We start from the raw sequence: 61,261 nt of genomic DNA, 5'->3' as shown, positions 1-61,261 counted from the left end.
TTCAGCGGGCACTCCCCTTTCCCCTGCACCCCTCGTGACCCAGACTTGCTTTCTGTCTCTACGGATTTGCGTCTCCTAGACATTCTAGACGTGTAAGTGGAATCAAACAACACTTGTCCTTTGGTGTCTGGGACTGGCTGCTTTGGACCCAAGGAGGGTACTCATTTCCCTGCAGTAATAAGACTAGAATGTCCACCCCACGTTCTCAGCTCTGGACACCAGGCTCACAGAGAAGCTCTTGGCAGGGCCTCTGGAAATGTCCCTCTACAGATCTGTTCTAGAATCGCCAACATGCAGGCTCTGTAGAGCTCCTCTCTCCCGATGCACCTCCCTCACCCCAGTCTCATTCCCAAATGCCAAGGGCTCCCTGCTGTCCTCAGGCTGGAATCCTTAGGGGTCTGTCCCCTGGGACTGCCACACACTTGGCGTCCTAGCACCACAGCCAGTTATCATCTCGCAGTTCTGGAGGCTGGAAGTCCAAACTCGGGGTGTCGGACATGCTGATTCCTTCTGAGGCTCTGAGGGAAAGTCTGTTCCATGCAAAGACCCCACTTCTAAATAGGGTCCCCTAGTGGTGCTTTAACACAAATAGCACATGTGGGTGACCTTAAAGAGAAAGGATTTATTGTCTCAGTTCCGGAGACTAAATTTCATTATGTTTTAGGTGAAAGTTTACAGCGCAAATTAGCTTCTCATTCAGAAATTTATACACAAATTGCTTTCTGACATTGGTTGCAATTGAGTCAATCTCTTTTGTCATATAAAAGAGAGAAGTGAGCAGAGAGAGAGGAACCTCCTAGAAGTGAGCAGAGAGAGAGAGGAACCTCCTACCACCAAGGAAGAAGAACTGGGAGCAGGGCACGTCCTTCGGACCAGGGGTCCCTGCGCTGAGAAACTCCTAGACTCAGGAGAAGATTGATGACAAAGACCTTCCCCCAGAGCTGACAGAGACAGAAAGCCTTCCCCTGGAGCTGCTACCCTGAATTCAGACTTCTAGCCTCCTAAACTGTGAGAGAATAAATTGCTGTTTCGTTAAAGTCATTCACTCCTGGTATTTCTGTGATAGCAGCACTTCATAACTAAGATGGTATGTCTACTCTCCACCACCTGTCTGTCAATCCGCAGTACCGTGGTGGCTTGTGTGTTGCTGTGATGCTGGAAACTGTCCACTGGTATCGGAAATATCAGCTGGTAGACAGGTCTCAGTGGAGCTTCCAGACTAAGACAGATTAGGAAGAAAGGCCTGGCAGTCTACTTCAAAAAATTAGCCAATGAAAACTATGAATCACAACAAAACACTGACCGACTCACTTGCTTTGGGTACATCTGACTCGAATTGCTGGAGGAGGACATCCTGTTTGCTGAAGTGGAGGGCCAGCAAGGGCAAGGGAGACCCTCAGTGAGATGGGTCAGCACAATAGCCCCAACGAAGGACTCATACACGCCAGGGAATGTGATGACACAGACCAGGTAACGTTTGTCGTACATGAGGTCGCCATGAGTCAGAGCCGACAATGATACCCATCCATCCATCTGTCCACCCACCCGTCCATCCATCCGTTCACCTACCCACCCACCCACCTATCTCTTCTTTGGTGAAATGTCTATTCTAGGCCTTTGCCCATTTTTAATTCAATTGTTTGTCTTTTTGTTGTTGAGTTGTCAGAGTTCTTTATATATTCTGTATATTAAAGCCTTATCAGATACAAACCAAAAAAAAAAAAATCCATTGCCATCAAGTCGATTCCAACCCATCGTGATCCTAGAGGACAGAATAGAACTGCCCCGTAGGGTTTCCAAGGAGCGGCTAGTGGGTTTGAATTGCTGACCTTTTGGTTAGCAGCCGAATGCTTAACCTTTGCGCCACAGGGCTCCTTATCAGATACATGACTCGTAAATACCGTCTCCCATTCTGTGCACTGTCTTTTCAGCATTTTGATAGTGTCCGTTGATGCACAAAAGTCTTTAATTTCAACAAATTTAAATTTATCTGTTTTGTTCTTGGGCTTTCAGTGTCACGTTTAGGAACTCATCGCCAAACCCCAGGTCGTGAAGATCTGCCCGTGTTGTCTTCTAATTGTTATGTTTCAGCTCTTTTTGAGGCCTTTGATCCATTTTGAGCTGCTTTCTTTTTAAAATAAAATTCTCACTTGCCCAGAACTTGTTTTCCCAGTAAACCGGCAGCCTTTTCACGAGCCAGGCCCACAGCTACTTCAGCTCCTTAGGCCAGCCAGGGCTGGAGTGGGGGGACAGGGAGAGGGCAGAGATAAAGCAACAAACGGCTCCCTTCCTGGGTCTCTCCGCCTACTGCTCTGACATTCCTGGTGTTCATCTTTCCGTTCTGATGACAAACTCATTCCAGAAGCCTTGGGGTGTGGCCTGTGTGGTGGGGTGGGGGACGATGCAGTCAGCTGGTCTCCTGTAGAATGAGCTGTAACCCCCAAATAGATGGCTAGAAACTACTCCTGGACACTTGCTGACCTCACCCATCCTTCCCAACCCCCCACCCCCACTAGTCCTTCTGTACTTTTCCACCGAAGGACTGACTCAGGGCAACATGAAGACAATTACCACTGTGGATCAATACTAAGTAGCATAAAAGACAGCTTGAAAGAGCCTGAACACTTTTGGAGGATTGATCAATTCATCGTGGATAGGATGAAAGGAAGAGAAGCAGCTTTCCTGGAAACCAGTGTGGTGAGCAGGATGTCCCCAGGAGGCACGGGGTGTGGGGAGTTCGCCTGTCTCCTTCCCTGATTTCTTCTCAGCACCCAGAGCAGAGCCTGGCACACAGTGGGTGCTCATATTAGCCGGGTGAATGAACAAGCAAGGACCCTGCTTCCTCAAGAGTCCCTGGGTGGTGTAAACAGCCAACGTGCTCGGCTGCTAACTGAAAGGTTGGAGGTTTGAGTCCACCCAGAGGCACCTTGGAAGAAAGGCTTAGAGATCAACTTCTGAAAATCAGCCATTGGAAATCCTATGGAGCAGAGTCCTGCTCTGACACACATGGGGTGGCCATAAGTTGGAGTCAACTGAATACCAACTGGTTGCCAGTGGGGGGCCGGGGGGAAGGGGTCCATGGGTGCTGACCACGGTCCTGGCAGGAAGGCCCTGGAGGGCAGCTCCAAGTGCACTGTGGGGGAGGGGCAAGGCCCAGAGGAAGGACTGGTGGCAGGAACCTTGCCACAGAGTTGGGGATGAACGAAGGGGGGTCGGCAGGGTGCAGAGTGGGGGATGAAAGGAGGGTTGGCTGGGTGCCAGGCACCCCTGGGGCACAGTGAGGACAAGCCTGTGGAGGTAGACCAGGTGGCTTTGTGCACACCAAGCCAGGAGTCAGGGTGACTGGGGCATCTGGCACTATGGAGGGGGGACTGCAGGTTCCTGAGGGTGACAGGGTCAGAGATGTGCCTTCAGGAGGCATCTGGCCCTGGAGTCAAGGGCTGGCTGGAATTGAGGGGGCATCGAGCATAACTTAGATGACTCCCTAGCAGGCCATCAGAACTTGGCACCTACTGGATGTGGGGCAAGTGGTGAACAGACATAGGGGATGCTGGCCTCAGAGGCTGGGTAGGGGCAGAAGGCACCGATGCAGACCTGGGGCACACCCTCACTCCGAGTGTGGAGGGTGGCTGAGCAGACACAGTGCCGGGGCCTCTCCTGGCTCTGTCACTCAGGGCTGTCCCTGACGGACATCACAAACCCTCTGAGCTCCGCTGCGCTGTCCAGTTGGTGTGTGAAATCTGCCTTTAGCCACAGGACAGCACCAGTTAGCAGCTCAGTTAACCACAGTCTTTAAGGAGAAAGATTTGCTCATGTGCAATCACAGCAGAGAGAAAGGAGTGGAGGGAGGGACTTGGGGCAGACTGGGGGAGGCTACTGGCACTATCTGAAAGGTCAAGGAGAAGGGAAGGTTGCAGCAGGAAGCCTGAGCTCAAAGGCAGAGCCCAGCCGGTGGGAGGGCAGCAGGGACCCGCCCACCGGGAGCAGGAGCAGCAGAGGGCAGACCTGGGCAGGGCTCCTTCCTGTCAAATGCTGCAGATTCTAAAGAGGGTCAGCACCCATTTAACAGCAGTGGCAGAAGCCCAGTCTCCAGGGATAATGAGGAGAAACCAGTATGGAGACATGGACTCACCTCCACAGGTGTGGTGGGAGGAGAGGCAGGGAACCCAGGAAAGGGCTTCCTTGTTGCTCAGGCTAGGGAAGCTGGGCGTCTGCAGGTGTCAGAGGACAGCACGCCAGTGGGGCGAGCAGCCTCGGCCATGTGCAGACAGGGACCCTCCACCACCCCGCAGCGCAGGAGGAAGGCACGGCTGTTCTAAGAACACCCCACTGAGCAGAGCGCACCCTGGGTGGGGGCCGCCGTGCAGCTCCACAGGGCGCTGGCCACAGGATGCACGCCGTCTTTTCCAGTGATTGATTACTAACTACTGGCTTCTGGTGTGCCCCCACCCCCTGAGCAGGGCTGCCTCTGGTGGTTGGGCCCAGAGGTGGTGTCACGGGCCTGCCAGCCAGCTTGATGTCTGGGTCACCCTGGGATTCAGAGCCATCTGGATGTGGACTGAAGTGCAGCCTCAGAGCTGGCTGTCCCCTACCCTCACGTCACATGCCCACCAGGACCGGGGTTTGGGTGCCACATGGGCCACACGGTGCGGCGGGCTGCTTCTACGTCAGGGAAGGAGCTTAAGTCATGTGGTTAAGCAAGCACTTCACTGGCAGTCAGAGATGAACCTGGGCTTCAGGTGCGGCTGCATCCAGGCATGCCGACATTTACAGCTGGAACCTCTTTCCTGTCTCAGTTCTGCCCCACCTTGGCTTTGCAGCCCCAGAGGAAGCCCAGGAGGACCAGGCAGCTGGGTCATGTGCTCAGCTCCAGAGCAGAGCATGTGGGCAGAGAAGGGGGGCCTCCTCCAGAGGTGCTGGGTCGACAGCAGCTCACGTCCACCACACACACACGTCCCCTTCCCCTTGCAGTCATTCACTGAGCCACGGTGTTTCCAAGTGGGGAGTACTTGGACAAGGATGGATCCAACCCACCCCTACTCACGGGGGAGGGGCCGTGGGCTATAAACAAGGACCGCCTGTTGCTGTAATTAGTGATGAGTGCTACAATTAGTATTGATTGGTCCAGCTATAAAGAAAACAAAAATCCTCACAACTGGACCAATGAGCAACATCATGATAAACAGAAAAGACTGAAGTTGTCAAGGATTTCATTTTACTTGGATCCACAGTCAACAGCCATGGAAGCAGCAGTCAAGAAATCAAAAGACGCATTGCATTGGGCAAATCTGCTGCAAAGGACCTCTTCAAAGTGTAGAAGAGCAAAGATGTCACCCTGAAGACTAAGGTGCGCCTTACCCAAGCCATGGTATTTTCAATCACATCGTATGCATGTGAAAGCAGGACAATGAATAAGGAAGACCCAAGAAGAACTGACGCCTTTGAATTGTGGTGTTGGCGAAGAATATTGAATATACCATGGACTGCCAAAGGAACAAACAAATCTGTCTTAGAGGAAGTACAACCAGAATGCTCCTTAGAAGCAAGGATGGCGAGACTGCGTCTTACATACTTTGGACATGCAGTCAGGAGGGATCAGTCCCTGGAGAAGGACATCATGCTTGGCAGAGTACAGGGTCAGTGGAAAAGAGGAAGACCCTCAACAAGGTGGATTGCAACAATGAGCTCAAGCATAACAACGATTGTGAGGATGGCGCAGGACCGGGCAGTGTTTCATTCTGTGGTGCATAGGGTCGCTATGAGTCGGAACTGACTCAACGGCACCTAACAACAACAAGAAGCTGCAATTAGCGAGGCCTGTCCAGCACACCAGGGGGCTCAGACAGGGCACCAACCAGCCTGGGGGAGACCTTACAACGTTTCTCTGGGAGCCGAGGCCTGTAGCTAGGCCGACCAGCGTGGGGATGGTTGGAGGGGTGGTGCATTCTAGACGTGACGCCCCAGAGAGGTAGACAAGTGAGGGACAGGTGAGGTTTCCACAGGAAGACAGCTGGAAGCTGGGGAGGGAGGTGCCCGAGAAGGGATCAGGCAGTTGTCCATCCTTACTCGAAAAGGTGGTTTCCAACACGGAGCTTCTACTGGGGTGATGGGAACATTCCGGAATGTTAATGGTGATGGTCGAACAACATGATGGACGTAATTAATGTCGCTCGACTGTACACGTGAGGATTGTTGAAACGGCCAATGTTTACAGTAAAAAAAATGTACCTAAAAAAGTTGGCTCTTAACTCTTCAGACATGGATTGGACTGGACGATGGATTGGAGAGGGATGCTGGTGAGGAGTGAGCTTCTTGGATCAGGGGGACACTTGAGGCTGTTGGCATCTCCTGCCTGGAGGGGAGATGAGAGGGTAGAGGGGGTTAGAAGCTGGGACAGGAAAAGAGAGAGTAGAGGGAGGGAGCAGGCTGTCTCATTAGGGGGAGAGTAATTGGGAGTGTGCAGCAAGGTGTATATAGGTTTTTGTGTGAGAGACTGACTTGATTTGTAAACTTTCACTTAAAGCAGAATAAAAATTACTAAAAAAAAAAGAGTTGGCTCTCCCAACTCGTCAGACATGGATTGGACTGGACAATGGGTTGGAGACAGATGCTGATGAGGAGGGAGCTACCTGCACCATGTGGATACTTGAGACTATGTTGGCATCTCCTGCCTGGAGGGGAGATGGGAGGGTAGAGGGGGTTAAAGAGGGGGTTAGAAACTGGCAAAATGGTCAAGAAAACAGAGACTGGAAGGAGGGAGCAGGCTGACTCATTAGGGGGAGACTAAGTGGGAGTGTGTAGTAAGGTGTATGTAAGTTTCTATGCGAGAGGCTGACTTGGTTTGTAAACTTTCACTTAAAGCACAATAAAAATCATTAAAAAAAAAAACAAACAGTTGGCTCTCAATTTCATGCGATTTCCATTCTCCGCGACAGCTCTTATTAACTAGCTCTCAGGTACAACTGCTGTGTGTTCTGAGCGGGGTCTTCTGCGATTAAAAGCCCATGGTTACCCTGGAATGTGAGCACGGAAACCAGGCCCATCCATCCCGTAAACACCCTGGTGGGCACTTCATGACGGACAGGGTTTCTCCCCCTCACACCCTGCGGGTCTGCGAGCACTTGGGGGTGGGGGCAATCGTCCCACATCGCAGCCTGTGGCCAGCACAGAGCAGGTGCTCCGTATCTGCTGGGTGAATCAAATGATCGCAGGAGATTTTTAACTATCCTCCCTCTCTGGCAACCTTCCAATGCCTGGAGCCTGCAGGCAGGGAGAAGCCAGCCAGCTGTGGAGGGGACGGAGCTCCCGGGAGAACTGCTAGCCCCTGAGGCAGCTGCTTCACTCTGCTCAGCTAAGGCCAACAGTGACCCACCGATGGTTACAAAAACTGGGCAGCGTGACAGCAATCCCTCCGGAAAGAAATGAAGGCGCTGTGGCGCAAGGCTCAGAATGTATGTAATTTGTTAAAGGGCAATTACTTTGAAATAAGATAATACACGTATGACAGAGCCTGCAAAGGAATTTAACGAGACTTAACCAGTAAAACCAGCTGCTGTTGCGTTGACTCCAACTCAGGGCGACCCCATGTCTGTCAGAGTAGAGCTGTGCTCCGTAGGATTTTCAGTGGGTGATTCTTCAGAAGCAGATGACCAGGCTTTTCTTCTTAGGCACCTCTGGACGGACTCAATCGAACCTCTGACCTTCCAGCTAGTAGCCGATGACGTTAACCGTCTGCAGCAGCCAGGTACTCTGAGCCGGAAGCATCCCCTGTGCACTCGCAGCCTTCCGCAGAGGCCCAGGGAAGGAGCAAGCGCCTGGCCTTGCAGAACCCCAGGCACCAACCAGTCTGCCAGCAAGGGAGGCTTTGCGAGCCTTTGCGTCGGGAAAGTGAATGCTACACTGTAAAGCGGGCGGCTGCTGCTTTGTAGACTACTCTCCTGCATGTTTGAGTTTTCTAACCATGGACATTGTTAAAATTTGTAACTTAAAAAATGTCAACAGAAGGACTGTTTTTGTTTCATTAAAAAAAAAAAAAAAAAAACCACTGGCTAAAAAAAAACAGAGCGCTGTCATAGTTTCCCCTGAGTTACGTAACCTCCCCATTCATCAGAGGGCTGCTATATTCTCTGCAGAATTTACAAAACAAAGGGCTGCTGAGCAACTGCCCTGGCCCAGCCCTCCCCGCTGTGATGGACCTGGGGTGCACAGAGGCCCCAGAGCCCGGCGGCGCTGCCCTTCCTGGCAGGGGAAACAGCCCAAAAGGCAGCCCTGTGGAGGCTCTACTATCAGGGACAGAAATGTCAATGCCCAAAGCTGACCACCAGAGGCTATGGGGAGGCGAGCGGCGTGCGTGCTGGGGAGTAACAGGAAAAGACCCTCTGACAAGCCAGTGTGATCACTGGAGACCTGCCGGGCCCGCCTTGGATGGAGCCTGCCCTAGCTCCCAGCTGAGGGCCCCTAGGCCCAGGAGGCCTGTTTTTGGTGCTGATTTGGTACCTGGTCCCTGGGCCTCACTATCATCGCTGTCAGCATCATTTTAGCATCTATAAAGAGTCCGTGGAGTGCCAGGCGGTCCCCAACCTGCCATCGCTCCACAGGTTACGTGGTTACAACCTGGGAAACTGAGACCTAGAGATGGGTTCCAAGCCAACCAGCCTGCTCAGAGATGCTCTCCACCACAATCATACCCGGCTCCTCTTTTTTTCGTGAATATGAGCAATTAAAAAAAAAAAATCAATGCCCACAAGCACCACCTGTCACAAAGAGGTGAGAGACTCGTTTTTTAAACTTTTAATTCAGAAAACAAATATTAAAAACGTTTATAACTTTTGCATTTTTTTATTGCTTTAAGTGAGAGTTTATAAATCCAGTCAGTCTCTCATACAAAAACTTACCCATACCTTGCTATATACTCCTAGCTGCTCTCCCCCAAAACCTTTATCATTTTATCAGAGACATTTTCTGGGAAAAGCAGTATAAAACACACCCCTGAGGTAACCTCTTTTTTTTTTTTTTAATTTACTTATTGTGCTTTAGGTGAATGTTTATAAATCAAGTCAGTCTCTCATACAAAAAGCCATACACGCCCTGCTGTGCACTCCCAGCCACTCTCCCCTTAATGAGACAGCACACTCCTCCCCTCCACCCTGTGTTCCCCGTGTCCATTCAGCCAGCTCCTGTCCCCCTCTTCCTGCTCATCTCACCACCAGACAGGAGTCACCCGCATAGTACCATGTGTCTACTTGAGCCAAAAAGTTCACTCCTCACCAGCATCATTGTCTGTCTTATAGTCCAGGCCAATCCCTGTCTGTAGAGTTGGTTTTGAGAATGGTTCCAATCTGGGCTATCCAAGGGTCTGGGGACCATGACTGTCAGGGTCCTCCTGGTCTCAGTCAGACCATTAAGCCTGGTCTTCTTAGGAGAATCTAAGATCTGCACCCCACTGTTCTCCTGCTCCATCAGGGGTTCTCTGTTGTGTTCCCTGTCAGGGCAGCCACCGGTGGTAGCGGGACACCATCCAGTTCTTCGGGTCACAGGCTGATGGAGTCTCTGGTAACCTCTGTTTTTAACTGAGCATACAAATTTTAGGGTCAAAATGACCTTCATAACAATTTTCTTGCCTCTATTTGTGACCGAAAGTAACATTCACCACAATCATCTAATCTCAAATGTTTAAAATCCGAAGAAGGAAGCGGTCGTTTCTCATTGACTCACTTGGAGCATTTGCGGAGTAGCAATAGCTCACATGAGAAGGAAGGCAGACTTTTGGGACTGAATAAAATCATTATTGCAGAAGGTCAACCCACAAGTTCACTGAGCTTTCAGTGACACTCAGGCTTCAGTTGCTACGTGTGTCCTGCTGACCCCATTCCTCGTCCACGTCACTCAGTCAGGTGGAGATGATTCCAGAACTGCGCGGAGGTCAGATGCCTGGGCCAGCAGCCCGTATAGCATGTGCTTGGTGGGTTTGGGCCCTTCCTGTCAGCCCCCCCAGACTGGCACAGCAGGTTCACCCCCCACACCAACTTCGCATCCATACCTGCAGGACACTGCCAAATTTGGTCACTGTTCCCTTGAAATTTTCAAAGAAAACCTTATTTTCACAATTTGTACTTTACAAAGTCAAAGAACCATCCATGCATCAGTTGTCTGGATACAGATTACTTACATAATTGTCTGCTTTTTTTGCTCAGTTTAAGGCACTCGTGAGAGGACGCGCTGTCAGGGTTGAGTGGTGTCTCCATGGTGTTTGGTACGAGGGGAAATGGTAGAGAACCTGTCCCTGCCCGCCCACACCCACTCGTGGCATTGCCAACTGGGCCATGAGCCTGGCCGTGACCAAGCTCTCTGCAGGCAGGCAGCCACTGGTGGGCTCCCACAAAGCACCGAGGCTGGTGGGACGGGCAGGGAGCCACATGTGGACAAGCTCCTGGCCCATAAGCCACACTGAGGGGTGTTGTGATCCCCAGCTGGTCTGTCTCCAGAGATCTCTGCCTCTGACAGCAACCTGTACCCAGCCCCAGCAAAGGCGGCTTGAGTAAGTTTCTGTTCTTTGAAACCTCAAGAAGGTTGACTAGAGGATCCCCGAAGGTCGTGAGGAGGTAAACTACGCACTGTGATGAGGAAAGCTGCAGCTATTACAAGTTCCTGTGTGATGTAAACACTTGTGCTGGTCACCAGCCACCAGCTGAAGGGCAGAATCTACCTCTCTGACGATCAGGTAGACAGGTTATCTAGGGCGGGCAGACAGGTCTAGAGCAGAGAGAACTCACCTGTCGTGTGAGGCTAACGACTTCCAGGACAGGACTGTTTCAGCCGCTCTGAGTGTAATTCAGGACACAGGCGCATCTGAAAAGCCCACAGTCACTAGTACACCCAGGGCGGACTTTCGGTAAGTCCCTTGGCATGCAAGGTCCACCCCACTGTCAACATTTTCCCCGTGTCTTCAAGGATATGAAATATTTTCTCCGTATCTTTCAGTTTGTAATGCTGCAGCAAGAAAACACAAACACACACCCTCTTCACCCACACTGGGCTTCACTCACCTGAGATAAATCCCCTTAAGGTGACCCACCCACTTCTGACTTACTATGGAAAATCACCCTCAGAAGCTCTAAGAATTGATTTGCAAAAAGAATCAGAAACTGTGCCACTTGAAATTGCTATTTATTCCAATGTTACATTACTGGGGTGGGGGGGTGATCTTTAAATGGCCTTGAAGTCAGCCAGCCAATTTCATGGATGAGGGGAATTAAGGAATAGAGAACAAGCCACACTTCCTGCTCCTTGCTCACATGAAAGCCAGGGCAACTGCAGCACCCTAACCGTGCACCCTAACCCAGTCTTTAACCTGCACCCTAACTAGTCCAATAACCCTGCACCCTAACTAGTCCAATAACCCTGCACCCTAACCCAGTCCTTAATTTGAACCCTAACCCAGTCCTTCTATACCCTAACCCAGTACACTAACCCAGTACCCTAACCCAGTACTCTAACCCAGTCCTTCTATACCCTAACCCAGTACACTAACCCAGTACCCTAACCCAGTCCTTAATCTATACCCTAACCCAGTACACTAACCCAGTACCCTAACCCAGTCCTTCTATACCCTAACCCAGTACACTAACCCAGTACCCTAACCCAGTCCTTAACCTATACCCTAACCCAGTACACTAACCCAGTACCCTAACCCAGTCCTTCTATACCCTAACCCAGTACACTAACCCAGTACCCTAACCCAGTACACTAACCCAGTACCCTAACCCAGTACACTAACCCAGTACCCTAACCCAGTACTCTAACCCAGTCCTTCTATACCCTAACCCAGTACACTAACCCAGTACCCTAACCCCGCTGGTTACTGCTTTTCTGCTCTTTCTCTTCCCACACATGCAGGTTGCATAGCTTCTTACACCTGAATGGGGCATTCCAAGGCCCTGGGGGATATGCTTTCTCTCGTGTTTCTGCAAGTTCTCGGAAATCACCTTCAGGGTCAGCAGTTTATCAGCCACAGAGGAAATCCAGTCTTACCCTCAGTACTTATAGTCACTCCTCATTTTAGAATAAAAACTCTTTGCCAAGTAGCTTCTGGCTAACTCTAAATATCTGACACCGGGCCCCGGCCCTGGCCCTGAAGGCCGCTGCCCTGGGTGGGAGGCTCTGCACTCCCACACGCTGGCCACGCATCTCCCGACGCACCCACAAAGAGCCGCGTCCTTCACAACCACACGGCCCTCTTCAAGTGTTGCTGGTTTTAAAAGGGACACGATCCAGCCAAGTCGTCGTGGAGGACCTGGGTAACTGAGGCGCTATCTCACTGGAAACGTGGGGAGAGGCTGAAGACAACCCCCCACCCTGACCAAGGACCGCAACTGTCTGTGCCGCCCATCGCTCCAGGACAACTGCACTCCACTGGGGGCGCGTCCCCTGAACCGCTGGCCACAGGGAAGGCAGCGGGTCTGTGACTAGCCATACAGCCCCACTGGGGACACTGCACAGCTCACCCACAACCAAGCCGTGAAGTCGTGAAATCACCCCCTTCACTGAGCCACACCTGTTCATGTGAAGCTTTATTAGTATTTTACGTTGCTCAGTTTCACACGGGCATAATTCAAAGACACAGAAATCAGACAGAAAGGGCATGATTTTAACACCATGGCATGACAAAGAGCCGCTTGAAAACCACAGCAGAAGGCATCACGTGGCTGATGCACCAGGACCCACGTCTTCTGGGCCACGCCTGCACTGAACTTTGGACCTGCCCAATCCTGGGTGGGCAATGGCACAGGGCCCTCGCTCGGGAAGTCCCGGGCACTTACAGTCCTTTAGGACCCTACAATCAGCCATCTGTCCTGGAAGCCTGGATGCTGGGGGGCCAGGGCAGGCTCCTAACTTCTCATCATATTTTGCTTTGGTCGAAGCCTTTTCCAAATCCTCTCCAGGGCCACTTTTCCCATGAAGAAGGTGATGGCAAAATTCCGCCTGTACCAGTCTCTGCATTTGAGGAAGAGAAAAAGCAATCACGCGTGAGACACCCAGTACTGATGACTGACACCCAGACAAGCCTTCCTCTCCTCGTGGGCCTCATGTCAGGCGGAGCAGGAGGCTCCCTAGGAATGGCCCCGAGCACCCCACCTTTTCTTGCTCCCAGGAGGCTCACTGCAATCCTCTCAAGGTTTTCATAAAGACTCTAAAGGACCCCAGGAAGCCTTGGGCCCCTGAGTCAAGCAGCATCCATTCTTGGGTACACAACGGTTGAGTGACGATGGCATGACCAACAGAGTGCCAGGTGCTCTGCAAGGGACATGGTGTGGCCCATCCTCAAGGCCTGCCATGGCACCTAATTTGCATAACAAGCTAACTCACAAAAAGGCCAGCATCATAAAGCTCCATATCCTTTTTCTAGATCATCTGGGCTTCCCATACCAAAGCTGTGATGGCGCCCATACACACTCACGGGCTCAGAGCTGCTCATACAAACACTGCAATGGCGTTCACACACACGGGCTCAGAGCTGTTCATATGAACACCGCAATGGTGTTCACACACACTCATGGGCTCAGAGCTGCTCATACAAACACCGCGATGGCGTCCACACACACTCACAGGCTCACTTGCCTGAGTTACGCTGCAGAAAACCCCCAAATTCCCAAATCTGCCCCATTGTCAGCGGCTTTGAGTGAATAGACAGAGTCGGGAAATGCCCAACCTGAACGTCCACATTCCAGACTCTGGGTGCTCAGCCCTTGGAGGCCCGACAGGCAACAAGGACCCGTGCGTCTCAGCCCAATGAGCTCACAACCGAACATGGAGCTTCTGTCCTAGACAGGACTCAGCATAAACGAAAGAGAGTAAACAAGGGCTCAGAGGAGACGGCAGCTTGTCTCCTGAAGTCTTGGTGTGCTGGGTGGGAAACCCTCTCCACAAGATGACAACCCTTACCTGCCATCCACTTACCTGGTGCTATGAATGAGACGTAGTGCCCTAGGTAAGTAAGGTTCCCAGAATGAAAACTGTTCTCCCACCAGGATAAAAGTTCTTAGGTTAAGACAGAAAAGCCAGACTTCCCTCTACCAGGACAGACAGGTAGGCTCGTGTTAAAGTGTGGGGTTGTGGGGGGAGGACGCAGCTTTTTCTGTTTCAACAGGGAACAGAGAGCAGGGGGAGGGCACAGACAGGGGAGCTCTGGACCCCGCCATTTCCTGGGTAAGGCTGGTTCTCCTCATCCTGAACGAGGCTCAGGAAACACCACGCTTATCAGAGGTCGTGCCTGGTGCAAACATGCTAGGCGTCCACTTGAGAAATCAAAGGCCCAGAGAAATATAACCAATACCTGCCTGACTGAACATCTCGACTAGTTCACGGTAATAAATGACAGCACCGGAAACAGAATCCAGATGTTTCAGGGCTAACCTTTATGCCAGACAACTAAGAAATTTAAAAAGCAAATAGTTTTATTTTTTAAAGCTTTCTTCTAGAAATTTCTAATATGCACAAAGATAGAGTCATAATGTTGAGTTAACCCAGCTTCAAAATCACTGTTATTCTCTAAAGCTGGTTTTGCCAGCCTGATCCAAAACTTTGTAGTTACTTTTTGGTTGCTGTAAGTAAATATATAATTCAATTTTGCCAATTTGACATTTCTCAGGTGTACAATTCAGTGATGTCCATTACATTAACCAGGCTGTGTAACCACTGCCTGTGGTCGTTGCCAAATCGCTGTTAGTTTTAAAGCAAGTCTCAAACATCACACCCAGTCATCTCACCAGTACAGACACATCAGTAAGTATCTGTAACCAGTTAAAACATTTAGAGAAATAACCACAATATCATCACTGTGTCCAATAAAACAAACAATGATTTATTAATACAACCTAACATATAGTCATTGTTTCATCTTCTCTGACTGACAACAAATTTTTTTTTATCATTTTGAACATAATTCTGTATGCAACACCTCCACACCCCTACCTGTTTCCTATAAACTGGTACTTAGATGAGAGGCCTGACTGGACTCAAATTCAATTAAATTGTTTTAAGGACTCCCCCTAGGTGGCGCCATACACGCCTGGATCACACCAAGACCACCATGACAGCCGCTCACTTGTTAGGTGAGAAGGTTGATGGTGGGGCTCAGGTGTGATAAGCCGGGCCACCCATTACAAGGTTCCCTATCAGCCTTTCTGCCTCATGGTTTTAGTAGCCACGGACGACTGCTGGAACCTTGGTGGCTCAGTGGTTAAGAGCTTGGCTGCTAACCAAAAGGCTGGCAGCTCCTTGGAAACCCTATGGGGCAGTTCTACTCTGCCCTGTAGGGTCGCTGTGAGTTGGAATTGACTATGAGTTGGAATAAATTTGACAGCAATAGGTTTAGGGTTTTTTTGGTTTGGATGATTGCTGCCTAGATCCACTGTTTCACTAGAAAAAAGGTGACTTTCTAACTGCATCACTGTTTCTGCGTCAGCCGCCACTTTTCCATGAGGATAAATGCTCCCTCGTTGGTTACCTTCAAAACCAGTCGGCACAGGAAAGGCAGGAGAGGGGCGGATTCTTCTGACTCTTTCTTTGGTTTATCAACTTTCAGAATAAAAGAATACCCCAGCGATGGGGTCCCTGGGTGGTGCAAATGGCTAACACACGGCAGGTAACCAAAGGTTGGACGTGCCTTGGTAGAAACGCCTGGTGATCGACTTCTGAAATACCGGCCACTGAAAACCCTATGGAGCGCCGTTCTAATCTGACACACCTGGGGCCGCCAAGAGTTGGCATCAACTTGATGGCAACTGGTTTCAACTGGTTTACCCTAGCAATATTCAGAGAGGGCCCAAGAGCGTTTGTCAGCATCCTTTCAATCACAAGGATGTTTGTATCCTTGATGTATTTAAGTCCACGGCAGTCATTTTTCTTTTTGTGGCTCCAATTATTCCATTGCTGGCTGTGTGAGCTCCTTTGAGTTGGTCGCATGTTGTTTTGACACGACCTCAGGAATCCTTGTTCACCTCCTAGTTTTCCGGCTTAAGATGTCACAGACTCAGACCTGGAGCCAGACATTTCCCCAAGGAGCCTAGGTTCGTTTTAGCGTGAGGTGTTGTTCAGAGACCACTGTCCAAGCACTAGGGGTGCTAACTGCTACTGGATTACCATGCAAATAATATTAAACCATCAACCTTATTTAAAAGAGCAAAGAACTCAGATGACAAAGTCATACAATTTCTGCCTCTGATATAAACACGAACGCCACTAAATTCAGCTAAGAAAATAATCCTACCCAATCTGGATGTGACGTTTTAATTTTTAGGAAAAAAGTAAACACTTACCTGTTATAATACATATGCTTTTGAAAATTCTTACTTAAAAATTCCTTGTAAAAGTCAGCCATTTCCTCTGCATTCAGTGTTGCCTTTTGACCTGAAAGTTAATTTCAACATAAACATTAAGACTTAAGGGAAAGGAATACACGGAAAATTATTAGAGCTAACGAACAAGGTCAGCAAGGGTGCAGGACACAAGATTGATATTAAAAAGTCAATTATTTCTGTATACTACCAATGAACAATCCAAAAAGGAAGTTAAGAAAACAATTCCATTTATAATAGCATCAAAAAGAATAAAATACTTAGGAACAAATTTAACATAGAAAGTGTAAGACCTGAACACTGAAAACTAAGGGCACAACAGCATTGAGAAAAATAAAGACAGCAGCGTTCACGGGCTGGAAGACAGTATTGTTAAGATAGAAAGACTCCCCAATTCAGCCTACAGGTTCAACACGATCCCTATAAAATCTCAGCTAGATTTCGTTGCAGAAATGGACGAGCTTATCCTAAAACTCACATGAAAATGCAAGAGACTCCTAATAGCCAAAACAATCTTCAAAAAGAAGAACAAAGCTGAAGGACTCACACTTCCCAATTTTAAAACTTACTACAAAGCAACAGTAATCAAGGCAAAGCACAAGGATAGCCATAAAAATCAATGGAATAGAACTAAGATTCCAGAAATAAACTCTCATATGTATGGATAATTGATTTTTTTTCTTTAAATTTTTTTTTATTTTGTTGTTGAGAATATACACAGCAAACCATACACCAACTCCAGAGCTTCTACAGGCACCACGTACCGACAGTGGTCACATCCTTCCAGTTGTGCAAACATTCTCACCTCCTTTTCCGAGGTGTTGCTCCCTCATTAATATAAACTCACTGCCCCCTAAGATTCCCATCCAATCTTTTTAGAGTCGCTGTTGTCAGTTTAATCCCATATAAAAAAAACAAACAAACAAAAATCCCATATAGACAGCTCTTAAAAGAGCATAAGGCTCAAGGCAGAACTTTTTCACTAAAACTAAACGATTTTTTAGTTTTAAGAAGACTTCGGGGAATATTTTTGGTTCAAAGTTCAAAGATTATCTCAGGACAAAGTTTCAGGGGTTCATCCACCCTCCAAGCTTCAGAGAAAGTCTAGAGGCCACAAGAATTTGAAATTCTGTTCTGCATTTTCCTCTTTGATCAAAACGTTCAGTAATGGTAGCCGGGCATCATCCAGTTCCTCCGGTCTCATGGCAAAGGAGGCAAGTTGTGCCTGGAGGCAACTAGCCACACAGTCCATATCCGCCTCCTATTTCTGAACCTCCTTCTTCCTCTGGTCTCATGGCAAAGGAGGCAAGTTGTGCCTGGAGGCAACCAGCCACACAGTCCATATCCGCCTCCTATTTCTGACTCTCCTTCCTCTGTTGCTCCAAGTAAATAGAGACCAGTTGTTGGGCCTTGGATGGCCGCTTGCAAGCTTTTAAGACCCAGGCACTGTGCAAAGAACTAGGTGGTAGAACCTGAAACCAGCTGCTGTTGAGTCAATTCCAACTCATAGCAACCCTATATAGGTCAAGAGTAGAACTGCCCCATAGCATTTCCAAGGAGCAGCTAGTGGATTTGAACTGCCAACCTTTTGGTTGGCAGCCAATCTCTTAACCCCTGTGCCACTAGGGCTCCAGGAGGTAGAACCAAAGCACTAAACATGTTATTACGCCAATTAACTGGGATGTCCCATGAAATCATGACCCTAAACCTCCAAACCGAGGAACCAAATCCCATGAGGTGTCTGGTTGTACGCAAGCAGCTGCAGCAGCTACTTTTTTTTTTGTCATTGTTGTAAATGTATCTATCAAACGACTTGCCAATTCAACTTTTTATAGGTATACAACTTATTGAAAGCAATTATAATCAGCTGTGCAACCCTACCCTTAATTAATGTTTTTTTTTTTGACAAGGGGGTCAAGAAGATTCAGTGGGAAATACCATCTTACCGACAATTGGCGCTGGCAACTGATCTCCATGCAAAAGAATGAAGTGAGATGCCTATCTCATGCTACAGACAAAAACTAACTCAAAATTGATCAAAGACCTAAATGTAACAGTAAAACTATAAAACTCTTAGAAAAACACAGGTGTAAATCTTCATGGCCTTGGATTTAACAAAGGTTTCTTAGATAAAAAAAAAAAACCTATGGCACAAGCAAAAAAAAAAAAGAAAAATAGATAAATTGGATTTCATCAAAATTACAAACTTTTGTGCGTTATCAAGAAAGTGAAAAGACAGGCCACAGAATGGGGGAAAGTATCTGCAAGTCATCTATCTGATAAGTGACTTGTATCTAGAATATATAAAGAATTCTCATGACTCAACAGTAAAATGACAAAAAGTCAATTTAAAAACGGGCAGAGGGTTTTAATACAGACATTTCTCCAAGGATTTACAAGTGGCCAATGTGCACACGGAAGGATGGCCAACACCATTAGCCATCAGGGAAATGCAAATCCAGACAACAGTGAGCTACCACTTCACACTCACTTCACACCCACTAGGATGGCCAGAATGGAAAAGACAGAAGACAACAAGTGTCCAGGAGGGTGTGGAGAACCTGGAACCCTCACACTGCTGGGGAGAAGGTAAAATGGGGCAACTGCTTGGAAAACTGCTTGGCAGTTCCTCAAAAAGTTAAACACAGCGTCACGATCTGATCCAGCCATCCTACTCCCGGGTATAAACCCAAGAGAACTGAAAACATATGCCCACACAAAAATCTGTACAAAATTGTTCATACCAGCATTATTCATAATCATCCAAAAGTAGAAACAACAAAAAAGTCCACCAGCGGACGAACAGATAACCAAAACGTGGAATATTATTCAGCCATGAAAGACTGAAGTTCTGACACTGCTACAGCATGGCTGAACCCTGACCTGAAAGAAGCTGGTCACAGAAGATCACACGTGGTATTTATATGAAATGCCCAGAAGAGGCAAATCCACAGAGACACAAAGTAGACTGGTGGCTGCCAGAGGCTGGGGGAAGGAGGGAACGGAGAATGACTACTAACGGGTGTGCGGTTTCTCTCTGGGGGGACAAAATGTTCTGGAATTAGACTGTGGTGACGGTTGTACAACATTGTGACTACACTAAAAAATCCCACTGAACTGTACACCTCAAAAAGTTGAATTTTATGGTATGTGTATTACATCACCACAAAAAAAGACTCAGGGGGAAAGTATCTACCTGTTACAGATTGAATTGTGTCCCCCCAAAATGTGTGTCAACTTGGCTAGGCCATGACTGCCAGTATTGTGTGAATGTCCACCATTTTGTCATCCAATGTGGTTTTCCTATGTGTGGTAAATCCTAACCTCTATGATGTTAATGAGGTGGGACTCAATCTACAAGATTAGGCTGTATCTTGAATCAATCTCTTTTGAGACATAAAAGAGAGAAGCCAGCAGAGAGACAGAGGGACTTCCTACCACCAAGAATGAAGAACCAGGAGGGGAGCATGTCCCTTGGACTCAGGGTGCCTGTGCTGAGAAGCTCCTAGACCAGGGGAAAATAGATGATGAGGACTTTCCTCCAGACCCAATAGAGAGAGAAAGCTTTCCCCTGGAGCTGTTCCTGAATTTGGACTTCTAGCCTCCTAAACTGTGAGGGAATAAATTTCTCTTTGCTAAAGCCATACTTGTGGTATTTCTGTTACAGCAGCACTAGATGACTAAGACACCATCCACTTGTGGTACTTCTGTTACAACAGCACTAGGTGACTAAGACACCATCCACTGTGGTATTTCTGTTACGGCAGCACTAGGTGACTGAGACACCATCCACTGTGGTATTTCTGTTACGGCAGCACTAGGTGACTGAGACACCATCCACTGTGGTATTTCTGTTACGGCAGCACTAGGTGACTGAGACACCATCCACTGTGGTATTTCTGTTACGGCAGCACTAGGTGACTGAGACACCATCCACTGTGGTATTTCTGTTACGGCAGCACTAGGTGACTGAGACACCATCCACTGTGGTATTTCTGTTACGGCAGCACTAGGTGACTGAGACACCATCCACTGTGGTATTTCTGTTACGGCAGCACTAGGTGACTGAGACACCATCCACTGTGGTATTTCCGTTACGGCAGCACTAGCTGAGTAAGACCCTGCCTCTATTATTAGACCTAATGATCACAACATAACCCATTTGCCTCACAACTGACATACATGTACGTGCATTATGTAAGCAAGCATAACGTGTAACGTGCTTCTTCGTGCACACTCCAGTGCTTTATGCAGTGTCTAAGAAAGGAACTGTGGGCTACAATCGTGGAGGAAGGAAACAACATGCTTCCTAACTTGAACATGTCCCTCTTGGGGCAGAGCTGGCCTGACCGGGTCCACATCTGGGTCTGTGAGTGTCAGCACACAATGATGCAGGTAAGCACACCCAACAGGTGCCGGTGTGGACTGGTGGACCCCAGGGACATGCTTATCTCCACAGTGCTCACATCTGCTGGGGACGCTGACTACGGTGACCATTAGCTCACCCACACTTACAAGTCCTGGAAGGCCACACCTGGGACCACTTCACCCTGCCTTGAGGACACGGGACAGGAGCATAGCCTGCCACAGGCAGGTGGCACAGTGCCTGGCACAGAGGCTCACTTGTCACTGCAGTTGTCTGAATGACCAAACAGGGAGCAGGTGGTGGTGGTGAGGGACACCGACACATGACCCCCCCGCCATAGGGAGCTCTGGGACCAGGATGTGCCATCTCCAGCTGTTGGTGTATTTCTGTATTTCTGGCCTGATCGCCTCGAGGCCCATGCTCAGCACAGCACAGAAACACCACAAATGTTTCCTGAGTGATCCGCGCTCCACCGTAGTCAGCCTGCAACTTCCCACTCAACATAAAGCCAAGTACAGAAACTAGGCAGAATAATCCAAGTTATGTCCCCTCACAAGGGGTACCAGGACAGGTACAACCAAGAGGCCCCGCAAGAGGAGCCGAGCTGTGTCCCCTGAGTGCATCCTGAAAGTGCCCGACCAAAGGAGGCACGACTCACCCCAAACGTTGCCTCCTTCACTCAACATCCTTCCTTTTTATCTTCTCGTGTAGCTGCTCAAGCAAAAACAACATTCGCAAAGAAAGAACCAAGGCACTGACCTGATTCAGTTCTTAACCCCAGGCCTTTCGCTTTCAGTCTTGAGTGAATAAATTCTTCTTTTTCCTAAAAAAGATGATGGTCATAATCTTTCTCCTCCCCTCCATCTTTCCTTTGTTAGAACACAGCTCAGAGGGTTCTGGACGAGTCTGGATGTGGACATTCTAAGAAATGGCCCATCTCAAAGCCCATTTTAAACCATTGGGATTTGGTTATAAGTCTTGTGCTTAAAATAGGATTTGAAAATGAGATGTGCAACAGGCTTTAGGAAGCATCATTTGTTTACAAACACACAGGACAGGATAAACGCATGTTCCGTGACACAATCCACCCAAATGGGTAAACAGGTGAGGTTCGAATGGTTTCCTCCTGGGTTGGAATATGCACACCTCTTTGTCAGGTGGTTTATTTTAATTTAGCAAATCCTCAGGAAGAATAACAACACATCCCACAAGCCCAAATTATCAGACATATAAACACACACAAAACCGTGTATGGACAAGACAAACAGTTCAGCTCGGGCTCTGCTACTTATTAACTTCATCATTGGGGATAGACCACTTCAGTCCCTTCAAAGTCTCCAGATCAATGCTTCTGTGGACAAACAATACTCCTCATATACAGTTACATTAAACCTGCAAAAGCCAGAGCCTGCGTGATGCAGAAATCTGTCAGAGAGGGAAACTCTAATATCTTCCCCTAAAACAAATGACAGGAAAATAAGGACTGTACCCTATCAAAGGTGGGAAACTTGCAAGACCCGGAAAGACAAGGCAGTCTCATTGGGTTCGGCTCTCACAGGTTTCACAATACATCATGGTTTAAAAAATAATATGTATGTACGTGCGTACACACACATATACACACATACACACCCCAAATACTAAGGATTTAGCACCCCCAAGTGGCCAACTATATTATTTTACATTCTGATCCTAAACTTGACCCACTGCTGTCAAGTCCATTCTGCCTCCTAGCAACCCTATAGGACAGAGTAGAACTACCCCATAGGGCTTCCAAGGCTGTAAATCTTTACAGAAGCAGACTGCCACATCTTTCTCCTGCAGCGTGAACTGCCGACCTCTTGGGTTGCAGCCAAGCACTTAGCCACTGCACCACCAGGCCTCCTTTTAAACTTACCTTACTAAAAGTCACGTTCTGGTTTGCCCAGAATTGCTGATTCCACTCTTGTGTTTCTTGTCTTAGTTCTCGAAGCTTTTGTTCCAATGGTGATTCATCTTCAGGGATGTAAAACTGAACAGGTCGAAGGTTTGAGTATTTATCTGGGGGTCCTATCCAATCATGGCAAGAGTTTTTTGGAGGGCAGAATCTTGAGACCTTTAACAAAACGCATGGGATTAACACATACAACTAAGAGACGCACTAGAATTATAAAAGTAACAGTCGGTTTTCATTAAAGGCCCTGGTTGTTCCCTCTTTTTAAGACTATGCCTATGGAGTTTCCTGTATTATTAACATTAAAAAAAAAAAAAATTTTTTTTTTTTTACATCATGCAATTTCAACAAATGGTGCTAGAACAATCTGACATTTTAAAGGCCCCCAAGCCCCAAACTTAATGGCCAAAAAACCAAATCAAACTCAACCCATACCTTATACCATATGTAAAAATTAACTCAAAATGGATCATAAACTTAAATATTAAATATAAAACTGTAAAATTTCTAGAAGGAAATCTTTGCCACCTTAGATCAGGAAAAGATTCCTTAGATATGACCAGGCAAGACCATAAAATAAGAAATAAATTGGACTTCGCCAAAGCTAAAAACTTCTGCTCTTCGAAAGACATTGTTAAGAAAATGAAAAGACAAGCCCGGGGTGGGAGAAAATATATGCAAGTCTAATAAAGGACTTGTTTCCAGAATACACTCAAAACTCAATAGTGAGAAAACAAACAATCCAACTGAAAAACAGGCAAAATATTTGAATAAAAATTATACCAAAGAAGATACAGAGATGCAAACGAACACATACAAACATGTTCAACATCATTAGGAAAATACAGACTAAAACCACAATGAGATGCTATACTTCACAGCTATTAGGATGGCTAAAATTAAAAAAAAAACTGACAACACTAAGCACTGTCAAGGATGTAAAACAAGCGAACTCATGTACACTGCTAGTGGGAATGTAAGATGATGCAGCCACTCTGGAGAAAATGGTTTGCAGTCTATGTTAAAGTTAGACATACACTTGACACGCCACTAACAATTTCACTCCTAAGTATTTATCCAAGACAAATGAATACATTTTACGTCCACACAAAAACCTGTACGTACGTGAATGTTTAAAGTGGCTTTATTCATAACTGCCGAGATGTGGAAACAACCCAAACGTCCTTCAGCTGATGAATGGATAAACAAAGTGTGGTATATCCGAACAACGGGATAGTGCTGGAGAACCACACGCGACTGGATGAAAGTCAAGTGCACTGTGCTGAGAAGCCAGGCTACAACGGTTACATACTGTGTGTTTCCATTTATGTGACATTCTGGACAAAATACCATGTAAGAAACAAAACCAGAATGTTCCTTAGAACCAAGGAAGGCAAGACTTTAACTCACTTACTTTGGACACATAACCAAGAAAGACCAATTGCTAAAAATGGACGCCGTGCTTGACAAAGTACAGGATGAGGGAAGCCCTCAATGAGACGCAGAGACACAAGAGCCGCAACAGTGGACTCGAAGGGGCCAATGATCACGAAGACGGCACAGGCCCGGGCAACATTTCGCTGTTACACACGAGGTCGCCGCGAGTCAGAGCCACCCGGGCAAGGACGGTGCTGGGGTGGGGGCAGGGGCTGAGGCCAGAGGGATTCCTGGGAATGATGGAAATGTTCTATAACCTGACCGTGCTGATGGCGTCAAAAGTGCATTCTGCTCAATTAAAAAAAAAGTAAATTCTGCTATAAATTATACTTCAATAGACTCAATATTAAAAAAAGATGAGCTGAACAATTAAAAGAACAGCTTTACATTTGAGTGGTAATAGATCAATGTAACCAAAATTCGTGGGGAAAAACTTAATACTATCCAACTTGGAAATCATATTCCTAGTTACAAAAAAAAAAAAAGGCAAGCTCTTTGGAACAGGACTTCCACCTCCAACCAGAACAGAGTTACAGCCCCGCCCCATAAGCAACTAGAAAACTACGCAGCCACCGAAATGAGTAAACCGCTGGTGCCTATGGCACCAAGGATGAGTCTCAAAACAATACATGAAAAGAGGCCACACCGCAGGATTCTGTGCGACATTCTAGAAAAAGTAATCAGACCAGTGGTTGCCTGCAGGTGGGTGGAGAGGAGTAACTGGGAAAAGACACGCAGGAACTTTCTGGAGTGACGTTCTGTATCTCACGGGCGTGGTGTTTAAGTAGGTTTACCCAATTTTCAAAACTCATCAAACCGTACATTTTAGATGGGTGTACTCATTGTATCATACATAAATTAGACTTCAGTAAAGTCAATTACAAGTGGTAAAACTTTACAAAGACCAAAAAGTACTACAGCAAACAAAATTCAACTTTTCCTTGGCCTTCAGCAGGCACTTCTCCACGATTACAACCTGGCATTTCCAAGGAACTGATACTAGAAATGTAGGGCAGCTTTCTGCCTACTTGGCTGCTTCCTGATAATTTCGTGTGAAAAATAAGAAATAGTAAGTTTACAAATCTGGTAAAGCTAACCAGGCGAAGCTTGTGTGTTTGACAACGATCCGCTTGGCTAGTTATGGGAGAAGAGACACAGGCAGCGTGGGAAAGAGGGGTCAGGTGCTCAACAAAAGAGGTCACTTGGCCAGCTCCAACACGCCCCACGCCTCCCTGCCCCCAACTTGGATCTGAGCATCGTTCAAGTCCCTGGACTCAACCCTTGTCAAAGAAGCTAAAGAGCCAGACGTAGACTGGGAAAGGAAACCAAGTCATTGTAGACAGGTCAGGAAACACAGCTTGTTCACTTTCCGCCTCAGGGGCTGCCTTCATCACTGCCGACACGCGTTACTAAAGGGCATGGCTAAACGCACAACCCTCCTAGGCCGGCACCCCATGTATTCTTTTCAAAACATTCCAGGGAATCTTGTATGCTATGGTCTCCCTAAATCTTCTCAAATTTCCAAGCATTCTAAAAACAGGTGGACTCTGAAGCAGGAAAGGGTCGTACCGGATTTAGTGTGAGGGCTGTGACAAGCTTGGTGCAGCTACTGGGCATGAAGATGTCAGAAACCACACAGGACATGCCAAGCGGTCGCGCAGCTATGCCATCACTCCTTCGCAGTCAGCAGGTCAGGTTATATGATAAAATAAAACTCTTTTCTGATACCTGAAAACACAGGTTTCTGAGTTGTGGCATCACAGCTCTTCCTTCAGCACCACATTGTCACTGTTGCTGTGTGCTGTCGAGTGGATTCCCATGCATAGTGACCCCATAGGACAAAGAGCCACCCCACAGGGTTTCCAGGCTGTAACATTTACAGGAGCAGGCTGCCATTATCTTTCTCCCATGGAGGGGCTGGTAGGTTCAAACTGCTGACTTTGGTTAGCAGCCAAGTGTTTAACCACTGTACCACCAGGCCCCCCCAGGATGACACTAGCCTTGTGATATTTTATTGAAAATCTGCATTACGTTCAGCTCATCAGCACTATAAATCAAACCCGCTGCCATCAAGTCGATTCTGACTCACAGTGACCCAACAGGACAGAGTAGAGCTGCCCCACAAGGTTTCAAAAGAATGGCTGGTGGATTCGAACTGCTGACCTTTGGTTAGCAGCTGAGCTCTTAACCACTGTGCCACCAAGGCTCCATCATTAGCACTATAATGCTTATCATTAAGAAACTATTTGAGTCTAGAAAAACAAGTGAATGAGCATGAAATGTTGAAAAAATGTATTTAACTTCCTCAGACTTTAAATTTTTCTGGAAAAATATCTTAAAAATTAAACAAAAAAGCAACTACAGTATGGTTGGCGCTGTCTTAGTCATCCAGTGCTGCTATAACAGAAACACCACAAGGAGATGGCTTTAACAAAGGGAATTTATTCTCTCACAGTCTAGAAGTCTGAATTCTGAGTGTCAGCTCCTGGGAAAGGCTTTCTCTCTCTGTTGGCTCTGGAGGAAGGTTCTTGTCATCAATCTTCCCCTGGGTCTAGGGGCTTCTCAGTTCAGGGACCCAAAGAATGAGCTCGGCTCTCAGCTCTTCTTTCTTGATGGTAGGAGGGTCCTCTCCTCTCTGCTGGAGTCTTTTATATCTCAAAAGAGACCTAATCCTGTAGATTGAGTCTTGCCTCATTAACATAATAACTGTCTCTAATCCTGCCTCATTAACATCACAGAGGTTAAGACTTAAAACACACAGGAAAATCACATCAGATCACAAAATGGTGGACAACCACACAATTCTGAGAATCATGGCCTAGCCAAGTTGACACATTTTTGGGGGGATACAGTTCAATCAAATCCATAACAAAGCTTGAAGACATTATGCTGAGCAAAATAAGCCAGTCACAAAAGGACAAATATTGTTTGACCTCGCTTATATAAAAAGACAAGAAAAGGCAAACGTACAGAGACCAAAGTTTATCAGCGGTTACCAGGGGCGGGAGGGAGGAGGGAGGGGGGGTTAAGAAAAATCTCGTTGATTAAGGGCAGGGTTCACAGCTGACTATCGTAATTGCTGTCAGTAAGTTGTATACCTGTAAAGAGTTGAACCGGCAAAAAAATTTTTAAAAACCATTTTCAAATCATTAAAGAATCTTAACAAATTAGTTTTTTAAAAAGTTACATTTGGGGAAAAACTGCTGGAAAATGCTTTATCACTAAAAAGAATAAAGTGTATAGAGATGAATTGAAAATTTGGTGACAATACTATCGTTAGAGTGGAATGTCCCACAAAATGCAGCCTAAGACACGCACCAGGCCCTAGGAGCGTAAGGAGGGATCTGCCAGGCTGCCCCGGGGGACGTGAGCACTATGTGGAGGACAAGGGACAGAGGAGCAGAGAAGGTACGGGGAGAAGGCGAGGACCAGCTCCAGATGCCCGCTGGGCAGTGTGTGCAGGTAAATGCTTAACAAGGGGGAGACCTTCTGTGTACTTAAGTTTATTATCAGTTTTACTGATACAAGAACGTGTGGTGTACAGTCTCTACAATTGTGGCTTGCATGTTGCTATGACCCTAGAAGCTACGCCACCGGTATTTCAAATACCAGCAGGATCACCCATAGTGAATCATTTCAGTGGAGCTTCCAGACTAAGAGAGACTAGGAAGAAAGGCCTGGGACTTTACTTCAAAAATCAGCCATTGAAAACCCTCTGAGTCACAACAGAACACTGTCTGAAAGAGTGCTGGAAGACAAGCACCCTAGGTTGGAAGGCACTTCAAATACAGAGTGTTCAAAACGACGGACTTGAGCACACCAACGACCGTGAAGATGGGGCAGGACGAGGCAGCGTTCCACTCTGCTGGACGTGGGGTCGTCAGGAGTTGGGGCTGACTGCAGCAACTAACACCAAGAAGCATACAACTTAGAGATGGTAAAATACGCAGTAATATTCTTCACAGATTCCATCTCGCCAATTGATTCTCACACACCGCTTTCATTTTTTTTTTTTAAATAATAGGTTTAAGGAGATATACCTCACATACGATAAAATTCACCCTTTTGAAGTGTAAAATTCACTGGTTTTTAGTATATTCACAATCACTACTGTATATATGCAGCCCTGGTGGCATAGTGGTTAAGAGCTCAGTTGCTAACCAGAAGGACGGCAGTTCAAATTCACCAGCCACTCCTTGGAAACCCTATGGGGCAGCTCTCCTCTACCCTATAGGGTCGCTGTGAGTCGGAGCCGACTCTACAACAGTCTACAGCACCTAGCAACAACTATATATATATGTTCCCCCCCCGAACACTTTCATCACCCCAAAAAGAGACCTAATGTACTTTCCATGTGTATAGTTCTGCCTATCTGAACATTTTAAAGAAAGGGAATTCCTAGACATGTGCTCCTCTGTGGCTGGCTTCTTTCACTCGGCATGTTTTCAAGTTCTGTCCATGCTGTAGCACATGACAGTGCTTCATGCCCACGGACGGCCAAACAATGTCCCCTGGTGTGCGTTATCCATCCAGCAACCGATGAACACCTGGGGTGTGTCCACGTTTTGGCTACTGTCAACAGTGCTGCTACGAACATTCATGTACGAGTTTGTGGGGATACCTGCCTTCATTTCCCCGGGGGGATAACTAGGAGCAGAACTGCTGGGTCATACGCTCACTCTGTGTGTAACTTTCTGAGGACCTGCCAGATTGTTTTCCACAGCGGCTGCACCACTTTACAACCCCACCAGTAGGGTGTGAGGGTTCTAATCTCTCCACCTCCTCGCCAACACTTGTTATTGTCTGTCTTTTTGATTACAGCCATCCTGGTGGCATGGACTGGTAGCTCATTGGGGTTTTTCGTTGATTTTTGCCCAGTTCTTGTATCCCCATCTAACCTGTGGTTGCAGCTGACTAACCAGTGTAGCTCAAGCACGTCACTTGATGTTAAGGAGTAAGATAAAAGCAAAATGAGAAGTCATTTTTGGAATTTTCTTTCCTTGACAATGACATAAGGAACTTCTTTGCTGAAGGGAATGCCAGTTTACGGACACGGGAATGTTTCCTCAATTTGCTGTTCACAGCGTTAACAGCTGCAGGCAACACACTACCATCTAATCGGCATCATTAACATTTTCTCCTAAAAAAAAAAAAAAAGAAAAACACTACAGAATCGACTCCACCGCACACAACAACAAACAGGATGCAGAGGGACGTAAAATTTAAATGTCCAGAAGGCCTTGCTTTCCTTCCTCCCACTTAGGAGGAGTCAGGCCCTCTCTGAGGACATCAGGAGAATCACGGTTTCCGCTTCCTTGTGGCAGGGTTTTAAGTGTCGGTTGTCCCATGAGGTTAGTTTGACGATAGCAGCTTTACTGCTTTAGGTTTGTATTACAGCGTAACATAAATAAAGAAAATGTGCCTAGAAAATACAGTCCTGACCTGATTTGGAGCGTCTGCCGACTCCCGCGGTGGGAACGCCCCGCCAGGGCAGACTGCGGCCCGTTGGTGAGCGCCAGCCGGGGACAGCGGCGGCACGGGCGCACCAGCGTGGCGTCAGCGCCGGACGAATGGGTGTAAACAACCTCACATGTGCAGATAATTGTAAAATGTAGTAAAACAAATAGGTGATGAATTTGGAGTATTTACTACGTTTGTTTTTAACCTAATTTAATTTTAACTTGGTTTGTAATAACGGCTCTGTTAACAACCAACAGAATTCCGGAAAATGTAACACCCGGCTCTCAAGGTGGGCCAGCCCCAGCACACCACGGCAGGGCCTGATGGTGCTCCTGATGGTGCTCCGACAGACACCTCTTCCCTGGACCTGCGCAGGACAGCATCCTGCCAGCTGCCTCAGCTCCCTGCGGCCTCGTCCCCAAAGGGACCCACAGTGGCTCCAGCACTTTCCCTGCCAGCCTGGCCAGGTCACTAGAGAGGCTTTCTGGAGATGGGGTGATCAGAAACGAATAGTCTAAATCTTCATGTTTTTGTACCATTAAATTAAGTGCACCAAAATTTTTAATTTTCCCGAAGTTTTTCGTGAGGAAGTAAATGAAACCTAATAGAACATCCAAAATTATCAATATAATAAAAAAAAAGTTTAGTTATGTTTTCCATACTTACTGTCTTCCAGAGACAAACATATAAGTGTGTGTGTATTAGGAAAATGGTAAGGATGTATTTTTTAAAGAAAACTACCTAAAGCTACTGAGTACAGTTTTTGCCATAAGGTGCTCGGCCGCTGGCCCCGCCCGACTCTGAGCAACAGGCCTCTGAGACTTCACGCACCGTCAGCTCTACACTGTGGGTGATGAAGCCTCTGGAATGAAAGCCGTCTACCATTTCCTGTCAGCTAGTCCACAGGCTGCAGCGAATGTTCCCCATGGGACCAGCCTCTCTCACAGCTGCAGAAGACGTAGGAACTGAGAGTCAGCCAAGCCCAGGGAGTCACGCGCTTTCGTGCTGAAAGCTTCCTCCCCACGCGTGGCAGGAACGAGCTCTGCAGACTCTAGGCTGGGTCTAGCCCGCCAAGGCACACACTGCCCCTTCGTCCTCACACCACTTAAGAGCTCAAACAGCATGCACCCCATTTCTTCCTGCGGCCGCTGCCCTTGAGGTTTCAGCCATGGGAGATGACAAGCCCCTCTGCCCTCTACCATGACAACCCTGTGCCAGTGCTAGCCTGAGCCACCTGGACAGCTCCAAGTGCTCAGGACGGGCCCCTCGTCCACTCAGCCCCCACCCCTTGTCTCCAGAGTGCAGCCAAAGCCACTTCCTCAAGTGCCCACTCACATCACGCTGTTTCCTTCCTTAAAAACCTTCAACGAGCACTCACTATCCTCAGGATTGTCTAAAACCCTCGTGGGATTCAGCAGGCCCATGTGCTCCCCCCTCCCCCCTCTCCTCCACCATCTGCAATGTTCCCTCCTCAGGGGCTCTGCAGTGTCCCTCTGACCCCCTTCTCATCTGCCACACTCGTCCTTTACAGGCCTCAGGGTCAATGTCACATCCCCCAGCCCGCACGGAGCCCAGGTGAGGCAGTACCCCTTGAAGCTACCCGCGCCCTTGCTTCACCCCCCAGACAGTGAGCCCCAGGTGTCTGTCAGGGCTCCAGCACCAAGCACTGGGCAGCGTGTGACAAGACCTGTCAGGTGACTGAAAACACCATTCTCCCTAGTTCCTGAAACCTTCCCAGTCACTTTCCCCATGCTTAAGCACAGAAGCGCACCTCATCTTCAGAAAGGCTACTTGCAGGAACCGCTTCACAGCATCGGGAAGCCCTGGGGTGAGCCCAAGGCTTGGCCATCAACAACAGCTCTCGTCTCCTGGCCCTTAAGGACCCTGAGCTGCAGTTCGGAAAGGGTCTGTCGTGGTTTCCAGCAGAGCCACTCTGAGTGTTACAGAGAATAGGGGGTGGGGGTCGGCGGGGGGGCCATGGCACATCAGAGGACACCACTCAGCAGCGCCGTGAGGTGCAGGTGCAGGTGGACAGGTCAGAGCTGGTCGGACATAGGCAGTCAGGCTCGGCTGGCTGCCCGAGGGATCCCTAGGAACCGTGAACCCGTATGCAGCTTCACCTTTGCATGGCCACTGCTGAGGTGGCCGCGCCCATCTGGGGTGTCCACAGTAGGCACCCCACATGGGCAGACTCCATCGAGCAGGATGAGGCTGTCACTCCATACCTGTTTCTTCTTCAGATCCAAGAATCTTCACAGCTGCTCACTTCTACATCTCCGCGGCCGCCCACCTCTACGTCTCCGCGGCCGCCCACCTCTACGTCTCCGCGGCCGCCCACTTCTACATCTTCACAGCTGCTCACTTCTACATCCGTCTAGTGCTTCTGAAGAGCGTCAGCGGAAGAAAACTGGGCCAGGAGAGGCACAGCCCAAGTGGAAAGTTCCCCATGAGGGGCCAGCAAGTGCGCACAGAAGGTACTGAATTCTCCTCCCTTCCTGGTGTGACAGTGACAAGGCCCTGCTGGCAGGAAGATGCCTTGCTCTGCTCCTTCAGGCGTGAAGCGTACTGCTCACCCCAGGGCTGAGTCACTGATCTGAGACTGAACTCGTTACGAGGTATTGCCTAGTTCTTCTTAGAAAGTAAAGGCAGGACTGTAACGCAGAGATGTGTAACATCTTACCTGTAACGTCTTCTAAGATGTTACCGTTCTGAAGACAATACACAATCACCAAACTTTCCAATTCTTAAAATGCTTTAAAAAACCCTTACTTTTCATTAGGCAGACTGAGAAAAGAAACAAGGACACACGTGATGAACGTGTTTCTTAGCTCAATCAAGTATACGAGACCACGTGGATAACACCTGCCCAAAACCAAAGCCCAGAAGGCAGGAGAGTCGGCAAAGGGGACCAGTGGACACAAGGAACCCAGGGTGCAGAGGGAAAGGGGGAGAGTGCTGACACATTGCGGCGACTGCAACCAATTTGTGTATTAATTTTTGAATGAGATAACGAATTTGCGCTGTAAACTTTCATCTAAAGCACAATAATTTTTTTTTAAAACCTTACTTTTCTTTAAGTATCTCTGACTTCTTCCCCAAAGCTTCTGCATCTGTGGTATTTAGCTATTTTTAGAAACCAGAGGTGACTGACACAGTGACCCCTGGAGCCTGGGGCAGAGCAGGCCTCTCAGCACAAGATGGCGACTGCGGCTGGGACTCCTCCACCCCAGACACCAGGCAACAGAATTGAGTCTCAGCCCCAACTGCGCTTTGTGCGTTCCTTCCCGATGCGTCTGGACAAAGGCATCTGCAGGGGGCGTGATGAGTGCTCTGTATCTGCCAGAGCTTTTATTCTAATCTGAGCTCCTCCGCTGGTCCCTAAAACAAGTAGTGTTTGTTCCCCAGGAAGTGCTGCTGAAAAGGGGGGCGGGAGGAGGTTTGGAGGAGGAAAGAATTTTGTAAAGAAAGGAGCCCTTTGTCACTGGAGTAATTATCATATCCCTGGTCTGACAGCGCAAGCAGAGAACGCCTGGTTGCCTACACTCCAGCAGCGGCGGGCCTGTTGTGGGGGGGCCTGTGAGGGGAGGGGAGCCTGTGTGGGGGCCCGAGCAGGGAGGGGGCAGGGAAGGGCCTGTGGGGGAGGTTATGGGGGGGGTCTTGCGGGGAGGGGGTGCTGTGCAGGCTGAGAGTGGGCCTGTACTTGGTTACCCGCAGCCTGGGCTCTGAAAGGCAGGCTGGAAACTGACAGGTCTGGGAAGGGGCCACAGGTCTTCCCTCTTCACAGAATGTTTGCTCATCAGACAGGCATCTTCCCTACTGGGCCCAGGAAAGGCGCTAACTGTCCAGCTCTGGTTGAAACCTTGTCTCTTTTCCACTGGCTTCTCCTGTCCAGCGCTGCAGGCCAGCGCCAGAGCTCCATCTTCTTCTGCCTCATTGGGCCCCTGAGCGCTCCATCACTCCCTCCTGGGCCTCTCCTTCCAGAGCCAGCATCTGGGGTGCGGAGCCATTTTCTAGTTCCCTCCTTCCTGCACAGCACAAAGCTCCTCTCCCAGGCAGTCACCACAGAAGCCAGCAGGGGCCACAGGGCGAGTGCCAGCAAGGCTGTGGGCCACACTTCTTGGTCTGCAGTTCCTGAACCCCCACCCCCGGGGCTGGAACAGAAATCTTCTAAGGGCGAGGGTCCTTAGCCCCCAATTCCAGCCTTAGAGGTGATTCCTAACTTCAGGGATGGCAACTGCAAAGCAGCCGCCCAGGCCACGTCTGTTATTCTCATTATCTTTAAGGCCAGAAGGAGCCCTGGTGGTGTAGTGGTTAACTGCTCAACTGCTAACCTGAAGGTCCATGGTTTCAACCTACCAGCAGCTCCTTGGGAGAAAGATGAGGCAGTCTGCTTCTGTAAAGATTTACAGCCTTGGAAACCCTATGGGGCACCTCTACTCTGTCCTACAGGGTCCCTATGAGCCGGAATCAACTTGACAGCAATGGACTAGAAGGCTCTCGTCAGAAGTGTCTTTCCCAGGGAGCTAGTTCAGCCCAGGCCCACCAGCAGCAAGGCCTGGTTTACACGCCCCCCACTCAGGGTGTCCAGACATCTTCATTTGTGTACCTATCCCGCCTCCCACTGCAATACTCAGGCTGGAGCCACATACCACTAAATCCTTGGCAACCGCTCCTGATCTGAGGGCCAGCACCAGCAGATTCGGGGTTTCTCCAGTGTGCACAGCCTGCTCTTCCATGTGGACACACTCACTCACTGAGACTCTGGGTCAGCTGTGGGCACGGGGAGACGTGCAAACACACCCAGCTCCTGCCTGGATATCTGTCTCTGTGCACGTGAATTCCGCACACCTACTCCTGACCCCAGAACCTCACTAAGAACCTGTGTTGGGAACACCAGCCACCAACAGACAAACGTTTCCTCTCTCTTTTTTTTTTTTTTTACTGCCAGAAGAATGGTAGAATTTCAAGTGCCACAGAACAGATCACTTCCAGAAGGCTCCAAAAGGGGCAGGAACCGGACCCTGAGTCATTCTAGTTGCACGTATGGAGAGGGATTAACAAAAACCACAAAGTTGGCAAAGTACAATGTGTGGGAGAAGAATCCAGAAAGATGAGATGCGCTGAACCAGGGGCTAGTGAGAGGGTGGCCTGACTTTGAAAGCCCTGAACGTTAGACTGCAGAGCAGGGGCTGGGACTCCAGGCCACGGGGAGCCATCAAAGGCTTTTTAAACAAGAGACTCACACGATTCAGCAAGGCAGCAGGTGGGATCCCATCCGTCTGCGCGTCTCTCCAGGACACAGCTCAGGCAGAAGTCAGCAGTCAGTAGCAAGCACTGCTGGGCCTTAGTTTCTCCCGGCAACACTGGTGGGCAGGGAGGCCGGCTTTACATGGAGCATGGCGCTCAGCTCCTCCGCCCACCTGCTCTGCTTTCACCTCTTGGGATCAGTGGCCTTCAGACATCACCCCCTAAGAAAATTCTGGAAAAAAAAAATTAAGATTGCTATCTAACCTTTTTCTTCTCATCTCTGTGGGGAACTCTCGTCTGCCTTCTGTCTCATGGAGACACGTACTGTGCACACATTTCTCCTGCTTAAACCTTTACCATCGCTGTGCAAAGTTCCTGCTGATTCGGTGGAAATCAGCCTCAGCTAACAGCAGCGTCTACGCTCATCCAGGAAAAACCATTATCATTTAGAATTTATTAAGTCAGACAGTAAAGTCCAAGATGGGCCTGGGAGCTTCAATAAATGTAGAATGCAGACATAAGCCAGGTGCTCGAGCTAAGATCACATTTGTCGTTTTTACCTGCCAGGAGGCAGCAAAACGTCAGGAAAGAAACTTGGCTTTGCCAATTACAGACTGTTTCATCTTCCAAGTCTATGTCCTCATCTATAAAATGGGTCTAAGAAAGATGTGGCAGTTTGCCTCCATAAAGATTTACAACCTTGGAAACCCTATGGAGCAGTTCTACTCTGTCCTACAGGGTCACTACGAATTGGAATCGACTCGACAGCAATGGGTTTCTTGGGGGAATATACCTATTTCACAGGCTTGTTTTGGTTTTTTCACTCTTCGTTACCCCTCCACTCGGCCCCAGGTAACCACTAATCTACTTTGGTCTCTATACACTTGCCTATTCTAGATATTTCATATAAGTGGAATTATACCATATTTGTCGTTTTGCATCTTATTTTACTTAATGTTTCCAAGGTTCATTCATGTTGTAGCATGTATCAGGAATTCATACCTTTTTATGGCTGGATAACATTCCATTGAATGGCTATACCACACTTCGTTTATCCACTCATCTGCTGGACACTTGGGTTGTTTCCACCTTTTGGCTGTTGTGAATAATGCCGCAGTGAACACTGGTGTACGTGTATCTGTTTGGGTCCCTGTTCTCAATTTCTTGGGGTATATACCTAGGATTGGGGTTGCTGGGTCACATGGTAATTCTATGGTTAACTTTTTGACAAGCCGCCAACTGTTTTCCACAGTGGCTGTATCGCTTACATTCTCACCAGCAATGGATGAGGGGTCCAATTTCTCCATCCTCACCAACACTTGGTGTTTTCCATTTTTCTGAGCATAGCCACCCTAGTGGGTGTGAAGCAGTGTCTCACCGTGGTTTTAATGTGCATTTCCCTGATGACTAATGGTGCTGAGCATTTTTCCTGTGCTTGTTGGCCATCTGTTCATATTCTTTAGAGAAATGTCTATTCAACTCCTTTGTCTATCTTTCAAATGAGTTGTTTGTCTTGTTGCCAGTGAATTGTAGGAGCTGTTCATCTCTTCAGAAACCCTGGTGGCGCAGTGGTTAAATGCTACAGCTGCTAACCAAGTGGCTGGCAGTTGAAATCCACCAGGTGCTCCTCGGTTTTTCTTTTTTTTTTTTTTGGTTCATATATTCTGGACATTAAGTCTTCATCTGATATGTGGTTCCCAAATATTTTCTCCTACTCAGTAGGCTGCCTTTTCACTTTCTTGATCATGTCCATTGAAGCACAAAAATTTTTAATTTTGACGATCCATTGATTTTTTTTAAAGTATTTTAATTGTGGGGAAAATATACACACCAAAACTACTTCTACATTTACAATTCAATGACATCAATGACATTTTCACCATCATCACCATCCTTTTCCAAAACATTCACACCATTAACGTCAGCTCAATGCCCCCAAACAAAGGCCCTTCCCCTCCCTCCACCCTAGTAACCATTAATAATCTTTGCTTTCTGTATATTCGCTTATTTCATATAAGTGAGATCATACAGTATTTGTTCTTTAGCAACTGACTTATTTCACTTAGTGAAATATGTTTTTTTTTTGGTGTGGTGATAGTATGTTTTTTTTAATCTGCATTTTTTAAGCTACAAATCACAGAACGTGGTTTTCAAAAATGCACAGATATCTTGCTTAAATCAATATGAAATTCACTGCTCTCATCTACCAGTTTAATAACCCCAACCATCTAATCAAACAGCAGATGAGGTTTAAAATGGCCTATTCTCATTACAACTCCAGGCCCGGAAGCTTCAGCAAGTTCTCTCGTCCAGAAGAAAAGAAAGAAATCATACTTCCATAAACAGTCCCCACAGGGTACACGCAGCAGCTCACTTTACAAGACTGAATGTAACTGTGATCCCGAGATCTGGGGAGACAGTCCCCAGAAAAGAGAATTAGAAGCTGGTCTCACTTATGAACACAAAACCAAACCCACTGCTGCTGAGTCGATTCCAACTCATGGCAACCCCAGAGGACATGGCAGAACTGCCCCACAGGATTTCCAAGGCTGTAAATCATTCTGGAAGCAGACTGCCACAACCTTCTCCGGCAGAGCAGATGGGGGGTTCAGACCTCTAACCTTTCAGTTAGCAGGATAGTTTAACCACTGCACCACCAGGCCTCCTCATGAATACAGAGGCTCAACAAATCAGCAAACCAAGCTCAGCGATACATAAAGAGGATAATATGAAAAAAGGGTAATACATCAGGACCAATTGGGGTTTACACCAAGGGTCATGGTTAGCTCCTTGGTATAATAGTAGAAAATCAATCAATCTTGATGAAAGAATACACCAATAACATAGACTCCCCCCACCCCTCAAAAAATAAGTAAATACAATCTGAATGTAGTCAAGGCTCTAGATGCAGTGAAAAATGCACAGAAAACAAAGAGGTGGGACGGATGTGTTAAATTATACCACACAGACACAATCAACAAGATCCAGACCGGGAAATCCTAAAGGATACATAACCCTGGCTTTTGACAAATACGTAGTTTAAAGGGGGGGAGGTGGAGGCAGAGTCTATACATTAAAACAGACCTAAAAGAATAGAAATGAAAAAAAAAAAAAAAGAATAGAAATGTACAGACCTTATTTGGATCCTGATACAAATAAGTTATATTTCTAAGGCAATGGTGGCAATCTGAACACTGACTGGACGTTTGGTGAAACTGAGGAATTTTTATGTTTTATACGTGTCCTAATGGTATTGTGTTTATGTTAGAAAAAAATCCCCATCTTTTCAGGATACTTAAATATTTACAGATGAAATCTAATGCCTGATATTTGCCACAAAATAATATGGAAGGTAGAACGGACAGGAGTAAAGATGAAATCAGGGGCCTGAGTGGATAATCCTCAAAGCAGGGTAACAGACACAGAGCAATTCGTTACATTCTTGTCTGCCTCTGTACATACTTGAAATTTTCCATGATACAAAGTAACCCAAGGGAAAAATCAATTTAATTGTTCACTTAGCAGAATAAGGGGAAAATTGTGTAACTACTTCAATAGATGGAGGACACCGGAGAGGCAGTCAGAAGGCCTAGGCTCAGGCCTGATTCTGCTGTGTTACACTAGGCAAGTCTCTTTACCTCTCTGGGTTCCAATTTTCACACGTATAAAACAGTGGAGTTAAACTCATGCTTTTAAAAGCCCTCCTCCCCTGGCTTTTATTTTTCCCAATTATTTATTGAAAATCTTTTGAATACGCGAAATAGCCACGTTAGGCGTTAAAACGCTGTGACTCCAATCTCTCACTTGTTTCTCATTTATCTGATGTTTACCCTGAATCCTCCCCCTTAATGAAGATATAAAACGTGTGACCAGTCGTTCCGTTACCTGTATTTGTCAGTATTACCTCTCTAGGAACGGAGGTGTGTCTGACCTCCACCTCACAGGCATCAGCTTTGGGCTGGTGGTGACCCTCACCACCACCACCACACCCCACCGGCCCTGCCGCCCAAGTTTCAGAAGACCTCTGATGCCACTAGCTTACACCCAGGAATCAGAAAGACAGGTGAGTCCTGCGGTTGTTGTTGCCACTCCGTCAATTTCGACCCACAGTGAGCGACAGAGCAGAGCTGCCCAGAGGGTCTCCTAAGCTGTGGTCTTTAGGAAAGCTGGTCACTACCAGGTCTTTCTCCCACGGAGCACCTGGGTGAGTTCGAACCTCCAACCTTTCTGTTAGCAGTTGAGCGCTTGGCTATTGCACCACCAGGGCTCCCTGAAGTCTTACTAAATAGATATTATTTAAAGTTCATAGTACCATCTAAGACACATCTACTGGTCCCACTCCATCTGGAACAAAGAAGAATGAAGAAAACCAAAGACGCAAGGGAAAAATGAGTCCAAAGGACTAATGGACCACAACTACCATAGCCTCCACCAGCCTGGGCCCAGAACAACTAGATGGTGCCCGGCTGCCACCACCGACTGCTCTGACAGGGATCACAACAGAGGGTCCCGGGCAGATTGTGAAAAATGTAGAACAAAATTATAACTCACAAAAAACATCAGGTTTACTGGTCTGAGAGAGACTGGAGAAACCCCTAGAGTATAGCCCCCAGACACCTTTTTAACTCAGTACTGAAATCACTCCCAAGGTTCCCCCTTCAGCCAAAGATTAGACATGTCTACAGGGTCACTATGAGTTGAAACCAACTCACTGGCAACAGGTTCTTGGTTTGGTATAGGGCAATCGATCACACACGTGAGGAGTGTGCTTCATGGTTCAATCATGTATACAACACTAAATGGACACACCAGCTCAAAAGCAAAGACGAGAAGGCACGAAGGGACTGGAACACTGGATAAATGTAAACAGGGAACCCAGGGTGGAGGAGAAGGGGCGAGTGCTGACATATTGCAGAGTTGGCAACCGATGTCACAAAACAATTTGTGTATTAATTGCTTAATGAAAAACTAATTTGCTCTGTAAAATTTCACCTAAAACACAATTAAAGAAAAAAATTGATAAAATACATGGCAAAAAAAAAAAACTAGATAAAAAGGCAGACTGGGAAATGTATTTGCAACAGATAGAACAGACAAAAATATTGGTATCTGTAATAAAAAGTTTCTCTGAATTAATAACAAATAGAAAAAGGGCAAGGGCGAGTCATTGAAGATAAATTTTAAAGGGTCAACAAACATACGAAAAGACATTCAAACCTGCTAGAAGTCAAGCAAGTGAAAATTACACAAGGAAACTGCAGTTTTAAGGCACCCAATTGGAAAAGCCGAAAAGGGGAGGAATCACATCCGGTGCTGTCAGGGAGACAGGCCTTCCCTCGTTTCTGCAGAAGTGACCCGCAGCACCTTTTCTGAATGTGAAGGAGCCCTGGTGGCGCAGTGGTTAAGCATTCGGCTGCTCACGGGGTTAGCGCTTCAAATCCACTAGCCGCTCCACAGACGAAAGCTGAGACAGTCTGCTTCGTAAAGATCACAGCCTTGTAAGTCCTGTGGGGCAGTTCTACTCTGTCCTACAGGGCCACTATGAGTCGGAGTTGAACCCATGACAACGGATTTTTTGAATGTGATCTGACCATATCTAAAATGTTAAAAATCCATTCTTTTTGGCACAAGAATTCCAGTTTGGAAATCTATCTTACGGGAAAGTAAACGCAACAGTATGTAAAACCATCAAAAAAAAAAAAAAAAATGACCTCTCGATGCCAAGGGCTTGTATTTTTGTTCTTTGTGATCCAAAAATTGCTAGAAAATGATTTTTAATTCCTTAACTTCTGTGTACAGGACTATAACACATACATTCGTTGTGTCCATGCCTTACAGACTGTACAGCTTTGAGGAAGTGACTTTACTGTGCCTAAATTTACTCATCTGTCAAGTGACGATGCTAAAAGTAACTACTTCATAGAATTGCGAAGGTTAAATGCATTAAAATGTATAAAGTTCTCAGAACAGTGCATGCAACCGTTCAGTCAACGTCAACTATTACTATGAATGTGACTAAAACTCAGGACTGAAAATAAACATTACTTCATGAAACGTAACCAGTGGTTCTCAAAATTGGAGGGTTATTTGACTCACCCTCAAAAATCCTGATGTCCAGGCCACACCCCAGACCCACTCACAGGAGAGCCGCAGGGGGTGGGCCCCAGTTCTGTGTAAGGTCTAACCAATGGTTCCAAAGCACAGACAAGTTCAAGAACCAAGGATGCAAACTACACAGACAAGGAACAAGCTGCAAACACTTACGAGCTGAGTTTAAGTTGGGTTTGGAAGGGAGAATGGTGCCTAACTATCATATTTCTGTTAAAACTCGTATCCAGAGATGAGAAGTGGGAACAAAGCGTGCAGGTACTGAAAGCCAATCTCTTTAACTCAAGCAGAGGGCAGAGCCAAGAATTAATGAAAAACAGACGCAGTGTTAAAATGTGTATCTACTTAGATAACGAAAACAGTATAACGACCTGTCACTTTTGGGAAGACCTGACATTTACACTCAGCTCCTGAAAAACAGCAATCTCTCCCTGCTGCAGAAACTTAACTACCTAGAGAAACTGCTGTGCACTCAGGAAGCACACAAAGGTGGTGACGAAGGAAATACAAACTGCCCTACAGCAGAAACTGTTTACAGTCCATCCAGGATCCAGAATAATGCAGCACTCAGATCCTACATAAAAAACAACACGAGTCATCGCTACAGTTGGGCAGGTTCTGACTCACAGGCCAGCCTCCGTTTTTTACTGGGTCATCAGCATCACAACAGGTGTGAGCGGTCTAGCAAGTGCCCAGCACTGGGTTTGCCTGTAAGTCTCATCGTGAGGATCCAACCCAAGGTAAGACCGATTTTACCTTAACAAAAAGCCTGCATGACAACAAGGAAGCCTTGTCTGGGTGAAGTCCTTTTTTTTGCCCACTAGCTCACAATATTGGAGCCCTGGTGGCACAGTGCTTAAGCGCTATAGTGATCTATGGCTGCTAACCAAGAGGTTGGCAGTTTGAAACCACTCCTTGGAAACCCTATGCGGCAGCTCTACTCTGTCCTACAGGGTCACTACGAGTCTGAATCAACTCAACGGCAATGGGTTCAGTTTTTTTGGTTTGCTATGCAGGAGACCTGGGTTCAATTCCCGGGCAATGCACTTCATGTGCAGCCACCACCCATCTGTCGGTGGGGGCTAGCATGCTGCTAGGACGCTGAACAGGTTTCAGCAGAGGAAGACAGACTAGGAAGAAAGGCCTGGCAATCTACTTCTGAAAATCAGCCAACTAATCATGGGGATGGCACAATTCCATCGTGTATGGGGTCACCATGAGTTGGGGGCGACTGGACAGCAGCCAAGAACAACAGCAACAGTTCACAAAATAGGGAAGTGTGCCATAAGTGGCTAAGGCACTCTGCTGCTAACCAAAAGGTTGGTGGTTCAAACCCGCCCCGTGGCTCCACAGGAGAAAGATCTAGAGATCCACTCCGAAAAGATGGTTGTTGTTGCCGTTTGGTGACATTGAGTCGGTTCCAACTCATACCAACCCTATGTACAACAGCATGAAACAGTGCCTCGTCCTGCGCCATCCTCACAATCGTTGCTATGTCTGAGCCCACTGTTGCAGCCACTGTGTCAGTCCATCTCATTGACAGTCTTCATCTTTTTCGCCGACCCTCGACTTTACCAAGTGGGAGATTACAGAAAAGATTTTTACCTGATAAGATGACAGCCTAGGAAACCCTAAGGAGCAGTTTTACTCTGTCACATGGGGTCGCTATGAGCCGAAATCCACTTGACAGCACCTGACGACAACAAGCCCTCATTCTGGGGAAAGCTCTTGGTTGGTCTGTAGTTTGCTTTCCCAGAGCACACTCTGTTGTGAGCACACTCCTGCCCAAAGACTGAGTGAGACGCTGCTAGGCTCCTGCGTCCTAGGAACACAGAGAGGGCTGTGGCCACTCTGACAGGGAACTGAGCGGGGGGGGGGGGGGGCTGGGATCTGGCTAAACAACTGCCCTGGTGGCTCCTCGACTAAACTATAAACTAGACAGAACTTCAGGGCCAACGTTTATGAAAGTGTGTTAAGAGCCTGAGACCAACAGAAACGAACATCTCCAGGCAGGCTCACTTTGGAATTCTTAATTGGTTTTTTTTTTATCCTTCTTTAATTACTGTTTTAAACAAGCTGTCCAGCCTCCCTCATTAGCACCTTGGCAAATGAAGCGCCTATATATTTCCTTTACGTATTTTATCTGCAGCCTATTCCCCACCGCAGTCAATGTTTCCATTTAACAGCTGGAATCAAGCCCCTCCCCCACCCCGCAAAAAAAAAAAAAAAAAACAAGCCCACTGCTGGGGAGTGGATGCGGACTCACGGTGACTTATAATAGGATTTCCAAGGCAGTAATCTTTCGGAAAGCACACTGCCACATCTTTCTCTTGTGGAGCAGGTGGGTTTGAACCCATGTTTCAGTTAGCGGCCGAACTCTTAACCACTGCACCACCAGGGCCCCACTCAAAGCCTAGGCCTCCCTTGAACAAAATATCTTTCATAACAGAGCAATTTATAATTATAAAAACTGTCTGCCATTCTTTCTTGTACAGACTTTAATCTTTGTGGATTTTTGGCCAGCATACACGCACCTCATTTCCAAACCAGAAAAACTCTTCACCGTGAAGTCCTAGAGAAAAACAAAGGTCGCCATCGCGTGAGGAAAGGTACTAACAATCTTAACGACGCCAAGTCACCAACGAACAGGCAAAGATACACGAGCTTTAAACACGGAGAGCAGCTGTCCTCGAGAATAAAAAGGTAGGCACAGACTTGCTGGCCGACTCGGACTCGGCACACGTGATGACAGTCCTACTGGTCCACATGCACCCTGGTCCCCGCACCCAGACCACGGGGTTGACACGGGAACTGCGGGCCACGGGCTCACTGCGGGCCACCAGGTCACCTGCTGCTCTGAACCCTGCCTGGAGCTCAACTCACGCCACAGTGGGGGAGACGTGAGGTGCAGGGCCAGGCCGCCTGGAGGGGTGCAGGGTGGGGGTCGGTCCCGAAGTGTGCAGGGTGGGGGTCGGTCCCGAGGGGTGCAGGGTGGGGGTCGGTCCCGAGGGGTGGGGGGCTGGGGGGTCGGTCCCGAGGTGTGCAGGGTGGGGGTCGGTTCCGAAGGGTGCGGGGCTGGGGGTCGGTCCCGAGGGGTGCAGGGTGGGGGTCGGTCCCGAGGAGTGCAGGGTGGGGGTCGGTCCCGAGGGGTGCAGGGTGGGGGTCGGTCCCGAGGAGTGGGGGCCTGGGGGTCGGTCCCGAGATGTGCAAGGTGGGGGTCGGTCCCGAGGAGTGGGGGGTGGGGGTCGGTCCCGAGGGGTGCAGGGCTGGGGGTCGGTCCCGAGGGGTGCAGGGTGGGGGTCGGTCCCGAGGGGTGCAGGGTGGGGGTCGGTCCCGAGGGGTGGGGGGCTGGGGGTCGGTCCCGAGGAGTGGGGGGTGGGGGTCGGTCCCGAGGGGTGCGGGGCTGGGGGTCGGTCCCGAGGGGTGCAGGGTGGGGGTCGGTCCCGAGGGGTGCAGGATGGGGGTCGGTTCCGAAAAGTGCAGGGTGGGGGTTGGTCCCGAGGGGTGCGGGGCTGGGGGTCGGTCCCGAGGTGTGCAGGGTGGGGGTCGGTCCCGAGGTGTGCAGGGTGGGGGTCGGTCCCGAAGGGTGCGGGGCTGGGGGTCGGTCCCGAGGAGTGCAGGGTGGGGGTCGGTCCCGAGGGGTGCAGGGTGGGGGTCGGTCCCGAGGGGTGGGGGGCTGGGGGTCGGTCCCGAGATGTGCAAGGTGGGGGTCGGTCCCGAGATGTGCAAGGTGGGGGTCGGTCCCGAGGAGTGGGGGGTGGGGGTCGGTCCCGAGGGGTGCGGGGCTGGGGGTCGGTCCCGACGGGTGCAGGGTGGGGGTCGGTCCCGACGGGTGCAGGGTGGGGGTCGGTTCCGAAAAGTGCAGGGTGGGGGTCGGTCCCGAGGGGTGCGGGGCTGCGGGTCGGTCCCGAGGTGTGCAGGGTGGGGGTCGGTCCCGAGGTGTGCACGGTGGGGGTCGGTCCCGAGGGGTGGGGGGTGGGGGTCGGTCCCGAGAGCTGCGGCTCGGACGCCTCGTCCCTGACGACCACTCCTTCCGGTCCAAGCTCTCGTGCGCCCCGCTTACCCGGCTGGGCGCCGCATCCCTGCGCTCTGGGGCGAGCTGGCGGCGGTGGCCAGCGAAAGCGCGGCAGAGCTGGGGGAAGAGGGCCTTACTCCTGGGCCCCAAGGCCGCCATCATTGGCGTCCGCCCGGCTCCCGCGGCGCACGACAGAGGCGCGACGGCGTCAGAGACCGCCTTACGGCAGTGTCGCAAAGACTAAGGCGAGGGGGAGCGCGGCCGACCGTGCGCTTTCCCGGCGGTTCGGGGAGGCGGCTGCGGGCACCGCGGGGCTGTGGGCGAAGGGGTGACGGGCGCTCCTCGGCCGCGGCCTCCTCACGCTGTCGTGCACGCGGCTGGCGGCGGGCCGTGGGGGGGCGCCGCGACTGAGGGACGGCTCCCCGGGGCTGGGGGCGTTCGGCCCGGGGCGGGGCTGCGGCGGCCGGGCGGAGGCGGGAGCCGCAGAGGCTGCTGAGGCGGCGGCCGGAGCGCGATGGAGCGGGCGGAGCAGGTGAGCGAGCGGGCGGGCTCCCTCCCCGCCGGCCGGGCTCCCTCCCCGCCGGCCGGGCTCCCTCCCCGCCGGCCGGGCTCCCTCCCCGCCCCGGGCCGTGCCGAGCGCGCCGCCCCCTCTGCCGCGGCCCATTGTGAGGTCAGGGCCGGCGGGCGCGTCGCGGGACCCGGGCCGAGGCCCCCGGAGCGGCCGCTGCGGCCAGTAGCTGCCGCCGCCCCGCCGGCCCCTGCACCGGCCGCCCCGTCCAGACCTAGCCGGGAGGGGCGAGAGGGATGCAGCTCGGGGCCCCGCTCCGGCGCCTCACCCCGTGAAGGGCCGCCCGGCCACCGGCCAGCTCCGCGCGGGAAACCCAGGCGCCGGCAGCCCCGACCGGCTCCGGGTAAAGGGCCCGAGGGCCGGGCGGGGACGGGGGCGGGGAGGGCGGGCCGAGCTCTTCGCGGGAAGACGGGCTGCGCTGCTCACCGCCGATGCCGCGTTCCGGGGGGTGTGCTGGCGGGGGAAGGGGCCCGAGCCCCCCGAAGCCGCAGGCGGCGCCTCTGCAGGGCGACTAAAGGGCGGGTCGGGACCGGGCTTGGAGAGGCCCGGAAAGGCAGGAAGACGGATGTAGAAATGGGGACTTCGGGGGGTGTAGGCCCCTCCGGGGCCTGCCTAGGGGCTCAGGTCCTTTTGCTCTGAGTTACTTTTTCTGGAAACCAGACATAGCTGTCTTGGAGGGATGGGGTGCTTGGGTGGTAGGGTTTATGCTGCGTGACTTTCCCTTCCGTGCATTCCGCAGGTGCCCTGCTCATTCTAGCGTTAACACCCCAAGTATTTGTGTTATGCCGAACTGCTTGCATCTTATAAAGGCAGACGTAGGCGCCTCTCTTTTTACGATGGCTGAAACGCGACATCCGCAGGCCCCGGGTTCCCCTGGACGCGGCAGTAACCACTGTTCCTAATAGCTGCCAGGCTGGGGGGAGGGAGTTGGTATGTCACTCTCCTTGCTGTACCTGAGCATAACTGTCTTCTGGGTTGCGGTAGGGACAAGCCCCTTCTTTAAGTATGTCTTTTAATTAATGTGTGATTGCCATTCTTCAGAGACTCTGTGCTGTAATAAATTGTCACTCTTGTCGTCCTTTAGTGCTTGTGAAACAACCCAACCAAAGCATGGATATGGGAAACCAACACCCTTCTATTAGTAGGCTTCAGGAAATCCAAAAGGAAGTGAAAGGCGTAGAACAACAAGTAACTGGCTTCAGTGGCCTGTCAGATGACAAGAATTACAAGAGACTGGAGCGAATTCTAACGAAACAGCTTTTTGAGATAGACTCTGTAGATACTGAGGGAAGAGGAGATATTCAGCAAGCGAGAAAAAGGGCAGCCCAAGAGACGGAGCGTCTTCTCAAAGAGCTGGAGCAGAATGCAAACCACCCGCAGCGGCTCGAGATCCACACCATTTTCAAGGAAGCCCAGGCCCTTGTGAAGGAGAAAATCGTGCCGTTCTACAGTGGAGGCAACCATGTCACTGATGAATTTGAGGAAGGCATCCAGGATGTCATTCTGAGGCTGACACACGTTAAAACCGGAGGGAAGATCTCCCTGCGGAAAGCCAGGTATCACACCCTGACCAAGATCTGTGCCGTCCAGGAGATCATCGAAGACTGTGTGAAGAGACAGCCGTCCCTGCCGCTTTCGGAGGACGCGCACCCTTCCGTGGCCAAGATCAACTCAGTGATGTTCGAGGTCAACAAGGCCAGAGGCACCCTGATCGCGCTCCTCATGGGCGTGAACCACAACGACACCTGCCGGCACTTATCCTGCGTGCTCTCGGGGATGATGGCAGACCTGGACGCTCTGGATGTGTGTGGGCGCACGGAAATCCGCAACTACCGCAGGGAGGTCGTAGAGGATATCAACAAGTTACTGAAGTATTTGGATTTAGAAGAGGAGGCAGACACCACGTACGCGTTCGACCTGGGACAGAACCATTCCATTTTAAAGATAGAAAAAGTCCTCAAGAGAATGAGAGAAATAAAAAACGAGCTTCTCCAAGCGCAGAATCCTCCCGACTTGTACCTGAGCTGCAAAACAGAGCTGCAGGGCCTGATCGGACAGCTGGATGAGGTGAGCCTGGAGAAGAACCCCTGCATCCGGGAAGCCCGGAGGAGAGCAGTGATTGAGGTGCAGACGCTCATCACGTACATCGACTTAAAGGAAGCCCTGGAGAAAAGAAAGCTGTTTGTGTGTGAGGAGCACCCTCCACACAAAGCTGTCTGGAGCGTCCTTGGCAACTTGTCAGAGATCCAGGGAGAGGTGCTTTCGTTTGACGGGAACCGCACAGACAAGAACTACATCCGCCTGGAGGAGCTTCTCACCAAGCAGCTGCTGGCCCTGGACGCCGTGGACCCGCAGGGAGAGGAACGGTGCAAGGCCGCCAGAAAGCAGGCGGTGAAGCTGGCCCAGAATATCCTCAGCTATCTGGACCTGAAATCCGATGAATGGGAGTACTAAAATACCAGACATCTCACGTTCAGTATTGCTTGTTTTGCACTTTATATATACTTTCTATGTATTTCTCGAGAGGTGTCAGTTCATTGAGCTTAAACGTGATTTATATACATGTCTACTTCAACCTCAGTATTTATGATTTAAGCAGATTGTATTCAGAATCTCTGCTGCTTTGGCTGCTGCGAAGCAGTTGTCACTCCAGCACGCTGGCTGTTCCGTCTGGGTCGGTCTCCGTATGATGTGGCCTGGGTTTTTATCGGGGGGGTGGGGCTGGGGCAGGTTTTGTTAACAAAAAATGGAATCAAGGCAGTTTTGTAATTTTAAAAAATGGGTTGTGTGAGTGTTAAAATGCAGATACTTCAAAATCTAGAAAAATAGACATAAGCTTACCCGATACTGGAAGAATTGTGAGAAAAGGGGAAATTGTGGTTACACAGAGTGAGGTCCAAGCAGGAGCAGTAGGGTGCTCTGTTTTAATCTGCTAAGTAAAGCAGAACTTGTTCCGTTTGTGAACCCTGATTCGGGCCCAGCCCACGAATTGAGTGGGGTTTTTATCTGTTACTGGATAGCTTTGAGTGAAGATCTGTTCTTTTGTAAATGTTTTTTATTTGAAAAACAGTGTCTGTATTCTCCCCCTACCCTCTGCATTTAGGGGGGGGGATTTTATTTTTATGTGTGTAATGTAAGCAGATTATGAAAATAGCAAAAAAAAAAAAAAAAAACCTACGAGACTGCATTGAAGAAAGGATATTAAGTACCTTTAAGTTATTTTTGTTTGTAAAATCTGATATTAACAATTTTTCTCTAGTAGTTAATAAGAATGGGAACATTTGAATGAAGTTAATTGACCTTTAAAACACAAACGAGGAAGCTCTCCACTATAGGTATTGGCCTGTAGTTGGACAGTGAAAGCTGGGAAGGAGTTACCAGCGCCAAGTTCCACTAGCAAAGCAGAAACATTTGCAGCCAGCCGGTAACATTCAAAGCTACGCTAGGGATGAGCTTGTTGAACGTACCCGGTGCTGGTTTACAGTGTTCAGTCGTGGCAGCTGTGGGTGACCATAGAGAACCAGGTCTTTATAGCTTGTCAGGGGAAGTTAGTTGTCAGTAACTAGCATCTTAAATGTCAGACTCCTTGGGACTAATTAGTAAAACCTGTTCTAAATTAAAGGTTTTTCTCTGTGTACTTACACTATTGGTATGTGGAAGTTTCTTTATTGCTTAAAAGCTATTAAAATGCATCAGTGCATGAAATGTTTCTCTTCTGCTAAGTATTCCTGTAAATACTTTATGATGACCCAGTTTCATGGTTGCCTGTTAATGCAAAAAGCATTTCCTGAAGTTTGGAAGGGTCTTTGTAACGTCTTAGCCCCGGGATCGTCACTGGCAAACAGACTGCTCCCTCTGTAGTCACCTTTCACAGGTAGTCAGTCACATTGGAGACATCTTTGGAAGTCTGTAGTAATCTGCAACATTCCTTCAGAGATTCATGTTAACTTGGTACTTTTGTGTAGGGAAATTGTCGTTTTAAACACCTAAAAAATGGTCATTAATACGGGAAGAGATATAGATGCCCAGAGACGCTGGGAGCACAGCTGTGAGCCGAGCCCCCAGTGTTGCCCAGTAGTTAAAGCCCTCCACCTGCCTTTCCTACCAGAAACGTCCTACCGCCTTTGGACAGCTGAGTCAGCGGGCAGTCGGGGTCCTGGTAGTGAGACCCTCCCGTGAGCATGTCCAGGTCCTGGGGGCAGCGGCCCCTCGGTATAAGTCATTGGGTCGCATTCCAACCAAAGTAGTTTTAGGATGCTTTTCTGTATCATAGTTTTAGGCTGCTCTTAAAATTTTGAAGAAGAGTTTTTAAATTAGAGCACCATCTTCACTATACCACTGGGAAATCAAGGTTCCACTGGAATTCACTTCAGACGTATCTTTCACCAAGTTCTGTTTAATGTTTAATTTTTTGACCTTGAAAGTTAAATGTCAATATTTGCTTTAAAAGTGTTCACTGTGGTTTGAAAGATTTTCTGTAGCTTTTGTAGCACATCCAGCCCTACGCTTGGAACGGTGTTCGTGAGCATAGCACTGTCCCTTTTACTGTCTCACGTGGGTCTTCTTGGTCATCTGAATGGTCAGACTGACCTTGAGTGACCACTCAGGCATGGCTTTATTTCCTGCTTTTAATCTGTCCTAGTTGCTTGTACCCAGTTACCTTGCTCATGTAACAAGCCCAGGTAACACCGAATCTGTCTTGTTCTTCGTCGGGAGCTGTTTGTGTCCACACATACCTTGGATTGGGCGCTTTACGTTCTGCTGTGCTTGTGTGATCTCACACGCGGATGCTGTCATGGGAGTAAAACCTCCCACAGCAGCAGCGTGGCCCCGGGGCTCCACTAACTGCCACAGTCCACGTTCAGGTGACAGACGCCGGGGAGTGGTTGCTTTCTTTACATCCTGTACAGGCGGTGTCATTCCCAATCATTCTCCATCCAAAGAGATTACAGTCAATCAGCCTGAAATGAAGTAGTTATTAAAGTAAGCACAATGAGCACGTCTGCGAAGTACAGGGTAACACTTTATTTTGCTAAAATGCCTTTGTTAATGTATTTACTATAACAGTATGTTTGAGAGGTTTAAAATCAGTTTTTTCACTTGCTTTATTTTGCTGATTTTTATCTGGCTTTTGAGGGTCTAAGCTTATCTTGTACACGAAGGTTTTTTGAGCAAAGCTTTTCACCTTTTAACTTGTCAGGTGTTTTTAGAAATAATTTGAGAAGCCTTTGTCCTTGATTTTTATGTATAAAACAGGTGTGTCGTCCAGCGTGTGGTTCCTGCCCCTGCTCTTGACTGCGTATGGCTATTGTACTAGGTGTCGTAAACAGTTTGGTATTACTTGGAGGTACACGTATTCTGTCCTCTTATTCATGAAATAAAAATCTCTTAGCTTATTTTGCAGTGGAGAAAGGACGTGAGTCTGAGGTGTGTGTTCTGTTCTGAGCCTCGTGTACTGTCTGACTTGGAGAGGGACTGGTTTGTCACCAGAAAGGCCAGGGCAGGGGGAAGGTGGGCTCCCAGAGGAGTGGCATCACTGTCTTGGGCACAACCAGGGTCCAGTCACAGGTGATGGAGTCACAGTTCTCACCACCCCAGGAACTGGGGGCCTGAGGACGAGGGTTGCCGAAGCCAGCGGGAGCTGTGCCCTCATGCCCTGCCGGAGGAAGGAAGCCTGGGATGTGGTTCGAGAATGATTTTCCCTGAAGAGGAGCTCTCAGTTGGAATGTGCGGTTGAGACTTCTCTTTCTAGGCTTTTCCTTCTTGATGGTCTTCCCTCTGCGGTCTGTGTCTTCCTGACAGTCCCGTGGGGACAGACGCAGCCGCTGAGTGAGAAGGAGCAGGTTGTACAGGCTACGGGAAAATGCTTTGGGGCATTTGGAGGCTGTAATTAGCAAGCCCTCCACCACACGCACACACCGAACACCACACGACACCAAGCATTTTATTCCTGCGGACATTAGAGCTTGCTGTGTGTCTTGTGTTGTGCTGAAGATTGGGAAATGTCTGTTGTGTCATTGTCCCCAAAGAAGTGACCGCATACTTAGGGAGACTGATCAGATGCATGGTCTGTCTGGAGGCACAGATGCCTCGGTGTTGGGAAAGGTGCGGGTGCTGTGGGGAGGTTGGAGAGAGACCATGGGGTTAGGGAGGCCTGGGGAGGGCTCAGCGGGCCTCCTGGCTGGTGGGAGTGCCATTCGCGGAGGCCTGGGGGTGGCACTCTGGCAGGATGCCTTATGTGCGTTTTGTCCTCTGAGCCATCTGCCATGGGCAGTCATCACTCTGTTATCAGGGGACTCTGAGGCCGGGCAGCAGGGCTAGCAGGAGAGAAGAGCAGTGCAGACTCTGCTGCCCGTGGGCTGACCTGGAGGCTGAAGGAGAAGCTGTGGCCTTGGGCCATCAGCCCACCCCAGAAGTTCTGGGGCACAGCCTAGGCACCGTTCCTGTCTGAGAGCCATTGAGCTGGGCCATGGAGGGTCGCATCGGCTCTCCATCTGCAAAGTAGCTGAATTTGCCCTTGGGGTTCACTTCCCCCTGAGAAACGGAGTCCTGACCCTCACGGAGGTGAACACAGAACACATTTAGCTCCAGTATCGCCCCAAAGCCACTGTGTCAGTGTGACATGCACCCGTTAATGGGGAAACCATCTTGGGTCCAAAAATCCGAGTGCAGTTGAAGAAACACCATTCTAACAAACTAATGTCTTACTCTGTCAAGATGTCTTTCAGTTGTGAATTACGACTGGGAAATAGCTTTCTAACTTAACGTCATAATGAAATTCAGATATTGCCCCATCTTAGAATCCACAGATCCTCCCCAAGATTGCAGGGACCTGTTATGTGATCCCCAGTTTGAGAAACACTGTAAAGCTTCTGCCTCCCATGTGTGGGCTCTGCTCCATGGTTCCGGTAAACGCCGGCACTCAGTTTGTGTAATGATCCTGCCCCTCCTGAGCCCTTTCCGTGCAGCCCGCGTTTTCCAAACGACTTTCTGGTGCCCCTCACCTCATCTCCCTGCCCCGTGTTTGGGTCACCTCCATCCTCCACGGCTCAGCTCTCAGGACACAAAGCTGGCTGACCTCAGTGTGAGTTAAGGGGAACGCCTGAATGGCCCGTTTGCAGCCAGGGTTATAGCTCTGCAACAGGTCTGGGTTCTGGCATTTTCTTGTGGAAGCAGGGGCAGATGTTTTGAGCCTCTCCTGGCCCATCCCTCAGAGGGCATCCTTGCACCTGCCCCGCGGGGTTCCTATCCACAGCCTTTCTGCCTAGCCCTGGGCCTCCCTGCCCAGGCATTGCCTTTGAAGCAAGAGCCCCAATTCTCAATCCTTGTAGGGGCAGGTGCTGCAGTGACATCTTTGGGTGGACTAGGCTTTTAGAAATAGGGTCCTCAGCTCCTGCCACGTGATAGGTATCGCACAAACTCTTTCTGGGTAAATGAGTGCATGTCTCAGATCTTTAGAGAGGTTTGTAAAATGTCTTAAAACCAGTTCCCTGTTTGCTGGTCAGGATCTAACAAACCTGTACCTTGCTGTCCCTCAGGCCACCAGTGGTTATCAGAACGGCAGGGAGCTCCACCTGATGCCCACAGCGTCCACTCTGGAGTTGGGGGGGCCTTGTCTGACACCTACCTTGTCCCTTCCAGATTCGGGGCCCCTCATCTGATGCCCACTGTATCCCCTCTGGAGTTTGGGGCCCACATCTGATGCCCACAGCATCCCCTCCAGAGTTTGGAGGTGACAAGATTGCCCTGCACTGAGGCTGCTGGAGACCCTTATCCCTTGTTGGGAGATGCCACTGCTGGGGGGCTGATGTTTGTGTGACACACACACACCCCACCTCTGACCGGCTGGGCAGACAGCCCAATGGGGGCCTGGGTTAGGGCTGCATCCTGACAGCCTGGTGGGTGAAAGCATCCACTTCTAGCTCCAGGGGCAGCTGACTTCCTTACTCAGGAATCATCCGTACTGTAGCTGAAGCCCTCTGCCTGCCCCATGCATCTCCACTCAGGAGTGACAGCCACTACAGATGGGCAGGACTGGGGGTAAGGGCCACTGCAGAGGGGAGCGGCATTTCTGAGGATTGTAGGGAGCAGTGGTCAAATATGACTGGGTGATTGAGAAGTCAAGGAAGGCTTCCTGGAAGAAGAGGCATAGAAGTTAAATGACAAGACATGAACAGCTTTGACAAGTGCAGGTGCCTCCTACCTGGAGACGGAAGGGCTCTGTCTTAGTTATCCAGTGCTGCTATAACAGGAAACCCTGGTGGTGTAGTGGTTAAGTGCTATGGCTGCTAACCAAAAGGTTGGCAGTTCAAATCCACCAGGCGCTCCTTGGAAATTCTATGGGGCAGTTCTACTCTGTCCTATAGGGTCGCTTTGAGTCGGAATCGACTCGATGGCAGTGGGTTTTTTTGGGCCATAACAGAAGTACCATGAGTGGATGGCTGTAACAAGGAAATTTATTCTCTCACAGTCTAGGAGGCCAAAAGTCCAAATTCAGGGCACCAGCTAGAGGGGAAGCCTTTCTCTCTCTGTTGGCTCTGGGGGAATGTCCTTGTCATCAGTCTTCCCCTGGTCAAGGAGCCTCTCAGAGTAGGGACCCCAGGTCCAAAGGACGAGCTATGCTCTTGGTGCTTCTTTCTTGGTGATACGAGGTCCTTCTGTCTCTCTGCTCACTTCTCTCTTTAATATCTCCAAAGAAATTGATTTAAAATACAACCTAATTTTTTAGATTGAGTCCTGCCTCATTAACATAACTGCCTCTAATCCTGCTTCATTCATATCGTAGAGATAGGATTTACAACACTTAGGAAAATCACATCAGATGACAAAATGGTGGACAATCACACAGTGTCTGGGAATCATGGACTAGCCAAGCTGACACACATTTTGGGGGACACAATTCAATCCATCGCAGGTTCTCGGCATTAGGAAATCATAAAGGCATTCCCTGGGGGTGAGGCGAGGCTCCAGGAGGCAAACTGAGGGCGGAATCATTAGAGATTACCATCTGCGAACCCAAAGCACCGGGACTGGATGGACCCTGTCTCGGGAGGGCCTGCAGTCATAGCTGCTAACAGCGCTGTGGTCTGCGGCCAATCAAGGCCTCCAGAAGCCGGGGCCAGCAGAACCACCAGCTGCAACGGAGGCGGCGGGAGGGCAGATCCTTGTGTGGGAGGAAGGCCAGCCCAGGAGGGTGGAGGGACAGGCAGGTGGGCCCTGCCGGTCAGGCCTGGGGGAAAGGGCTGCATGGACAGTTTCAGACTGGGGAGTCTCGCTGACTGCAGCAAGGGTGCCATCGGCGGTGCCATCTCTCCTGGGCCCGGCTCCACCCGCCCAGCTCCTCCACTCCCGCCCACCCTCTGCACCCTGCTCCCTGAGCACAGCCACCCTCCCTGCCATCCACACCACTGCAGCAGTCCCCGATGGCCTGGGTGCCTGGATCCAGGGTCACCTTCCATTCACGAAGGGTGCGTGCCTCCCTGTGCAGCACGGACGTCTCGTGGGAACTGCTCCTTCAGCAGCGTGGCTTGGGTGCTTACTGCCTCGTCAGACCGTCCTGAGGAATGTTCCGCTCCAGAAGGTGCCAGTGAAGGCAGATCGCGGGGCTAGCATGCCATGGTACCCGGTGGGTGCCTGCCAAGTGGGACTGGCACTCCGTGGTACCCGGTGGGTGCCTGCCATGTGGGACTGGCACTCCGTGGTACCCGGTGGGTGCCTGCCATGCAGGGCTGGCACGCTGTGGTACCCGGTGGGTGCCTGCCAAGTGGGACTGGCACTCTGTGGTACCCGGTGGGTGCCTGCCATGTGGGACTGGCACGCTGTGGTACCCGGTGGGTGCCTGCCATGCGGGCACCTGCTGTGGAGTCTCTATCCCAGTCCTCACCCTCTGCTCCTATGAGCTGTCCTTGTTCCTTGGGTACCTGGTCCAGGTGGCAGATGAGCTGCCAGGAGGGCTGCCCAACAGTGCCTGGGTGACTTCAGCACCCCACCGTCTGCCGGCCACCACACCAAGGTGGGTGAGGGAACCACCATGACTGAACCTGATTTAGAACAAAAAAGATGACATTCATGCAGTCAAGGCTTGTGCAGCAACTCCCGCCCCCCTGCCGAGCTCCTAGCTCGCCACCACCCCCCCCCCCCCCCACGGAGGAGAGAAAGCCCCTCATCACCTGAGCCTCCCCGGCAGCCAGGGAAAGTCGCTTAGGGCTCTTGAGGGTCCGTGGGCAGACGTCTGGGCTCACTGGGCCATTAGCATTTCTGCCGCTTCAAGAACAGAAGCCGCCACGAAGGTGGGCAGCCCAGGGGAAGAACTGCCCCTTGTGGTCATGGGAACAAGCCTGTCTACCAGCTCCCTGAGCCTTGCTGCCCAGCTGGGAGATGGTGCTCTCATTCGGGGGCCCCTCTTTCAGGCCTGGGCTCAGAGGGGCCGGGGAAGCTTCTGGACAATGGGGCATCATACAGAGGAGGACAGCAGCTGGTCTTCCCGGAACACTGTGGAAGGCCAGGGAGAGAGGCCTTGGGTCCCTGGTGGCTGGGCAGGGAGATGACGCTGAGCCTTCCTTCACCAGGCTGGGCAGAGTGGCCGGCCGCAGTGACTCCTCAGGCCCAGAGCCCTCCTGCCTCTCCCCCCTCCACCCACCTGTGAGGCCCTGGGCACAGGGGCCTGGTGGTACTGGGCAGAGTGTCTGGAGCAGCTCCTGGTGAGGGGAGAGCAGCCCCCAGTGACCAGCCCTGTCCCAGCCATCACCACCGCCCCATGTCACTGTGCATAGTATGGCTGGTGTCCTCGGCTGCTCAGGGTTAGTGAGTGACTGGTGTGTGTGTTCCAAGCCCTCCCTGGACCCCACCTCAGGAAGCGTGTCTTCCTCCCCCTGCTCTGCTTCCCTGTCAACAGTGGTGCTAGCCCTGGGTCGCTCAGTCGGTGTGTGACAGACATGTGAGGCCTCAGGGAGACAGAACCACAAAGGGCTGCAGGCCACACTGGGCAGGGGCCCAGGGACAATCCCCAGGTGGGTGGGGTGGCCACAGAGTGGACGTCCGGCTATGGCTTGACCGGGTGTGGGGGGGGGGGGTGGTGGGAAGCCTGTCAGTTCTACCTCCTGTAGAGCCCCATAGGATGGGGGGCAGAGCTGGGGGGGAAGCTGGGGTCTGGTTCTGAGCAGAAGGAAGTGGCTTCCCACCGTCTGGGCCTAACCTCAATTGGCACACTGCTGGGCCTCACTCCTGGCTCAGGGGCTCAGCCAGTCAGGAGGAGGGGACAGATAGGGCCTTCCACCCCGTCCTTGACCCCCACCCCATGTCAGCCTACTCAAGGCCCGACCAGGACCCCAGGCATCCCAGCCCTGCCTGCGTCTCTGGTCACCCTGTCTACCCCAGCGCTGCCCCTTTCTAGAGGAAGGAGGATTAGCGGAAGGGTGCGAACCGGCGCTGGGGCCGCTGGACACCAGCCCGTGGTTGAAGGGCCGTGGGAGGCGGAAGGAACAGTCAGAGCAGAGGCCCCAAAGTGCAGTGCCCTGTGGCTGAAGCAGGGGCAGGTCTGGCAGGACACCCACAGGGCCGCCGGCCACCGGGCACACAGGGGCGGGACTGCAGCCTGGGCCAGGGGCTGGGTCGCCCCGGCGCTGCCCATGCCCCGCAAGAGCAGACCCAGGCCGCCCCCTGAGGCTGGGCACACCGCGAGCCTCCCCAGGCTGCCCCGAACCAACGTTGGCCTGCGGCCGGCTGGGGAATCGCCCAGGGATCCCTGTAGGGGCATCCGCGATGGCGTCGCAGCCTGAGCCCCATGGGCCAGGCCTGGCAGGGAGGGAGGGCCCCTCGTGGCAAGCCGAGCCCCCCGGCCCACGCACCCGCGCTCCCGGGACCGCCGAGGCCCCCAAACACCGCGCCCGTCCTCCCACGTGTGGCCGCCAGGGGGCGCCCCCTCCCGGGTTTGCTGGCCAAGGGCCCGGAAAGGGGCCGGAGCTGTCTTGCCGCCCCCCGCCGCGCGCACCTGCCCCGCTAATGGGGACAGGTGTCCCGGGGCCGCCGAGCGGGGTCTCTGCGCCGACGCCAGGCATTGCTCCCGGTATTGGGGACCCCTGCGGCCACAGCGCCCCGCTCGGCACCAGCACGCGTGGCCCACGGGGTCACAGCAGCTGGGGGAGGGTCTCCGCCCCATCTCACGGTGGGGGTGGGCACGGGGCCGTCTGCGTGAGGCCCCTCGGGCCCCACCAACTCTGCCACAGCCCCCCTAACAGCCACGTGGTCCCGGGACCTCCTGCTCCGCAGCCTGGCAGGTTGCCATCACACGGACCCCAGCCCAGTACCCCCTCCGTGCAGCAGGCCGGGGGTGCCCCCCGCACCGTGGCACCGGGACCTGCGTCTCTCCTGGAAACACCGGGCTTGTCCTGCCAGGCCCAGCCAAGTGCACTTTCCTCCAGGAAGCCTGTGGGACTGCACTCTGGCCTGGCCTTTGTGCCCTGGCCCACCTAGTCCGTGAGGTCCCGCCTCAGACAAACACACCAAGGGCCCCCACCATGGGCCCAGAGCTGCTATGCCGCCTGGATCCTTTCCTGTGGCCAGGTCCAGGGCAGGCGTGGCCGAGGCACTGAATGGAAGCTGGAGAGGAAGGAACCCCTGTGGGTAGCTGGAATGGAGGTTTGGCCTTCTGGGTCAGGAAACCCCACTAGGGCAGGGGAAGGGGAGGCCTCAGTCCCCCAGAAGTGCACCAGCAGGCCAGCCATGCTGCCCCTGAGGTCCCACGCGGTCCCAGGCCCATACTGCCCTCAGCAGCACCCAGGCCTGCTCAGTCAGGGCACCCCAGGCAAGGCCTCAGCTTGGAGCAGGACGCTGGAGAAGCCAGCGCGGTGGGCAGATCAGCATGTGCAGGCCAGTGGCATGGCCCCCTGCAGTCTCGCCCCTGAGCCCTGGCGGGGGTGCAGACTTAGCTCCACCAGGCCTCACCTGGCGTCCCATGCCCTTCAAGGTTCCAGCCATGCCTGCCCTGTTCCCAGCTCAACCCTGCAGGGCTGAGGCCTCACCACAGAGCCCCTGCCCCTCAGCCCACCCTCTACATCCTTGCGCAAGGAGACTTTGGGGGCTCTCCCTGCCCTGAATCCCTCTGAGCCCCACTCAGCTCCAGGCTGCGGCTACAGAGCTGTGAAAGCTGGGGGCTCAGACGTCAGGCCCGGTAGTGGGACCCCCAGCCTCTGCCCCATGAGCCCTTGGCAGCAGCTGACTGAAGGCTGACAATCTCTGAGAGCCTGGGCCTCTCCCAGGGGCAGGGAATTCTAGCAGACACTATGCTTACCTGCTGGGGAGGGGCTGCCATCTCCCACACCTGCCCAGCTCCTCACACACCTGCCCTCAGGTGGGGAAAGGCCTCAGGAGCCAGCAATGGCAGACTCACCTGGAGGGGCTCGGGCCTCTGTTCACCAGTGTTGTCAGAGCAGGAGGCTGAGGCAGGGAGGAAAGGAGGGTGGGGGGCTGCCTGGCCTTCCTGGGTGGCCCCATCCCAGAAGAGGCCCTGGCCCTCCTGTCTTACCCCTTCCCAGGGCACTGACCACCTTGCTCTGTTCTTCCTCACCCACCTCTGGGGGTCCTCATCTGTAGAGAGCACAGGACCCCAGGGCTGCCTCCTCCCCCGACACGACTTTCCCCTTGACCTCACTGATGACGGCTGTGGGCCCCAGGGCCCCGGGGCTCTCTCTCTGCTTCTCAACACCCCATGGCTCCACCACAGACCCCCACCCTCGGACCCGTGTGGAGGGACTTTCTGGCCCCCAGACCCCCACCCTCGGACCCGTGTGGAGGGACTTTCTGGCCCCAGGCCTTCTCTGGGCCGCCTGCTCATCTGTAGAGTGGGCAGTGACACCAGCTTCACCATGGGGTGTGGGAATCAGAGGTGGCGGCCGCGTCCAGACCCCAGCTGGGCACTTGCTTACAAGAGCCCCCAGGGAGCATTATCAGGCACTGTAGCAGGGGTGTAGCTGGGGCGTAGCAGGGGCAATTGCTCAGCTGTTCCTCCTCCCAATTTCAAGGTGACTAGACATGGACAGTGGCAACCTGTTAGCAGAAACGTCTTCTCTTGTGCAGCTGCCTCAGTCAGGCGCCTGACATGTTTGTGGTGCCTCGAATGTCATTCTGTGCCTTGTCTGGCTCCCCCTTGGACTTGTGCCCAGGGACAATACCCCTCTCTGCCCGCCCCTCCACTATGCCTCAGCACCTGACTACGTGCTTAGACCTGTCCCAGGAGTCTCCAGAACACTGCCTCCTCCAACACAAGGTGCCCAGGTTTCCCTGGTGGTGAGTGCCCTCTTGGCCCTCCTCCCATGGCTTCACTTGTGCCCTAAGTCCCGCCCAGCCCAGAGGCTCCCCTACTGTCCCGGATCCGCAAGCCCAGGAGGTAGGCATGTGGGCCCCAGCCCCAGCCTGGTTGCCCCTCTGAGCCCAGCGTGGCTCTGGCGGCTGGGGCTCTGCACTGCACCCTCCGCCCCACGTTAAGGTGAGGCCGTTAAGGAACCACAGTGCAGTGGCCACCTTGGACTTCATGGAGCAGCTGCCTCAACATGTGTGTTTGCATTGTGCTTTGCACATGTGTGTGCATACAAGTGTGTGGATATGCATGTGTGAGGCATTGTGCATACATGTGTATTTCCACACACATTGTGCGTGTGTGCTTGTGTAGGTATGTGAACACATGCAGATATGTGCATGCACAGGTTTGTGCTCGAGTGGGTATGTGTGTGCGTGCATGTGTATTTGTGCATGCACGTTTGTGCATGTACGTGTATGTGTGTGTGCCTATGTGGGTACATGCATGTGTGGGTATGCACGTGTTTGTGCATTTGTGCATGCATAGATATGTGCATGTGCATATATGTGCATGCGCATGTTTGTGCATGCATGGGCACGTGTGTGCATGCATATTTGTGTGTGTGTTTGCATGCATGTGGTGAATTGTGCACGTGTGAGTGTGAGCACATGTGCACGTATCCATGTGAGTTCATGCATGTGTGCCTGGGCCCCCAGAAGCACAGAGGAGAGAGAGGCCTGGGTAGCGAGGAGGAGGTTTCCAGGCCAGGAGGAGCCCCTGATGGGGTGGGGTCTGGGCAGGGGCTGGGGAGGGGATGCCTGGCAAGGGCCAGGCGACAACTATCGGCTGCTTTGTTTCCTGGGACCGTGGCCCAGAAGGAAGCCAGCCCAGGCGAGGGTGGTGCCATAGCAACACTGCACAGAGCACTGGCCTACTTACACCCTCCCCCCCGCCCCCCCGCGCCTGCCTGCCGCTCCTGCTCCCCGACTGGGGAGGGGGGCGGCGCAAGGCCTCTGGAGCTCCTGGAAGCTTTGTGCTTCCTCCCAGCCTCCCTGCCTACCCACAGGGGCTGGGCCTGGCTTGCAGGGGCTCGGTTTCCTCATCCATAAAATGGGCTGACAGGTTGGGTGGGGGCAAGAACACCTGGCACCCAGTAGGTGCTTGACCCATGTGAGTTCCCTGCCTGCCTCCAGGATGGGGCAAGGACTCTGCGGCTGCAAAATGGCTCCAGAAGCTTCCAGCCCCAGAATGCCTAGGCTGAGAGGCTCGTGGTTCTATGCTCCTGGGGTGACTGTGGTCCCTGAGAAGGCCCCCCAAGCTGGGACAAGGTCGGTGAGGAGGGGTGCCCAGGAGAGCTGAAGCTGGGCAGGTGGGCCCTTCACGCTCTGCACACGACCTCTGCTTCCTATCATCTGTCATTGCCAGGGCCAGGGCCAGAGTCGCCAGGGCCAGCAAGGGGGTGAGGAGTGCCTCCTTTGA

At 50.7% G+C, this 61,261-nt stretch overlaps 2 protein-coding genes across 4 annotated transcripts; one reads left to right on the top strand and one right to left on the bottom strand.

Annotated features, from left to right (window-relative positions):
* Positions 1-12,245: 12,245 nt before the first annotated feature.
* Positions 12,246-45,117, bottom strand: LOC126083982 (cytochrome c oxidase assembly factor 8). Its single transcript, XM_049898093.1, has 5 exons — positions 44,970-45,117; positions 22,619-22,816; positions 21,481-21,544; positions 16,317-16,407; positions 12,246-12,993 (listed from the first exon to the last, which is right to left on the bottom strand). Exons 1-5 carry the CDS (start codon positions 45,081-45,083, stop codon positions 12,888-12,890), a joined length of 573 nt encoding a protein of 190 aa, XP_049754050.1. The 5' UTR covers positions 45,084-45,117; the 3' UTR covers positions 12,246-12,887.
* Positions 43,517-50,904, top strand: BAG5 (BAG cochaperone 5). 3 transcript variants are annotated; one of them, XM_049898089.1, is made up of 2 exons: positions 43,517-43,609; positions 46,574-50,904. In XM_049898089.1, exon 2 carries the CDS (start codon positions 46,600-46,602, stop codon positions 47,941-47,943), a length of 1,344 nt encoding a protein of 447 aa, XP_049754046.1. In that variant the 5' UTR covers positions 43,517-43,609; positions 46,574-46,599; the 3' UTR covers positions 47,944-50,904. The 3 variants fall into 3 exon arrangements, with proteins under 3 accessions (XP_049754046.1, XP_049754049.1, XP_049754048.1); XM_049898092.1 differs by lacking the exon at positions 43,517-43,609 and adding an exon at positions 45,358-45,453; XM_049898091.1 differs by lacking the exon at positions 43,517-43,609 and adding an exon at positions 45,529-45,832.
* Positions 50,905-61,261: the final 10,357 nt, after the last annotated feature.

Source organism: Elephas maximus, chromosome 10 (assembly GCF_024166365.1).
Source record: "Elephas maximus indicus isolate mEleMax1 chromosome 10, mEleMax1 primary haplotype, whole genome shotgun sequence".
NCBI classification, from domain to species: Eukaryota; Metazoa; Chordata; class Mammalia; order Proboscidea; family Elephantidae; genus Elephas; species Elephas maximus.
Note: the sequence above shows the minus strand (reverse complement) of the source record. Positions and strands in the feature narration are given on the sequence as shown.

What these genes read in the sequence shown, in the direction of transcription:
- LOC126083982 (XM_049898093.1), bottom strand. Translation starts at nt 45,083, where the DNA reads ATGATGGCGGCCTTGGGGCCCAGGAGTAAGGCCCTCTTCCCCCAGCTC. An exon ending in GGGATGCGGCGCCCAGCCGG is followed by an intron (nt 22,817 to 44,969) that starts GTAAGCGGGGCG and finishes GTTTTGTTAAAG; the next exon opens with GTCTCAAGATTCTGCCCTCC. An exon ending in AGAACGTGACTTTTAGTAAG is followed by an intron (nt 21,545 to 22,618) that starts GTAAGTTTAAAA and finishes CATCTTTTTTAG; the next exon opens with GAAAAAGAAGAATTTATTCA.
- BAG5 (XM_049898089.1), top strand. Translation starts at nt 46,600, where the DNA reads ATGGATATGGGAAACCAACACCCTTCTATTAGTAGGCTTCAGGAAATC.